Source organism: Camellia sinensis, chromosome 15 (genome assembly GCF_055761805.1).
Source record: "Camellia sinensis isolate YWXY chromosome 15, ASM5576180v1, whole genome shotgun sequence".
Lineage (NCBI taxonomy): Eukaryota > Viridiplantae > Streptophyta > Magnoliopsida > Ericales > Theaceae > Camellia > Camellia sinensis.
Genome location: NC_138975.1, coordinates 133,527,503 through 133,599,591, shown reverse-complemented (window position 1 = coordinate 133,599,591; position 72,089 = coordinate 133,527,503). Strand labels below are relative to the sequence as shown.

At 33.1% G+C, this 72,089-nt stretch overlaps 4 protein-coding genes across 5 annotated transcripts in view; 2 read left to right on the top strand and 2 right to left on the bottom strand.

Annotated features, from left to right (window-relative positions):
* Nucleotides 1–12,697: 12,697 nt before the first annotated feature.
* On the top strand, nt 12,698–28,169 carry LOC114273008 (synaptotagmin-1). 2 transcript variants are annotated; one of them, XM_082909683.1, is made up of 14 exons: nt 12,698–13,190; nt 15,823–15,897; nt 15,990–16,097; nt 17,072–17,104; nt 17,203–17,292; nt 18,075–18,200; nt 22,634–22,777; nt 23,858–24,277; nt 25,027–25,161; nt 25,333–25,551; nt 25,686–25,958; nt 26,260–26,397; nt 26,651–26,953; nt 27,732–28,169. In XM_082909683.1, exons 1-14 carry the CDS (start codon nt 13,002–13,004, stop codon nt 27,951–27,953), a joined length of 2,475 nt encoding a protein of 824 aa, XP_082765809.1. In that variant the 5' UTR covers nt 12,698–13,001; the 3' UTR covers nt 27,954–28,169. The 2 variants fall into 2 exon arrangements, with proteins under 2 accessions (XP_082765809.1, XP_082765810.1); XM_082909684.1 differs by having other exon boundaries at nt 12,705–13,190; nt 15,823–15,893.
* Nucleotides 28,170–30,449: 2,280 nt separating this feature from the next.
* Nucleotides 30,450–33,670, bottom strand: LOC114273017 (NAC domain-containing protein 37). Its single transcript, XM_028214758.2, has 3 exons — nt 33,200–33,670; nt 31,985–32,250; nt 30,450–31,188 (listed from the first exon to the last, which is right to left on the bottom strand). The coding sequence occupies exons 1-3, from the start codon at nt 33,351–33,353 to the stop codon at nt 30,649–30,651; spliced, it is 960 nt and encodes a 319-aa protein (XP_028070559.2). The 5' UTR covers nt 33,354–33,670; the 3' UTR covers nt 30,450–30,648.
* Nucleotides 33,671–51,572: 17,902 nt separating this feature from the next.
* Nucleotides 51,573–56,262, bottom strand: LOC114272993 (DNA ligase (DUF1666)). Its single transcript, XM_028214739.2, has 6 exons — nt 55,632–56,262; nt 54,689–55,086; nt 54,237–54,584; nt 53,226–53,594; nt 52,280–52,494; nt 51,573–51,972 (listed from the first exon to the last, which is right to left on the bottom strand). Exons 1-6 carry the CDS (start codon nt 55,769–55,771, stop codon nt 51,727–51,729), a joined length of 1,716 nt encoding a protein of 571 aa, XP_028070540.2. The 5' UTR covers nt 55,772–56,262; the 3' UTR covers nt 51,573–51,726.
* A 15,824-nt stretch (nt 56,263–72,086) lies between these two features.
* Nucleotides 72,087–72,089, top strand: part of LOC145813300 (uncharacterized) — a 2,626-nt gene continuing 2,623 nt past the window's right edge. Inside the window, exon 1 of the mRNA XM_082908591.1 lies at nt 72,087–72,089. This exon is cut by the window's right edge and continues 414 nt beyond it. Coding sequence (XP_082764717.1) covers nt 72,087–72,089 — 3 coding nt within the window.

Sequence of the window (72,089 nt, the reverse complement as noted above, 5' to 3'; positions counted from 1 at the left end):
TAACTATAGCGAAGCGGAGCGGTTCGGTTGGCGGATTATAAATTTTAAAGTTTAAACTGCGGTTAGCGGTTAGAGTGGTACGGATAGATGCGATCTTCTACAACTCTGGTTCTGAAGATTTTGGTTCTTCTATTTGGTGAGGTCTTTCCTCTTTGTTTATTTGTGATTATTTGGAATTCACCTAAGGGTGTTTTGTGAGACCATTAGTGTCTCGTTTGTAATCGTTTAGAATTATTTGGTTGATAGTGGAATTGGATTTCGATCCCGTGGACGAACCTCACATTGAGGGAACCACGTAAAAATTCTTGTGTTGCCTTTGATTTAATTTTTCCGCATTAGTTTTTATTCCCATTGATTGATTTACTTGTGGGGAATCACATCGGTTTTTCCCTAACAACTGGTATCAGAGCTTACGGTTTATTTGAGTTTATTTATTTGTGTAAATCAATGGAGGGGAATGTGGGTCGTATGTCTAGCTTCAATGGAAGTAATTGGGTAACTTGGAAAACTAAAATGGAGGACCTATTATTTTGTAAAGATTTGTATGGACCCATTGAGGGTGATAGTGGCAAACCCGAGGGTATGAAAGATGATGAATGGAATAGGCTTAATCGAAAAGCCGTTGGTGTTATCCGTCAATGGATTGATGACAGTGTGTTTCATCATGTTGCTACTGAAACTTCAGCACATGATTTATGGAAAAAATTAGAGAGCCTTTATGATAGAAAATCAGCCACAAATAAAGCCTTTTTGTTTCGTAAGTTGGTTAATTTAAAATATAAAGAGGGCAGCCTTATTCCGGAACATCTGAATGAAATAAAGAGTATTGTTAACCAACTTGCTTCTGTGAAAATTATTTTTGATGATGAGTTGCAAGCTTTGATGCTACTTAGTTCTTTGCCCGAAAGTTGGGAGACTTTGGTTGTGACCGTCAGTAATTCGGCGCCCGATGGAGTTGTCACAATGGGCCAAGTCACTAGTAGCTTGTTGAATGAAGAAACTAGAAGAAAATCAGCCGGTTCTTCTCATTCGGAAGCATTTGTTGTGAGAGGCCGAAGCAAAACAAGGGGGAGGAGTAAGACTCCTCATGGTCGTGATCAAAGCCGTGACAAGTCAAGAGATGGCTCTTTTTCAAAGAAAGATGTTGAGTGTTATTATTGCCATGAGAAAGGGCACATGAAGCGAGAATGCCGAAAGCTCAAGAATAAGGAGAAAAGGCGTGATAAAAGTGTGGATAAGAAGCAAGAAGACACAACAGCAGTTACTACCAATGGTAATCTCATGGTCGTTTGTGAAGATGATTGTATCAATTTTGTGGGCCAAGAGAGCAATTGGGTGATTGATTCTGGTGCTTCTTTTCATGTGACTTCTCGAGTTGATTTCTTCACTACCTACACTGCAGGAGATTATGGTTCTGTTCGAATGGGTAATGAAGGTTTGTCCAAGATTATCAGCATGGGTGATGTTTGCTTAGAAACAAATCTGGGCTGCAAGTTGTTGCTTAAAGATGTGAGGCATGTTCCCGACATTCGCCTCAATTTGATCTCTACCGGGAAGCTAGATGATGAAGGCTACAACAACAAATTTGGTGATGGAATATGGAAGCTCACAAAGGGTTCCTTGGTGGTGGCTAAGTGTAAGAAGACTCATACACTTTATTCGATGCAAGGAAAAATTTGTAAAGGTATTGTCAATGCACTTGAAGAAGATACTTCTACTGAATTATGGCACAAACGGCTTGGCCATATGAGTGAAAAGGGGCTGCAAGTATTGTTCAAGAAAGAGCTTCTACCCGGTTTGAAAGGTACACATCTTAAAACTTGTGTTCATTGTTTGGCGGGTAAACAACATAGAGTTTCTTTTCATAAAAATGTTGCTTCTAGAAAAGAAAATGTTTTGGAGTTGATCCATTCAGATGTTTGTGGTCCTTTAAAAGTTAGAACACATGGTGGTGCACTTTATTTTGTTACTTTCATTGATGATTATTCAAGGAAAGTTTGGGCTTTTTTACTTAAAACTAAAGATCAAGTTCTAGAAGTATTTAAGCATTTTCAGGCTATGGTTGAAAGAGAAACAGGGCAGAAATTGAAGTGCATCCGATCAGACAATGGTGGTGAATACATTGGGCCATTTGATGAGTATTGTCGCAGCCAAGGTATTCGGCACCAAAAGACAGTTAAGAAGACTCCTCAACAAAATGGAGTTGCCGAGAGGATGAACCGCACCATTGTGGAAAGAACAAGGTGTTTGCTTTCACAAGCTAAATTGCCAAGATCCTTTTGGGGTGAGGCATTGAAGACAGCGGTTGACGTGATCAATTTGTCTCCTTCCTATCCTTTGAATGGTGATGTTCCAGAAAGAGTTTGAACCGGCAAAGATGTGTCTTATGAGCACTTGAGAGTGTTTGGTTGCCGAGCCTTTGTTCACATTCCAAAAGATGAAAGGTCCAAGCTTGATAGCAAGTCAAAACAATGTATTTTTCTTGGCTATGGGCGTGATGAATTTGGTTATAGATTGTGGGATCCGGTCGACAAGAAAGTCATTCGAAGCCGTGATGTTGTGTTTCTTGAAGACCAAACAATTGAAGACTTTGGCAAAGGTGATCAACCGGAGCCAAAAGCTAGTGATCTCATTGACATGGATTTATCTCCTTCATCTTCAGTTGATGATGAAAACGGGGGAGATGTGCAGCCACCTATTGAAGATGTAGAGGATGATGCTAATTCTAATGAAGTTAAGCCAGAAATTGAGGAAGAGCATCCAACTCAAGAACTGCCACCACAACTTGAGTTGAGGAAATCTACAAGGGACCGACAACCTTCAAGAAAGTATCCTCCCAATGAATTTGTGTTGATTTCTGATCAAGGGGAGCCGGAGAGCTACCAAGAAGCAATTGAGCATGCAAAGAAAGGTGATTGGAAAAAGGCCATGGAAGAGGAGATGAATTCCTTAGTTGAAAATCACACTTATGATTTAGTGAAGTTGCCTAAGGGGAGGAAAATTCTGAAAAATAAGTGGGTCTTCAAATTGAAGAATGATGGCAAGAATCTGAGGTACAAGGCACGTCTTGTTGTGAAAGGCTTTGGGCAAAAGAAAGGTATTGATTTTGATGAAATTTTCTCACCGGTTGTAAAGATGTCTTCTATTCGAGTTGTACTTGGCATGGCTGCAAGTATGAACCTTGAAGTTGAGCAACTTGATGTGAAGACCGCATTTCTGCATGGTGATCTTGAAGAAGAAATTTACATGGAGCAACCGGAAGGCTTTGTAGAAAAAGGGAAAGAGAAATTTGTTTGCAAATTGAAGAAAAGTTTGTATGGTCTCAAGCAAGCCCCGCGGAAATGGTACAAAAAATTTGACTCTTTCATGATGAATAATGGTTTTTCCAAAACCACTTTGGACCATTGTGTGTTTGTGAAAAATTTCCCGGATGGTAAATTTATTATTCTTTTGCTTTATGTTGATGACATGTTAATTGTGGGTCAAGATTCTACCATGATAAACAGGTTGAAATTGGAGTTGAGCAAGTCTTTTGCTATGAAAGATTTGGGACCAGCAAAGCAAATTCTTGGTATGAAAATTGTTCGTGATCGCAAAAAAGGGCTGATTTGGTTGTCTCAAGAAAGCTACATCGAGAAAGTTCTTGAGAGGTTCAATATGGATAAAGCAAAGCCGGTTGGTTGTCCACTTGCGGGTCACTTCAAGCTTAGTTCGAATCAATGTCCTATAAGTGAGAAAGACAAAGAAGAGATGTTGAAAGTTCCTTATGCTTCAGCAGTTGGTTCTTTGATGTACGCCATGGTTTGTACAAGGCCGGATATTGCTCACGCAGTTGGTGTGGTGAGTCGGTTTCTCTCTAATCCGGGTAAAGAACATTGGGCAGCGGTAAAATGGATTCTAAGGTATCTTCGAGGGACTTCGAAGGTGTGTTTGTGTTTTGGGGATGGTAAGCCGATGTTTGATGGGTTCACAGATTCTGACATGGCTGGTGATGTTGATTCTCGGAAATCTACTTCGGGGTATTTGATGACTTTTGCAAGGGGAGCTGTGGCATGGCAATCTAAATTACAAAAATGTGTTGCTCTCTCAACTACCGAAGCTGAATTTATTGCTATTACAGAAGCTTGCAAAGAAGAGCTATGGTCGAAGAAATTTTTGCAAGAGTTGGGTTTAAAGCAAGAAAAGTATGTGCTTTATTGTGATAGTCAAAGTGCTATTCACTTGAGTAAAAATTCTACTTTTCATTCGAGATCGAAACACATTGATGTGAGATACCATTGGATTCGTGATGTGTTAGATTCGAAGTTATTACAACTCGAAAAGGTTCACACTGTAGGACAATCTTCACTGTATTTAAAAAGATTTAATTCTGTTGTGTACAAAACAACAACAAGAATAAAAGAAATAGAGAAAAGGAGAGAATATGTTTGATTACAAAAATCAAACTCGAAATAAAAAATAAATAAATAAAATCACAGATTTTATTTTGTTACAAAAACAAAATTAAAATCTGATTAAATAAACAAATAAAAACATACTCCCTCCGTCCCAAAATAATGGTCCCTTTTGGGGAATCTAACTTTTTTTGGTAGTACAATTATTGCATTTGAAAAAAGTTGATTTTCCAAAATTATCCTTTTGATAGTACATTTTTTGAGAATATCAATGCATAATTGTACTTTTTATGTTGTTTATTAATTTAAAAGAAGGGTAAAATAGGAAATTTATATTATTTTTGTACTTGATTTTTGAAGAGGGACTAATATTTTGGGACAATGAAAAATGGAATAAGGGACTAATATTTTGGGACGGAGGGAGTAATTAAATTAAACAACTTACTTGGTTAATTTATTTGAATAACTTTTCTGATCAAGTCCAGTGTTTAACACTGTGTCCTTAAGACAGATTCGTCCTCTCCACGGTGCTTTCAGAATTTGGACGTCTATCTCCCAGGATGAAATGATCTTACCACAAACAATAGCAGCACTACAAATTGTTTGCCTTACGAACACACTAAGTGTTTACACTCTTTCTTTCGGAAATAAAATGCAGCAAGATGAAGAATAGAATTAACAGAGGTGAAATACGAAATTTCTGAATACAAAACATCAAATGAGGGTGGTCCTATTTATAGATGTGAAGGTGGCTCTTGATTTTGAATTAAACAGGTATGTAGCTCTTGGTTTTGAATTGAACAGGTATCATACCTGTTGGGTTTTGAATTCAAACAGATTTGAATAAATTCAAACAGATAGTAAAACGGGAAGGGCCCTGTTTGGGTGTGCACTAATTCCAAAACAGTTTATTTCTGTTTGAAACCGGGAAGGGCCCTGTTTGGATGAACAAAAAATCCAAACCAATTTAATTTGAATTATGGATTTTATTTTAATAAAAAATAAAATTAAATTCAAATGTTTTTGGCCCAAAAAGATTAGAACCACACACCAGCGTCCAGCCCGTCCGACCGACCGGACGGACGGCGGCGCGCGTGTGTGGTGATTTTTGGGTCCAATGGGTCTAGCTCATAACCTCTCCCTCTAAAACACTTGGGTACCCCTTGGGGCACACCCCAAGTATCTCACCCTAAGCCTTATAAACCCTTTCAAAACTTCCCACCAAATCAATGTGGGACAAGCCAATTTACAACCTTAAGGAATTTCCACCAAAACTCCATTTCCATGGAGCACATTTTGGCTTCAATTTCCCATTCACTCGGTAATGGTTTTGAGCAACCAAATATACCACGTGAATCACAACGCGGCATAGAACGCGTTACCACTTTGACCCGAGTAAATCGACACTCGGGGCCCACCTAAAAAATAGACCAAACTTGAGGAAAAATTAACCATTTCCAACACACACAGATGATAATATTTCAGATATGTTGATAAAGACTTTGTCGAGGGACAAACATTTGAAGTGTCGAACTTTAGCGGGTATGGTTGATGTCTCCACCTAAGTCGGTAAGGGGAGAATTGTTGGGATATACCTCCTTATTGGAGTGTGGGACCCAGTTGATTTATTAAAAGAGGTTTAATTTGGCTTGGTTTAGTATAATATATTTTTATATATTATATTTGAAGAGACCCAATTCAATTTGGATACAATTACGACTTATTTTTAAAACCCAAGATTCAATATATATATATATATTGTTTATTTTTATAGGAGATTTTTTGGTACGGCTTTCACAAAGTTTTTTGTTCAAACTTTTCGAATTCGGGATTCGTGCCAATGAATTGACCTTTGGTGATTTTTGGTTAGGAGTAGCAGTGCCTTAATTGATTTGTTTTTCCCGAAGTTGAGAAACGCAGCAGCAAACATTGATTTGTGTGGGTGCGCAGCGGTTTATTTCGGCTTTGTGTGGAAGTTGATTTGGGTTGTTATTTTGGATCTTCTACAACTCTGGTTCTGAAGATTTTGGTTCTTCTATTTGGTGAGGTCTTTCCTCTTTGTTTATTTGTGATTATTTGGAATTCACCTAAGGGTGTTTTGTGAGACCATTAGTGCCTCGTTTGTAATCGTTTAGAATTATTTGGTTGATAGTGGAATTGGATTTCGATCCCGTGGACGTACCTCACATTGAGGGAACCACATAAAAATTCTTGTGTTACCTTTGATTTAATTTTTCCGCATTAGTTTTTATTCCCATTGATTGATTTACTTGTGGGGAATCACATCGGTTTTTCCCTAACAAATCGATGCGATTTTAGTAGATTGAGTGGTATTTTGCACTACGTCTGGAGCCTCTAGAGTTAATTCCCTAGAGTGATCTCCTAAAGTACCTAATCCGAGGGCTGAGAATAAAACTCACCAAAACGACGTCGTTTTGGTGAGTATTTTGACCAAAAAAAAAAAATTAAAAAAAAATTCAGATTTAGGGATTTCAAAACAACGAAGGTTCCTGTGGAACTGCAAATCTGAAAATCCTTTAATTCTTCTTCTTCTGCTAAATCTAAATATACGGACGATACTGAAGAAGAGTGATGGCTCGCTCTAATCTTTTCCTCTCTGTCTCTTGAATCAACAGTGGATCTTCATTTTCGAAGTTCTTTGGATCTACAACAGCTTCAGATGAACAATCGTTTTCATTTCTTTCGCTTCATGGACTTCTGGGTCTGGTTCTTGATCTTCTTCTTCTTCTTCTTCTTCTTCTGGTAGTTCGTCATTGATCTCTAACTTTTCATTTTCTGGGTTTTCCTTTACTTCATCTTCTTCTACCTCCATAACCACGTTTGCTTCTGCTTCTGTTTCTGGGTTCTCTTGTTCTTGTTCTTCAATGGCTTCAGTTGAAACCATCTTCTCATACACTTCAACCAGCTCTTTATCCTCCATTAGTCTCGAATCATTTTCATGTGCTTCCTCTCCATCTTCTTCATCTTCTTCACCGTTGAGACCAGGTGATTCCTAGAAACGATTGGCAAGAGCTGAGGGAAATTTTGAAATCGAAAATTCTAAATTTTTGTTTTTTATTTTTTTTTCAAAATACTCACCAAAACAACGTCGTTTTTGTGAGTTTTATTCTCAGCCGTTCGATCAAGTACTTTAAAAGATCACTCTAGGGATTAAACTCTAGAGGATCCGCTCGCTTTTGCACCGCCCTACCAGGTACGACTCTTGAACGGGCTTAAATCTAGATTGTAGGCCCAAATTACAATAATAAAAGTAATATAAAGATGGACTTTGAGAAACTACAAAACATTGGGACCACTTCGCAATTTTAAATAAACTTGGTTCCCTGCTGCACGGATTGGGCACCGAAGTTTCTGAACTCAAAGGTTGTTTATTTATTTATTTAATTTTTGTATTTTTATATTTTCAATCATTCTGTCATTATTTTTAAGGGAACTGAAACATGTGAAACTAATCATTCAGGGAGGTCCCACATTATAATCATTTTTTATAGTCAGATCTCCAGCAATGTAACTCCATAATCAAAATAGAATTTAAAAACTAGGGCTATTTGATTCCAGGATATAGAGGATCAGATTAGATATTATATTTTGGAGGGTTTACATATTTTATATTTGTAATTTTTTTTAAAGAGAATATAATATCTCATGGGATTGTATATCCCCCAAAAGTAGAGGATATACAATACTACCACCCCTATTATATCATATTCCCTTGGTTGAGATATGATTTAAAAAGTCCAATTTACCCTTTTATCTATCTAACATAATATAATTTAATATGTTTTTTTAATTTAATATAATATAATTATTGAATTTAATATAATATAAATATTATTGAATATAATATAATATTATTTAATTTAATTTAATTTAATATAATATAATTTAATACAAATTTTGAATTTAATATAATATAATATTATTGAATTGAATTTAATATAATATAATTTAATATAAATTTTGAATTTAATATAATATAATATTATTTAATTTAATTTAATTTATGAGGGCAATCTTGGAAATTACTTATTTATATCCTACAATATATTTTGTAAAACAAACATGCATAATATATATCCAATCTTATATATCAAGTCAATAAATATGAATTGAGAGATATATTATTCAATACCTATATCTTATTCATTATATATCCTGACTAAATCCCACATCATATTATATCCTTCATTTTATATCCAGTGAAACAAACAGGGCCTAAGGGTGTTTGGCAACTTAGTAAAGGGTCTCAGTTCAAAACTCTTTAGGTTAATCTTTTAGACGTAGTGTAGTTAGTTAAGAGATTAAGCGGAGTTTGTCTTAGGAGGTCGAAACAAGTTCATAGGTTTTGGTCTCGTTACTCGGAACAGATAATAGAATACCTTGATGATCTCTGTAAAGGGTGTTACTTTGGAAAAACAAAAAAAAAAGATTTGGCTTGTCTCCCGTTAAATTTTTCATTAAATTACATCGTTGAAGTTTTTTTATCGGTAATAGATATTAAATGTGACTCAATTAAATTTTTTCAGAAAACTCTTATCGGTAGAGATATAAGAAAAACTTTAAAAAAAAAAATCGATTGAATCGAATCGAACTAGCTATATTTGGTCGACTTTTTTTTAATATGAATTGGTTTGTTCGATTTTTAAAATTACATTTTTTTCGATTTTCGGTTCGGTACCGATTTAGACACCTTGTGTATTAAATTAAACCAAAACTGAAAGATTTCCATATTAAACACAATATATATTAAATATATAATGAAGTTGAATGAGTATAGAGTTTAGTTGATTTACATAATTGTTTATTTTTTCTTAAATATTTCAAGTTTGACAATAGACATTGACAGTATGATAAGTTGTTAGTTTGCGAATAATATATGTTTTAGTCAAGTTTTGTTACTACTATGCTTATAGTCATAACAGATGTTTATATTGTTTTCAATTTTTTGTTTTAACTCTACTTGATAGACTTGTGATTTAGCCTTATGGGATGATGGTTTTAAATTTTGATTTTACTTTGGTGTCAAGATTTTGATTTTCAGATTATATTTTGTTTCAAATTCTATTTTAATATTTTTATATAAATTATTTACTATACTACAAATTTAAGAAGTAACTCAAATTTGAAAGGCCCTAAACTAATTAACCATACTGAGCTGAACTATTTGAATTGGTGTGGTTTAGTGAAAAAATCGGCCTGTATCGGTTCTCAATATAACAGAACTGACATTATCAATTCGGTGTAAAATTTCACCTAAACAACGACTGTCCTGAACTGATTACATCCCTACTTATCGGTAAAAGACTTCCGTTTAATGACTCTTCCTAGTTAGAGTCTTCTGTTTAATAGTTCTTACCGGTTAGAAACCTCAACTATCTGTTCCAATTGAAATTTCAACTGAAGACAAACCATTCCCATAAAAATAAAACAAAACAAAAAGTAAAAGAAATGAAAAAAAAAATACTAAAATAAATTATCAATTTGCTAGTTGGAATTTTACTTAAGTCAATAACGGATTCAGAATTCAGAAATTCTAAACTGCATTAGCTCATTCTTGCACAGCATTGTGTCCAATTTTCAAATATTTTTCCTTAAAAAAAAAAAAAAAAACAGTCCATAGCTTTGATGACATGTTTTTCCAATGTTTTTTTTTTTTTGGTTTTTTCTGGGAGGATTTACAAAATAAACTCCAAGTTATTACTTCAGATTATTTTTAATTTTATTAATTTAAATTCTATACTTTTAAATTAATATTAATGTAAATCCTTTGTCAATTTACTAATTTTTTTATTTTAAGTTCAAGAAAAAGAGAAGATAAAAGTCTTTCTCCATCATAAGAAAAAAAATTATAGTCAACAAGATAACCTTTTAGTGGAAACAGTTGCAACTCCAGAATTTTTGCTGAGTGGTGTCATTTTAAAATTAAAATTCTTTAAATCCTATAAAAAAATCAATTGTTATATCCCTTTGACTAAGTAGGACATAAAATTCTATATTATTCTTATGAAATTATATGTTTATTCCTTGCATAAAATTGTTATACAAACATAGAATTCACAATTAATATATAATGAATTGAAAAAAAAATAAAATTAGATTGTCCTGAACTTTATACCACCCAAATAAAAAGTGCCATGAATTACACACACTCAAGTAATGGCTCGGCTAGCAATGCTATGCTCATTGACCATTTATATTATGTGCTCGTTTGGCATGTGGGTTTGGGTTAGGTCAGGGTTATTTTAATTATAAAAAAATAAAATAGATTTTTTAATTTTAAATTAAAATTTGTCATATTCAAATCATAGTTATTTTATTTTTTCTCTCATAAAAGTCAAAAAAATAAAAAAAATTCATCCCAAAAGAGACTAAAATAGTTAAAAAATTAAAAAATCAATTCACATTTCAAACTAAACCTATCATTTGATATGATGCATTTTATTATCAAGGATACAACAAGTCCCATAAAAAAAAATACATATACATAACAATTTTGTAAATAGTTATTTGTATTTTTCTTTAGAGAAATTTATTAAGAAAATCATTTTTCAGGTACGTGTATAACATATTTTTATATTTCAATCAATCCTATCATTTGGGTATTTGATTTACCAAATCTTAAGTATCTTATTTAAGATATTTTATGAATAATTTTATTCTTACAAATATTTTTTTGAATCCTTAGCAACTTGGTGTACACTATTTTGGACTATTTTATACTTTTTATATATTAAATTTTAAAATTTTATAATTTTGTTACACATATTGTTTTTGTGAAATTTATATTTTTGAAACTTAATTAATGAGATCTATCAAATAATATCTCACTTGAATCTGTAATTTTATAAAATAAAAATAAATAAATAAATTTGACAACGTGAATACTCACATCTTGGAACATTTACACTGTCAATATGAATATTAATGCTCGCTTCATCCTATTATTATTTAGAATATCTTGATAATTATGTCATAGGACTTATTGGACTATAAACAAATAATTTAAACTATGTAAATGAAAAAAAAATTATGAATAAATGTCCATTTTCTTTACCAGACTAAAGTTAGGCATCTGGTTATATGGTAAAACTTTCTCAAGCTCAAGCATCATGAATTCAATTTGGAAAATTTTTGAGTTTGAATAATAGAATTTTCAACTTGGTCACTTTGTCAAAATTTATAAGCTCCAATTAAATTACAAGATTTTCAATTTCTATTATTAATATATACAAAATAATTTTTTTTTATTATGTTTCATTTTTGTAATTTTAAAATACATATTTTTTCAAGAAGTGCAACACATTATTTTATGACAATTAAAATTAAATTTCTTTTATTTTAAACTTTGGTAACTCAAATTTTGTTTATATGTTTGTATGTTTTTGAGATACACTCAAACTTGAGCTTAAATAAATAAAACAGGAGATATATAAATAACATTTATGAAAAGTTATATATATAAAAAAATCAGAGTTTGAGAATTATAATAAAATAAATTTTAATTTTTAATTTTGTTAATTTAAATTCTAATATTTTAATTTATTTTCAATCTAAACCATCAACCTATGTCTCATAATTAAAACCGACAAGAAAAAAATATTTTAATTATTAAACTCAATGTAAGTATATATAAAATATTAAAAAAAAATTTTAAATCACTGAGTTTAATAGCTTACTTGGACATTGGTCCTAACGATGGGGCAAAATAGTATTTATTTAATCAAATTTTATTAATAAAAATATGTAGTTAGTTTAGTTTACAAATGAATTTAAATTAATAAAAGTAAAAATTTAAAATTTATTTTATTATATAGTCAAACTTTGGAATTTTTTTAAAATTTCTCTTAATATTTATTATTATTATTATTAGTGGGGTATTGCAAAGCGATTCTTTTGGAAAAACAAAAGATCATGGCGGGGCCAGACAAGAAAGAGCTTGTGTGGCTATAATCTGCATGGAATAATTTTGGAGATTTAAAAATTATACAAAATCTTTTTAATTAATATCTCACGGAAGTATGAAATTCACATAAAATCTACATCACATTTATATAAAATATTTGATAAAATTTTTAAATTATGTTTGGTATAAGATTTTTAATTATTTTAATTATAAAAAATAAAATACATTAAAAAATTAATAAAATAAAATATCACATTTAATTCATAATTATTTTATTTTCTTTTTATAAAAATTAAAAAATCTACCTCAAACAAAATATTTTAATCTCAAATTAAAATAATTAAAAAACTTAAAATATTAAAACACTGACTCAGATTCTAAACGAAAGCTTCTAACATTTTTATATGAAAAACGGACGATCACTAACCATGCCTTGTCTTTAACTATGCCTTCTTGATTTTCACGCTGAAAGAGAGGGGAGAGAGAGAGAGAGAGAGACTCTCTGATTACCCATTTGGCCATTTGAAGCATTTGACCCTACTCTCCTCTTGTTTAGCTTCAGGGAAATCAAGTTCTGGGTTTTGTTTTGATCTTCATAATCTCAAAATTAAGAACTGGGTTTTTAGTTTTATGTGAAGAAGTGAGGTCAGTGACGTTTGTTCACTTGAAATCTTGTTTCTGTAATGGACAAAAGAAAGAAAATAGTTTCTTGTTTGAATAAAGGTGTAGAGGTTTCGACCCAATTATTGGTGGAAAAGCCACTTCTACTTTTCATACTTCCTCTGATATTAGTTGTTTGGGTTATTGAGAAATGGGTTTTCTCTTTCTCCAATTGGGTTCCTCTTGTGGTCACTGTCTGGGCAACTATGCAGGTAATTTTTCTCTAATTTCCAATACTTTTGTTAAACAGCTAGTTGTGTTGTATTCATTTCATGGTACTATGATCTTCCCTCATTTTGATAATGTGAATTTGTCTGATTGTTGGTGTGTGGTAATTGGATTTACTATTCTTCTATTTTCCTCTGTTTTTTTCCTTCTTTTGATTGGTTTGATTTTTTATTCAATACTCTTGCAATTATGATATGTTAATAAATATTAGGCCATTATGATGGCTACTTCAACTCCAAGTTTGATGTCTACTATTTCTCTCTCTCTGTTTCCTACTCTTGCTTCCATATCTACACTTCAATAATATGTGTATGTATATGCTAAATCCCACATATTTTTAGTTTGCTTTCTTTCCTCATAATATTATGAATTTGGTACTCATGATTTTTTGAGTTTACATAGACTGGTCTGATTGTTGGTTTGAGCTTTTGGTCTTCTCTTTTCCTCTTCTTTTTGATTGGTTTTATTTTTGATTCAAAACTCTTGCAATTATAATCTCTTAATGAATATTAGGCCCTTATGATTGGTACTCCAAGTTTGATGTCTGCTTGTGTGTGTGTGTGTGTGTGTGTGTGTTTCCTGCTCCTGTCTCTTGCTTCCATAGCTACCTTTTAATTATCTTTGTGTATATGTATGTATACGTATATTTTGTTTTCTTTCTCTCCTCATGATTTGCCAAATTCAGTAATATTAGGTGACGTGTTGAAACTTATAAAAGTTATAGGCTAGTGCACATCCCATGTGCCACTCCCCCCCTAAAAGTTACTTTTCTGATTCAGTTTCTTTTTGTAATTCTGAGGTAATTCTTATCCATTGGAGCTCAATGTCTGCAAGGAGTCGCTTTGACTGAATTTTCACCTCTTTAATAAGGATATTGTAGATTTATAGTTGTGGTAAAATTTGGTGCACTTTTCCAACTGAAGTTCTTTCAATGGAAAAATGGAGGTTACAATACAAGAGGCCATATTTTCATGTTAGGAAAACTTCTCAAATCCACAATGCATGATAAGGATTACAAAGCTCAGAACTTGTCAACTCCACCCCCAACAATACTGTCTCCGTGCTCCATAAAAGGCCCATCACAGTAAAATAAAGTGTAAAGTAAAAATACAAGATACCTTACAACACAACTATTATATATTTGACACGTTTGACAGAAGCTTGTGTGCTAACTACTTTGTGGTGTTATAGAGCTCCACTAGATATAAGTTCAGCAATAGGTGCAGGCATTTAGTGAGATTCAACAATGTTATTGGAGATTCAGTGGATGGGGGGAAGCAGAAATCTTTTGCCTTGTAAAATTGAATACATTGCAGACACAGAATTCATTGTATTGCTTGATTAAGTTTATCTTGGAAGTTTGTATTTCTGATTTCACAATTTTTATGCTATTGTAAAAAGAACTCTACAATAGGTATCCCATTACAGTATTCTATGACGTTGTTTTTACTTGCTGTCTGTGAAGTGTAAATCACAGGTATGATTTCATTGGAGAAATTAACTCAATGTAGTTCGTATATGGTTTAGCTAGGCTACTCAATTGCGAGGGCCCCTATCTATACATAATGCATAGACGGGAGCACTATGTTGCATGGTGAAAATGAAGATAAAGTTTTATGGTCTTTTACACTGTGTTTAGTTGGGGGATTTAGGAAGGAATTTGGAAAGGGAAAAGAAAAGGAAAAGGAAAAAAAGTAGGTGAAATGTGAATAAAATATACTTACATTTTACTTAGTTTCACATACCTTTTCCCTTTTCCTTTTCAAATCCCTCAACCAAATATAGCATTAATGTAATTAGTTCCTAAATCACCCAAAAAATGTATTTTCTGAAAGATTGAGGGAAATGCAAAAACAGAAGACAATGAGTACCGAATTCCATTCCGTAAATAGTATATACATAAAAGCCATAATTAAGTATTGGTCCAATCCATGTGGGTGGGCCGATGTGTCAGAAGAGTTGACAGGTGCTCTTTGTGTAGACCTAACACTGACTTAATTTTCAAAGAGCACAAAATGCCCTTAATTCAAATCTGCATTTGTACGTTTTCAAAATTTTACCATTGATGAGTCTGTTAGTTGGCAATTTCTTCTTTTCTTGTTTTGTTTTATTTTTTGTTTTTAATTAAAGCAACATCATCTGAGTCAATATTACAAGTTGAGCATGAATCTTACTACTATTGTAAGAGATATGCCAACATCCAGGAACATGTCAGCCCTAATTCTTGCACTTTGATACATGGAAGCTTACTTTTCCATGTTGAAATATGCTTTTATTATGGAACATTCTTTCTTAGCCATTTTTGCAATATTTGGGAGCTATCTTGCAGAGCTTTTGAATATTAATTACTTGAATCCAAACCAGTAAACTGATATTTTGAGGTTCTTGTTCTTGCATTGCTTGTGACATTGGAATCAATCCTATAACAGAGTGTCTTGAAAATTGTTTGAAAATAAATAATTCATGTGCCTATGATAAAGTTTATTTATCTGTTCTTTTTATCTCTGTTGCTTTCCTCTTTTCCAGATGATCTGGATATCATTGAATGAAAGGATAGGATTATTATGGTAGATATTTAAATGCACTGACATAAAATTTCGTTCTTTTCATCTGCAGTATAGTAGTTATCAACGACAAATCCATGTAGAGGATTTGAATAGAAAATGGAAGCAAGTCATACTACACATGTCGGTGGGTTTTCTTTTCTTCAATTTTCTTTTGTTCAATCACATTTCAGTTGTTCTTCATCAAATTGATTTGCATCCTTTTGCATGTTTAAACAGCCAGTAACACCATTGGAGCCCTGTGAGTGGCTGAACAAGTTATTAATGGAAATTTGGCCAAACTACATTCACCCAAAGCTTTGCACGAGGTTCTCATCTATTGTCGAGGTGGTTGTATCGTCCTTTTTTCAATTGAAATTGATGAATATTTTCAACGTTCTATCTAGATCGAAGGTGCAGTTTTAATTCATGCAGAAATCACTTACAGGGGAAGAGAGTTATGGATGAGACAAAGAGAGGTGGTTTTATAACCATCTTCATCTACTCTTGACCTCTACTTTCGTCATCCTATATCTGAATGAGAAAATATGTGTATATTGTATATATAAATTTATGTGTGTATGAACAGATGCACTTACATACTGAAATAAACGAATAGATTTTCTCATTATAATCATTTGAGCTGATAAGATAGTTAACTTAATTCTTTTATGCCATATCTACGAATTCAATAAATGTTCATCTTCAATAGAAATAATTGAGAATAGAACAATATCCTTTCAGTTATTACCTACAAAATGATTAGACAATCACCGGTAGTCTAAATTTTAGTTGAATCCAGAGACATAAAATTAAAGATCTGTTGACTTTGAGATTTAAATTTATCATCATTCCAATTTTGCTTGTCTCAGGACATTCACTTGAGAGAAGGAGAATTAATCTATCTACATTATTTGCTCTGGCTTATCCTTTTTAGAAGCATATCTAGCCAATCTCTTGGGTGTAATGACTTATACATCAAATCACTTTTTAGTTCCAGAATACCCCTAGCTAGTTACAAATCCCTTGGTATTTGTCAGTTTATTTTCATTTTGTGCCATGTCTATCCCACTGTGTTATTCAACATACTGGATGATAATATCACTTTAGGATCCAATTACGAAACACCTGAAGGGACATCTAACTAACATAATTGTTTTTTTTTATAGCATTAATATCTATTCTTGTAAAAATGTTTTCTTTTTATTGGAACTGGATCATTGAGGGCACTAAATGCAAGTCTATATTCTTTTTTCATTGTCATCTTCAATGTTCTATAAGAAGTTTATGAGTGTGATATAATTGATTTTTTTCCCATGCAGCAACGCTTGAAGTATCGAAAACCAAGGCTTGTTGTGAGTTCTTTACCTTTGTTTATCTCATTGAACTGTACTTATAAATTGGCACTTACTATGTAATTACTTTCACTGAGAACAAGCTTTCTATTTTATAGGAAAGAATTCAATTGCAAGAATTTTCGCTAGGTTCACACCCTCCTAGCTTGGGGCGTCATGGTACTCGGTGGTCAACTTCTGGCAATCAGGTTTGGGTTCTGGTTTAGTAATGAAATTTTATGCTTACATACACTACTTTCTAAGTTTCTTTAGTTTATATCAAGAAATGCTTTTGGTGAAACATCATGAATAAGTATTTCCACATCTAACCTAGGGAGTTTATAACTATTATTTCAAGATGTAAACCTTTTACATTGACCAGAAGAGGGTTTATAACTATTATCTAATATGTAAGAAGGACAAAGGTATGGGATAGGTTTGTAACATGAATATGAGATTTCTTTAAGGAGTAACCTTTAGATAGCTGGAAAATTGTGATTGTATAGAATACAGACATGACATGACTTGATGAAAATGGTTAAAAAAACAAAAGACAAAAAAAGACAGGAATGTCCTCATTAGTAGAACATATAACATTGGTCCTTTTCATACTACTAAAAAAAGGCAACCTAGTGCATGCGGCGTCTGCTAAAGTGGGGTTCGGGGAGGGTCCGATGTATGTAGCCTTGCCCTCATTTTTTGGGGACGACCTTTCGGTGACTCAAATTTGTGCTACCAAGGACGCTAATGGCAAGTCTTACGATTGGGCCATGCCACCCTTTTTCCATTTCATACCCCTAATTACCAAAATATTCTACTGCCGAGCTTTTTTGTGGTTCTGCTGCATAACTTTTTTGTGGTTCCTCGAGGTTAACTATTATGACCATTACACATTATGTTTTTTTTCATAAGCCCGCTACTCCTTTCTTTATCTTTTTCAAGTTTTTGTAAATGGAAGAAAGCTCATGGTTGTCAAACTGTATTTTGACAGCGAATCATGCGCTTGGGTTTTGATTGGGACTCTACTGACGTAAATATTCTGCTACTTGCTAAGTTGGCAAAGCCTTTAATGGGAACTGCCCGGATAGTCATAAACAGCATTCACATCGAGGGTGAAGTATGTAGTTTTCTTCTCTCTTTTTTACTTACCTTTTATATCTAAAATTCTCAGTTATCGTTCTTCTCTTTTTGGTAAATGAAGAATTAAAGTCACATCTATGAAATTGAAGAACTAGTAATTGTTCTTTGCCACCACTAGTGTAAATCAGGTAATGTTACAGGCTCAACTCCTCATTCACATAGTGAAACGGGGGGAAATAAAAAATAAATAAAGAATTTTTTTTTTTTTGTTGCTTTTTGGGAAGTGGAAATTAGATCAATAAAATTTCTAAATTAATTAACTAGACTATGCTAGTTGATATTATGTTTCGTTCTGTTTATATCTGTGTGTGTATTAGTGGTGGACATATGGAAATGTTATTTTAAAGGGACAGGAGTTTTTTTTTTTTTAAAAATCCTGTTACCTAGTTCCAAGTACAATATTGACATGAATATCTGCCTGATATAGTGAAGAGCATGTATGTAAGACTCTCTCTAGCTATAATTTGATATAGTGTTTTCATCTAGGCTCTGTTACATTCAGACACTTGGGCTATTAAAGCATGGGAACATGAGTTAAATTTGATGTTATTCATTTCATTCAAATAATACCAGAGCTTTGCTTAGCACTCTCAATCTACTCCTAGTGCCTTGCTTTTGGGGATTGGGACCTACATTAGGTAATAGACTTAACTTTAGATGTGTTTACTAGCAGAATTGTGGTACTCGAGGTGTTACGGGATAACTTAACACTGGCAGGGCTCATAACATGGAAATGCTGTTTTTTATGACTACAATTTATAGTACAATAAATTTTATTTATCAAAAAAAAATTTGAAAGTACCATAAATTTAGCACATTGATGCTTAAAATGTTTTAAAAATTTGAACATTAATATTAGTACAAACTTCAAAAAGAAAAAGAAAAAACCCATTAAAATAAGAATTCAATGTTATTAAGCAGTGATACTAGCCAACCAGTATCTAGCACATTGTTAGAATTTACCAATTTGCTCCTCCACCTACCATCTCCACTAGCACCCACTTCACCTACCACCTCCACTACACTACACTACACCTACCATCTCCACTAGCACCCACTTCACCTACCACCTCCACTACACTACACTACACCTACCATCTCCACTAGCACCCACTTCACCTACCACCTCCACTACACTACACCTACTACCACCTTCTCTTCTATATATAGGAGTTGTAATACATAACACAATATTATCAATCAATCTTGTAATACATCAAGATATCCATCAATAATACAATTTATTCTCTTTCTCTCTCTATCAATATTTCTTACATGGTATCAGAGCAAGGTTAACAACCTACTCATTTTGCTTCACCGGCGGGCGGCAGCCTCGCCTTGGCCGCCCGCCGGACCTCTACCTATTCCATCTCTAAACAGTATTTTCGCTACATATAGATTTCCATCTCTAAACAGTACACTTGCTGCACATGCTCCTCCATTTACTCCCTGACTAAGAAATTCCTTATCAGTGTCCAAATAGCCGCTATGTATGGCTGCTTCTAACTGATCTTCTTCGTCTCTGACAAATTCAAGTGCTTTCACAATGTTCTTTTCCAGATTTTCAGCAACATAATCTGCTACCTTCTCAGAAACTCAACTTCCTTGAAAAGTGTTACCCGAGAAAAGCTGAGGAGACGTGGGGACATCCAATTTTCAGTTGTTGATAACCTGTCTGTTGCTTCTTCACCAGTAAGCCCCATGGATGCATCTGGTTCAAATCTTTCTGGAAAGGATAAACATCCAGAAGCTACTGGAATGGGCTTATTCTCTCCAAATTTGTTGGAATCACTTGGCAAGTCTGGTACACCACCCTTTTTATGCCCAGGATCTCAAGAACCTTCAATGGGCTCATCCCTTTTTTCTCCCTATTATTGTTGGTGCCCTCCTATGGCATCAATTTTTCAATACACAGTAAAACCTCCACAACTGCCTATGTCATTCACTGAATCACTATCTTTACCTCCACTTTCTTCTTTACTACCAGCTACAAGGTCTTCTAGTGTGTTGACACCAATATCACCTCTTAATGTGTCTGATCTCCCCCCTCTGGATTTTCCTACTTTGCTGCCTGAGCCACTGGTCAGGTTGCCACTATCTAGATCAAGTTCACCCCAGATCCTACCATTCACACCTCTAATGTGTGACCCTATTGTTCATATTCCAGTCATTGATGTTTGTTCCTCAGGCCAGTCTATCCCAGTTGGTGGTCTTGCTTACTATGTCACTGCACCATCAAGCTTGGCAGACATGGCAGCCAATCCCTTTCATGCTCTCTTCTATTTAGAGTTCATGCTGTCAGCCTGTGCACTGTTCTCAAAAAACTTGGATTGAGGTTTCTGGATCTTCTGCTAAAGATGTGGCCAAGCAACTTAAGGAGCAACAATTTTTCTGTTGATTTTTCTGCATTACCACACCTACCATTCGAGTTTGCACAACACCCATATTTTATTCATCTCAGGGATCAACCCCGATCACACTGTTACAAAAAAATAAAAAAATAAATAAAAAAATAAAAAAAAAAAAACAAACAAACAAAACAACCACATCCACTGGCAGATTTTTTCTTCTCTACTCTGCAGCCGGTCTCTTCTTCTTGCCTCCGTCCTGGGCGGCCCTTGACGGTGCTGCCTCCGTGTTTCCCACTCCACTGGGCATGATCACTACTCCCTGCTCCTCCACTGCAGCATATGGTGGACCTCCAAATCGGAACATCACGGTGGCCTTCCGCTTCAACTCCTTGTTTTCTGCCTTTAGCACACTGATCTCTGCTCGCGCATCCTTATACATGCGTTGGAGCAGAGCCAGCTGGGAGTTTAAATGCTGCACCTCATTTGTTCTACTCTGCAGCCGGTTCGACAAATTTGTGACCGCCGTCATGCTTTCCACACATGCCTTCAAAGTATACTGATTGGCCTCCACATCCGACAGCCCTGCCATTCTTTGCTCCACAGACCGCATCGGAAAGTTCAACGGAGTATACCCAGCGGTGTTTGGTTGAGGTTCACTGGCCACCGCACCAGTTCTCTCTCCTGTGGACTCGTTGAGGTCGGGAAAGAGGGTGAGCAGCCCGCGGGAAGACGAAGCCATTTTTTCTGGGCAACAGAGTGTTATAGAGAGTGTTACAGAGTTTCTTCTCAGCAAAACCTCTCTTTCTAAGCAGAATGAAGAATTTTTCAGAGATTTCTCTCAGTTTTTCTGTCTCAGTTTCTGCCTCCTCCGCTTCGGTTTATAAAGACCATGACACAGAGGCAGCCACGCGCATCGCGCGCCTTTTGACGCCGACAACCTGGCACGCCTTTTCATGGCACGCCTTTTGATGGCACATCTTTTGATGAATTGGGCACGCCTTTTGATGGCACGCCTTTTGACAAATTTGGGCACACCTTTTGAGGGTGCAACTCCTATAAGGGTCCGACAAGACTCTGTAAACTGTCCCGACATTGATTCCGGTTAGCTCCTTTATGGGTCCGACAAGACTCTGTAAACTGTCCCGACATAGATTCCGGTTAGTTTCTACAAGGGTCCGACAAGACTCTGTAAACTGTCCCGACATTGATTCCGGTTAGCTCCTTTATGGGTCCGACAAGACTCTGTAAACTGTCCCGACATTGATTCCGGTTAGCTCCTTTATGGGTCCGACAAGACTCTGTAAACTGTCCCGACATTGATTCCGGTTAGCTCCTTTATGGGTCCGACAAGACTCTGTAAACTGTCCCGACATAGATTCCGGTTAGTTTCTACAAGGGTCCGACAAGACTCTGTAAACTGTCCCGACATTGATTCCGGTTAGTTTCTCTAACGGTCCGACATGACCCCATAAACTGTCTTCTACAACGGTCCGACATGACCCCATAAACTGTCTTCTACAACGGTCCGCCATGACCCCATAAACTGTCTTCTACAACGGTCTGACACGACCATACAGTGTCTCCTATCTTTATTTTTATTTTTATGTATTTTCTTGTTTTGTTCCTCTTTTCAAACTCAAGTTGGTTAGTTTCTATCCTCCTTGAGTTTGCGGGGGGCTGTTAGAATTTACCAATTTGCTCCTCCACCTACCATCTCCACTAGCACCCACTTCACCTACCACCTCCACTACACTACACTACACCTACCATCTCCACTAGCACCCACTTCACCTACCACCTCCACTACACTACACTACACCTACCATCTCCACTAGCACCCACTTCACCTACCACCTCCACTACACTACACCTACTACCACCTTCTCTTCTATATATAGGAGTTGTAATACATAACACAATATTATCAATCAATCTTGTAATACATCAAGATATCCATCAATAATACAATTTATTCTCTTTCTCTCTCTATCAATATTTCTTACACACATTGATGCTTAAATTTTTATTTTTAAAATTTTTCTCCTGTTATGATTTACAGCTTCTCTTGATGCCAGTTTTGGATGGAAAAGCAATTTTGTACTCATTTTTATCAGCTCCTGAGGTAAGAATAGGTGTTGCATTTGGCAGTGGTGGAAGTCAATCTCTACCTGCAACTGAATTGCCAGGTGTTTCCTCGTGGCTGGTATGTTTCTGAATCAATAAAATTTGAAAGAGAAAAATATACTTTACATGAAAGTCACAATTTTATAATTTGTTCTCTTTTGAAGCATAATATTTATTTTCTTGCAACTGAATTTGGCAACTCGTTAGTTTTGGTGTATAGACTACAATATTAAAAATATTATTTTACAAAAAATGGTTTCCAATAAATCTTGTTCATTCTTGGAGCACACAAAAATTGATTTTCCAGAAACAAATCATATTATTTCCCATGCTAAAGAGGAAACTTGCTTTTAGTATGCTTTGTTTGGTTGTTGAGAGGGGGTGAAAGAGGAGATAAAATGAATCTTGGGAAAGGTAAAACCACTTGGTGTTGGAGTTGGTAGTTGCTAGATTATGAGTTCCTTTCCATTTTCAATCTAAGCTTTTATTATGACTACAAAACTTTATTATTAGTATTTCCAATTGAAAAATGGTATGTATCACCAATATTTTGGCACCTTTAGTATCACTCACCTACGTGGGTACTTATGATTGGTTTTCTTGTTTGAAAATAATTATTAAGGAATTAATGATAGCCAGTAATATCTTGCCATGTACCCAGGTGATATATAGCAGTCCTCTTTCCAATTTTATAGGCCTTACGGTGTGTTTGGATCATGGATTTGTATAGGGATTTGGAAAGGGAAAGAGAAATGGAGAAAAAATTTAACTTATATTTCATTCACCTTTTCATTCTCCTTTTTCCTTTCCAAATCCTTATCCAAATCCATTATCTAAACACAGCCATAGGGAAGTTGCTTTTTTGTGAGTGAAAAAGTTCGAGTTGTTTTTTGGCTTGTTTAGCTGATGACTTTTTGGCTTTTTAGCCAAAAACAAATTTTTAGCTGCATCCCAAACTCACTTTTAGTTCATCTCATCTTATGACTTAAAACTCCAGAAAGAGTAGGTTATCACTATTGTTGCGAGTGTTATACACACCTAAGTTAATTTGACTTTGAAGACACAGTTGAATATTTTCCACTCTTTATCTTTATTTTTGTTCTTTGAAGGGCTAATTTCTAACCTAGATTACTGATGCATCTTGTTCTCCTTGTCACAGAAGAAACTCTTCACTGACACTATAAATAAGACAATGGTTGAACCTCACTGTCGGTGTTATCCTTTGCCACCTGTAGACTTCAGGAAAAAGGTTGTTGGTGGGATAATCCATGTGACGGTTATTTCAGCGAGCAAACTTTCCAGGAGTAACATTAAGGGAAGCCCTTCTAGAAGGCAACAGAGTGCATTGATAGATGGTAGGTTAGAAGAGTTCCATGATAATAAAGATCTGCAGACATTTGTAGAAGTTGAACTTGAAGAACTAACCAGGAGGACTAGTGTCAAACCGGGATCAAGCCCTAAATGGGACTCAATGTTCAATATGGTTTTACACAAAGATTCAGGAATTCTCAGATTCAATCTCTATGAATGTACACCTGGGAGTGTGAAGTTCGACTATCTAACAAGCTGTGAAATTAAGGTATTGCCATTTATGATGCTGACTTTTGTCTCCAATTTGACACCATTGACCATGGCTTCAAACGTGTCATCTTATGTGGTTACTTGTATTTGAATGATGCAATTAATGTGCACTATGATGGTTTGTATCACGTATTAATGACAAATAAAAGCACAGTAATCTAAACCACAAAAATGAATGGCACAATTTTCATTTCATTGAATGGACTTGGAATGGTGGATAATATCTCATTATGAAGCATCTTGCTCTTCAGTTTTATTTTGAAGCAAACGACATTACAAGAAAAGCATGCCATGGGCTGTCATGCATGTACAACATCTGCATGCCACGTGGTGTGTCAATTTTTTTAATTATTAGTATTTTGAAGGACACATTGGGGGACACTTTATGGACACATGTGTCTAGTGTTTGGACATGCCTCAGGACACCTTTAAAGTTTTTTTTTTTAAAATAATTTTACAAAGCGTATTTGAAGTCCAAGTAAAAGATATGGGAATAAAGAGCAAAAAAGTAGAAAATAATAAAAATAGACCCACATATACGCCGATGCCTCTCATATCTATGTATCCCATATCCATAGGAAATAAAAATACTTTTTTTTGTTTTTTTTGTGTCCACGCCATGTCCATCTCAATATCCTTGTCCTGTGCTTCTTATCCTGCTGTGTTAGATTTACTGTTTCTTCTTTTTTGATGTTACTCTATCCTTTCTGAAAGTTATTGATATGCATTCTCTTGTCCAATGAGCAGATGAAATATGTTAGAGATGATTCCACAATATTTTGGGCAATAGGACCTGAATCTAGTGTGATGGCAAAGCACGCCGAGTTTTGTGGAAAAGAAGTCGAAATGGCTGTTCCATTTGAGGGACTTAGTTCTGCAAAGGTATGAGCTACTTTTCCCTCACTAATCAGTGACTGACTTTGGATTAGAGTTGTGTCACCAGTTGCTATAAATCAGTGATAACTCTTCTTTCTGATGATTACACAATTTAACAGCTAGCCTATCAAATGGTTATTAAAACTGAGAGTTTTTGGTTGAAATGAACTTTTGCAGTTGACGGTGAAACTCGTCTTGAAAGAATGGCAATTTTGTGATGGTTCACATAGCTTGAGTGACATCGGTCTCAGCACTCGGCAATCGCTAAATGGGTCATCAAATTTTCAGCCTAGTACTGGAAGAAAAATTTATGTAACTGTTGTTGAAGGGAAGGACCTTATGATAAAAGACAAATTTGGGAAGTCTGAACCTTATGTTAGCTTGCAGTATGGGAAGGTAAATCTCTCTTTTTCAATTAATATTTATTACGGGGTCGAAATTGTTGTATCCATAGATTTGTAACCTGAACAAATTACTTGCTGGGATAACATAACAATTCAACTCTAACAATGCTTGAACGTTCATTTCAGGCTCTCCAGAGAACAAGATCTGCCTCACATACTTCAAATCCTGTCTGGAATCACAAGTTTGAATTTGATGAGATAGGTGGTGGTGAATATCTTAAGATAAAATGCCACAGAGAAGAAACCTTCATAGATGACAGTATTGGTAGTGCACGAGTAAATTTAGAAGGACTTGTTGAGGGGTTGAGGGATGTGTGGGTACCCCTTGAAAAAGTCAATTCTGGAGAACTGCGATTTCAAATAGAAGCAGTGAGAACCGATGACTTTGAAGGATCCAGGGTATGCTTTTAGAAGCATCTTATCATGTTGTCAATGATTAAATTATGAAGTAATGGTAGGCAAAACTAATAAAAAAAGGCCTATCACAAAAATCTGTGTACCTTTCTGTGTACGTTTTCATGTGTGTCTTTGCTAGATGTGGTAATTCAAAGCATGGTTCACCCAGGGTCCGAGCCATGCTCAATAAGAGCCTGCCCAAGTCCATCCAATTTCACTTGTATTGTTTGTGTGCATTTGTGATTTGGTGGCCCTTAAGCTTAATAATATATTGAAGATTAATTCACTTGGTATGTTTGTTCAGGGTGCAAATGTCGGTTCAAGCAATGGCTGGATTGAACTTGTTCTCATCGAAGCAAAAGACCTTGTTGCTGCTGATCTCAGAGGAACAAGTGATCCATTTGTGAGGGTACAATATGGAAATATGAAGAGAAGAACAAAGGTTAGCAACACCATAGTTATTCATATAATAATTTTGTTACAATATGGAAATCTTTACGAATAATTGACCCAAGATAATAAAAAGCCGTCATTCTTACGTGTCTCCTGCCATTTAAGTTCTAGCCTTTTTAACTGATACTCCTTTCTTTTCTAAATCTCTCTACATTCTCTATCTAAGAACCCCATTGCATGTTTTTTTCTAGCTCTATATTTTTTTTGATACCGTTGCTTAATGCTTTTACCTTGCCTTGTAGATTATGGATAGAACTCTGAATCCTAAGTGGCATCAGACCTTAGAATTCCCCGATGACGGTAGTTCGCTGGTGTTGCATGTGAAAGATCATAACTCCGTGCTGCCAGAATCTAGCATTGGTGATTGCACTGTTGAATATCAAAGATTGCCTCCGAACGAAATGTCTGACAAGTGGATACCCCTTCAAGGTGTGAAAAGGGGAGAGATCCATATTCAAGTTACAAGAAAGGTTCCAGAACTAGGGAAGAGATCTAGTTTGGAATCGGAATCATCTGCAACTAAAGCCCACGAAATTTCTGGCCAGGTGAGTATGTTTTGCGGGTTTAGGATAATCATTTCATGCGTAATTTAGTGCCATGACTCATCGTTGCAATTTAAAAATTTCTGAGCTTTTTTCATAACAATTGAAAATATGCCTAAAATATAATCAAACAGGGCTGAGTTTTGATGTAATATCGGACCAACAGCAAATTTTGTGTAATATCATACCATTCCTTATTGACAAGATATGTTGGTTTTCTCTAACATGCATAAAATTTATGTTTATCAGATCATCAAGAAAAAGGGGAAAGAAAAAAAAGAAAAGAAAAGATTATCATGCTTAATTTTCCTGTTCTAAAGTTCAGTCTGGATCATTAACAATATTCTTGTAGTTTGCACCAGCATTTTGCTGCATCTATCATGATTTTTTTCCTGAAAGTGACCAAGGTAGACCAGTTTTTTTCTCACAAACTGTTTGGCATTGTTTTTGTTTTCATTATTTTCAATTTTCGTGTTTTCAAACAAAAACAATACTAAAAATCTTGAAAACACCCACTGAAAACAGTGGTCGATATCGAAAACAACTTGGTTTTCCTAAACAGTGGTTGCTTTCAGGAAAAAAAATTTCAAAAACAGTTTTGGGAAACAATTTTCCAAACAAGATCAGAAAACAAAAGTGATACTAAACAGACATTCTGTACGTTCACTCATTGTTGTTCCTTTTTTTTTGTTTTCGTTTTCCCTACGCTTCATGATTAATCCATCACTTACTGCTGCATAATTTTTGTCTTAAAATTCTGTTCAAAATCTGTTTTTGGCAGATGAAACAATTGATGATCAAATTACATTCTCTAGCCGAAGATGGGAATCTTGATGGACTCTCTGAATTGTTGAGTAAGCTCAAAAGCCTCCACGATATGCAAGAAGAGTACTTGGCGCAGCTGGAGACTGAGCAGACGCTTTTACTCACCAAGATCAATGAGCTTGGCCAAGAAATCTTGTACTCATCGCCGGCTCTGAGCACAAAATCTTCCCCTGATTGAATCCTCATTACAAATGCTGATCTCAACAGTCCTTCCTCATTCAGTATAGTTTTACTAACAAAAAAGCTTGTATTAATAGGAAACATACATATATAGTTCTATAATCCATTGAGTCATTGTTGTTGAAGCCATCATGCTGTGTAAATGTGCTCATGTAGAAGTATGTATGAATTTTGAGCAATGAATGAAAAGATTAGAGTGGATTTAACTAGTTTATATCTCGGACTTGCTAGAATTAAGAAGTGTTTCCTGTTGCTTCGTTAATCAAGGGATGAAATGGATTGGAATGAAATGTTCATTTTAATTACTCATTTCGTTTTCTTGTTTGGTACACTTGCATTCAAATGAGATTTTGCTTCGAATATATTCAGAAATTAAAAAATTACATATAAAGGAATTTTAGGAAGTTGCAAATGTCACCATTTTTATGGTGTCAAGCAAATTAGTTCGTTTGACAGATTTATCCTCATTCCTCTGCTCTCTTATTTGCCCTCATACTCTGATTGCCCTCATACTCTCTCATGCTCTTATAGAAAGGGTTATTGTTGTGCCCCTTAATGGTTGCACCTATCTCCATGATTCAAATTATTCTTTTTGTAAAACTTATTAAGCATATTATTATGTAAAACATTTGTTTAATCACATCAGTACTTACATGATTAGATTATATTTATCTTAAAAAAATATATTATCAATTTTTAAAGATGAATGTGATCGAACTATGTGATTACAAATATTCGGTCAATTTAATTTTCGTATAGATAATCTGCTCAACGAACCCATAAACTAATAGCCAAATCCAATCAAAACTTTATGGCCAAATTTACACTCTTTCCCACTTATTTGCAATTCCCCTATAGCCAAAGTTTGCTGTTGCTGCTGCTGTATTGTTGCTGGTTTTAATCAGTATTGTTGCTGCTTTGTTGCACAGCTGCTGTCTTCTTGTTCTGTTTTTACCTTTCTTTGGTTGCTTTTGATTGGTTTTTCACCAATCTCACCAATCTTAGATCTAGTGCTAACAAATGATTGTGCTTCGTTTGCAGTGCCAAGCTAATTGGGATCGTTGAGGTTAACTATGATGCTTAGTGCATTCCTCTGCTTTGTTTATGTAAATTTTGCATGTATTATGCTTTTTATCAATAAAAGCTTTATTTTGTTAATAAAAAAAAAAAAAAAGCCAAAGTTTGCAAGTGCAATTTGAATTTTTATGTCTTATATTCTTTATTTCCATTCAAATTTGAAAAACCAAATTTTTTTATTTACATAATTGTTTTGAATTCAACTTATAATTTTCAAAACCAAAATGCATATGTAACATCATTTGGGATAGGAGAACTTGAGGAAGCATTTTTTTTTCTCGATTCTCTTGTTCCCAAGTTATGGCCTTTGATGTAAAATATAATATATATATATATATATATATTTTTTGATGAATCTAGAAGAAAGGCACTACAACAAAAAGTAGATTTCGCGACTAAAATTGAATTTTTCGTCGCTGAAAGTAGTAGAATTGGCGACTAAAGTGGAATTAGTCGCCAAAATTGATCACTTTTGCCGACTAAAAGAGTTTAGTCGCCGAATATAAGGGTTTTAGTGACTAAAAGTCAGTTTAGTCGCCGAATATAGGGGTTTTAGCGACTAAAGATTAGTAGTTAAAAACAGTCAATTGGCAACTAAAATTTAATTTAGTAGCCAAAAGGGGACGTTTTTGACGACTAAAAACAGGTTTAGTCGCCAAAACTGGTTTTTTTAGGCGGGAATGAATTTTTTTAGCGACTAAAAACTAATTAGTAGCCAAAACTATACAATTGGCGACTAAAAAATAGATTTAGTCGCCAAAAGTGATCTAATTTGTTTTTTAGTAAATAATTTATTTTTTACATAAATTATATTGAATACAAATAATTATTTATATATATATAGTTTTGTATAAATACCGGTCAAAGTAATATATAAATAATATATGTTGCAATTATATTCATGTGATGTTGTAGTGGCATAGTAGGGAGAGTGTGTTGGTAAAGGTTTGGAATGTGGGATGAGTTGGTGGTTCAAATCTTGGGAACAGCAGAGGGTAAATTTTTTTTTTCCTGAAATACACTTTTGGTGACTAAAAACAATGGTCGCCAAAAGATTGACTATTGGCGACGAAAAGCTTAGTCAGCAAATGTATAAATTAAAAAAAAATAATTCACTATTAGTGACTAAAAGATTAGTCGCTAAATGTATAATTTTCAAAAATGTAATTGACTATTGGCGACAAATTCTTTGGTCGCTGAAGACTAAAACTTTGCCGACTAAAATTTTTTTAGTCGCCAATACCTCTGCCGACCATCTATTCGCGACAAAACCGGCGACTAAAATATTTAGTCGGGGAAAGTGAAAAGTCGACTTTTGGTGACTAAAAAAAGACTTTGGCGACTAAAAATTTAGCCGCCAAAGGTGTTTTTTCTTGTAGTGAGGATAGATAGAGAGTTTTCCCTAGGGAGCATCTAATTACGCCAACTTACATTTATTACACATTTGAACTTACAAGTAGTGGTATGAGCTTTGCCCCATTACCAAATGTTACAATGCAAGAGGTTTCAACAAGTCATTTTTTTTTTCAATTTCTTTTTACCCAATTGAAAGATAAATTGCGAGAAAACAAGTTTACAAGCAGTTAGTTAATTTCTCACTCTTTAGATAAAAAGCTTCACCAAACAGAGTCCAAATTGAATGGTTGCTCTTGAGACTGTTGCGGCGCTGAATCTAAAACCCTAGATGAAGAAGCCGAGAAATTTGAACTAAGATCATTTCCAAACTGAGTCATTCCTTGTAGTTGTGGCACAAAAGAGGGCTCACTATTTATAGCTTCTCTTGTTGATTGTTGATAACTCCTAAGTTGAAATGCCCTAAGAAGCAAAGCATTCATTGAGAGATTTGATGAGCCTAGAAAGCTAGAAGGCCATGAGAGTGAAGGAAAATTAGGGTTTGGGGCTTCTCTTGCTGCTGGCCAATTCATGTTCAAGTTCATGTTCATGTTGCCATTGTTTTCGCCGTTGTAGTTTTGCAGCGACATGTTGCTTATTGTGCTTGATGAGTTCAAATTGGGAAGTTCAAAATCTCCAAATTCATTTGGCATTGTGGTAGTGTCACAAGGAGAGTCAGGAGATGGTTGTGAGGATGCTGTTTGTTGTGGTCTCTTCATTGCTGATGAGCTCTTTTGGAAGACCCTACAGACCACCCATTCATCCTAAACAATTAAACACTTTTCATGAGTCAATGAGCTTGCTAGGGTTACCAAATGAAGTATTTCACTCAAGACATCAAGAGCATCGTCTTAGATATTGGCCTATATTTATTGAGTTTTTGTTCAGTCAATATCAATATACTATTGATAATGAAAATCACATGCATATGGGATGATTCTTACTGTAACCGGTTCGGCTTCTATAAAGTCTTTATTTTTTAAGCAGTTGGTAATTTAAAATAATAACAAAAAGATGGTGAATTATAAGTGTGCCTTGTAATTTATTTTTTGTGTCAATTTGAATCTTGTGGTTATATTTCTCTTTAATTTTTACATCGTGTCATTTTAGTTCAATTTTTTTTTTCCTAGTAATTTAGGTTAATCCAATTCAATTGATAACATTTATTAAGTAATTGGATAAAAATTAAGGGCAAAATAATTCATTCAAAAGGATAATAGTCCATTTTGATTAGACGTCAATCTCTTAATCACTTTGGAAAAAGTAAATAGATTATTTTGCCTCTTGACTTTAATCAATCTTCTAAAGAGGCATTGTTAAATTGATTAAATTGTTACAATGATAAAATTGATACAATTAAAACTATAAGAAACAAACTGACACAAGAAGCAAATTATTGAATTACAAGTGTAATTTTGTCTTAAGAAAATCATGACGGCATTACTCGAATCTCATTAGATATTACTCAATACTTCTGATGCAATTCGACTGATACTCGTCCGTTTGTTTGTCGATACTGTAATTTAAAATGAATGCGAAATTGCATGTATATTTACTTACCTTTGTCGACTTGAAAGAAAGCTTGCTTTCTAGCCTGTATTCATGCATAACCCAGTTGGATTTTTCACCTTTGGGAGCTCTACCTTTGTAAAAAACTAAGGTTTTCTTCATTCCAACCAAGGCGCCGCCATGGAAGATCTCCTTGTCCTTGCCGGTTGTTTTCCAGTAGCCTGCTTCTGTAGCTCTGTTGGTTCTAAGGCCAGTCGGATATTTTCGGTCTCTCAAGCTAAAAAAGTACCATTCCTTCTCTCCCATAGATGCTTTTGCTACACATGCACAATGTATTATGTTTGTATGTAAGAATAGAAGCTTCAAAAACAGCTATTGTAGTTTCTTTCTTAATCTTTATTTTCTTGATGTATCTCTTCCTTCATCAAGTTAATAAAATTATTCTAATTTTTCCAATCAGAAAAAAATATATACAATTACTATATATACATGCCTAGACTCAATTTCTACCAATGCTGAAAGAAAGAAAAAAAAAAAAGTGAAAGTGACCATTGTTTAATCAATTCGAGCTGACAATCAATGGGAATTTAAAAAAAAAAAAAAAAACTAAAAATCAAAATTCACAATGTATATTTTGAGAAAACTTTAGGAGAATGTCTGCTCATTTTGTTTAGTTTTTTGCAAGCTAATGTTATAGACAATTTGCCAGGTCCAATTGAGAATTAGGGAAGACATTTTTTAAAAATATATTTTTTAAAAGTTTTGCTATGCATAAAGTATGCTAAAGCTGAAATTAGACCAAACTTGAAAAATGCTTCTTTCTGAAAACCTTTGATAAGTCATCTGGATATCAAGTTTTCTTAGAACTTTAAGAAAACCAGCTTAATTTACATACCCCTAACAAAATCAAAGTACAAGCATAAATAAATTGAAAACATAAATTTTTTTGAATAGTGATAGAAAATCTTGCTTTAGATAAAAGAACATGAGATAAAAAACCAAAATATATGAATTGAAAACGTAAAGAACTCTGAATAAAAGGAAAACCAGGTCCACACTTTTTTTTTTTGAACGGCAAGAAAATCTTTATTGATGAAGCATACAAAGTATGAAAAAAACCAAGGTCCACACTTATTGACGATAATTTTTTATAATAGGATAGGGATTTTTTTTTTTTTTTTTTTTTTTTCCCGTTGATCTTCACATATTTATATAGAAACTTGATAAAGGAAGAAAAAAAATAATTAAAAAAAATTCCAAAGCTACCTGGGAGGTCCCATGGTTCACACTTATTGAGATCAACATCAACAATAGCTCTCGCGGCAAAACTAAAATCAGAAACCTTGTGATTTAGATAGTAAGTTATGAGTTCTTCATCAGTTGGATGAAACCTAAACCCTGGAGGAAGATTTTTTTCCATCTTCGCAACCCCGAGACGAAAAAACAAAAACCAAAACCAAGTTTCTTGATTTTCTTTAATCAGAAAAGCAATCACAACAGAAATAGAGCATGCATGATGCACCAAGTTCACATATTATACTGGTTGCATGCATGTGTGTTCCGTACCCATCTTCAAGAAGAAGCAGCCATTGCTAGTCTTTCTTTAGCTTTATACTCACATCTAACATTTTGACAAAGATGGTGCATGAAAGTACAAAGAAGTAAAATTACTATATTGCCATTAGAGTTTTGGGGTTATTACTAGAAACCCCTTCTTTTGTGTGGCATTTTGAGTGTATGAGTGGTGTGGTATTTGGCTAAATTTTGTAGTGAAGGAGTGGCAAATGATTTTGGTGTACTAGGGTTGAGTCCCATTTACACCTTTTGGAGGATATTCTAGTTTGGCATTGTCCAACCACCTTCACCCATTCCTACCCACCAATCCTTGCTATCCTCATCGTTGTCCAATGGCAACATGGTCTCCCTACCATACCTATCAATGTTCAAAAAATAAATGGTATAAATTTAAATTTGATGTGGATTGAATTACATTTAGAATGAATTTTTTAATTCATACATTTTAAATTTTGATTAATTTCTTAACTAAAACTGTTGTATACAAATGAATTTATTGCCTAATTTTCTAATCACTACTTGTGAAATTACTTGTATCTAAAGGCATTTTATTGTTGTGGAAATAACACTAATCATTAAATTTATTCAATCTTAACTTTCGACTACATTTTTTATAACCATTAAAATTTATAGATAATTACCAGCAAGTCCTATTGAATGGACTTGTTTATTCATAAGTCCGAAGTAAATTTTTCATTTTTGTGTATTTGCTATGTTTTTGATAATGAACAAATTTTGAGATTTTTCATTCGTGTTGTGTATTTGTGAAATGATTATTTAGTATTGGTAATGATAATGTGACATGAGAAATTTATCAAAGTGAGAAATAAATTAAATATTTTGGCTTTTGTTTATGAATTTTGACTTATTTTTAGTTTTTTTGTATTAGCTTGTAATTTTTTCTTTAAAAAAAATTACAATAATAAATTTATCAATAAAGCTAGAATAGGACTTTTTACAAATAAATTTGATCCACAGCACCTACTTTTGTAATTATCTCAAATTTTATTTAATCATAGTACTCAATTGTACCACGAGGACGTTTTTCAAAAACTAATTTATTTTATTTTATACAAATGTATAATATTATTTTCTTAAATATTTTTGTCACTATCTTGTATTTATAATATTTTATTGACACTTGTTAGTTGCCGTCCTCATCTCTCTCCATATGAGTGCATGTAACTAATTGTATTCGTTAAGCTTGATTTTGTTTAATTTTTTTCACAACTAAAAAATTAATAAAGATTTCTGGTAAGATAACGTTATATATATATATATATTTTATATGTTTGATATTGGTTGTTAGCATGTTAATATCTTACCTAAATTAACTGTTAGCTTCTTTGGCAGAAGTAATTTGCCAAACTAATATATTGAGTGAATTAAGTTCTCATTTAGGAAAAAATTATTTTAGTAATTTTTTAACTTTTTAAATAAAATATGAGATAAAAAAAATTGTGGAATTACATTCCAGAGGGAGAATTTTTATTTATTTATTTATTTATTTTTTCTTTACATAAACATGAAAGGGTGCAAATCACATTTCTACCCCCACAACCTTTCACTTGCACTTCATCACAAAATCACTTGCATCCCACATGTTTTTGTAATTTTTTTATCTGTCCCACTATTTTGAAATTCCCCCAAAAATATTAGTATGCTTGGAACGATTTTTTGGCTTTTTACGAAAATATATGCAAAAAGTAGAGAGAAATTTTTTTTTTGACTTTTTTTGTATAGGTTTTTGGTTTTTTAATTTTTTAATGACTATTTAATCTTTAGTCTAAAATTAAATGTTGCCAAACGAGACCTAAGTCTTATCCAGGGTCAACCCTCTCATATAAGGGAGCGACTCCTCTCTGTACCACTATCTTCTATGTTTCACCATATTCTATTTTATGGGCTTTATTTTATTCTGGACCCACGACGATAATCTAAACAATTCATCTTGTAAATTTTATAATAAAAATCATTTATGCAAAATATCAATTTTATCGGATATCAATGAGTAAATGAACAAATCACATTTTATTTTATAAAATGGGTGATTTAAGTTTAAATTCACAGTTGTTGTCAATTTCAAAAAATAAAATATAATTTATTCATCTATCTAGTGATATCCAATAAAACTAATTTTTTATATAGATGATTTTTTTATGAGGTTTACAAGATGGACGGTGTGGATTATTATTGTGGAGTCGGTTGGAACAAGGTCCATAAAATAGAGTATGGTAAAATGTAAAGGGTAGTTGTACGGAAAAGAGTCATTCCCCTCACATCAAACCATGAAGATCATTTAGATTATGTTTAAATATTGGATTTATAAATAAAAAATATATAGAGAGAAAAAATAAAATGGAAGAAAAAAGTAAATGAAAATATAAATACTATTACTTTTACAATTTTTTTTTTTCCTAATTGTAAATTAAACATCTAAACACGTTATTATAATCGGGTGTAAGATGTTAGTGTGGGGATGTAATTATCCAATGGAATTATTATTGTTAACTTTTTTTTATATAATAATCTTTTTGTGTGTGCTTATGATTGTGATTAATTTAATAGAGAGGCACAAAGATTACTAAGGAGTGGTTAAAAAGGTGACCAACCCGCACGACTGTATGTTTTTGAGCCCTTAGTTTTAATATTAATTAATTAATTCATTGTCTCTGATTTGTCTTTAAAGCCTCCATTTTTTCAATCCTAACAAGAACTTCCATGCAATGCACCGCACCACACCGCACCACACCACACATGTCTCCTAAACTAGGCCGGTTTCTAGAATCTCCCTCTCTCTCTCTCTCCAAATTTTGGTGAATTTTTATTATGATTATTATGTTTTAAAGAAGAAAAAAAATTATTTGTTTATAAAGGTTTTGTCTTTGGCAAGTGAACATCCATGGCTAATCAACAGGACTCAATTGACTACTCTTATACCTTTAATTAAGATATTAGGAGATTGACAATCCATGTGAATTTTTTTTTTCTTTTTTTGATGTGATTATTTTCATTATTATTCGAGTCTTTTTAGTTGTTTGTGTTTATTTTTTCTTCATTATAAGACTATTTCTTATATTGATGTTTAGTTATACTATCATTCCGAAAAATATTCATAATTTATCATTAATAGTCAAGATTCACTTAAGGTATGACCCGCAACATCAATTTCAAATATACACTACAGATTTGAAAGTACAATTTTGATACCATGGACTTTGATGTTAAGCTTGCCCCATATATATGATTTATTGGACTTCATGTTTACCAAAACTTTCTTACATATTTATTTGTCCAATTTTATTTAATTCTCATAATATTTGTAAGTATTCTCGCACTGATAGACACAAGTAATATTTTTGGTGCCAAAGCTCTGTTATCACCTAGACCCCGCATTCAATTCAATTGTTAGGAATATATATGGTGCCAAAAATTATACTATTAGAAAAAAATAAAGAGTTATTTACACTAAGCAACATAGAGGGCGACACGTGGACAGACATGGCATTTGAATTATCTCTTCGTTGAATTTCTTTTACAAAATATGTTTCATTTATTATATTTTTCAACAATTGTATTGTATTGGAAAAGAGGTTCTTCCTTCTTTTTTTTCACTCCACCATCAAGGTTGAAATTAAGAAAAGATTATAAGGGGTTATGACTCTCATATTTCTGTAAAAAATTTTATTTGCCAAAACACTTGCCCTCGGGTGAGGCGACTAACCCTTAATTTTGAACAAAATTTAGGACCCCTAATTAGGGGAGTGTATCATGTCCTATTATTTCATAATTTCTTCAATATTAGCTTAATTCAATTGTATTGTATTGTAAACTCAAAAAATATGTTTCCGTTTTGAGTTTTGAGTTTTTTTTTTTTACCACCTAACACTAGCCACCACCCGCCACCATTTTCCACCACCGTCTTCCGCCGCCACCACCCACCACCCACTTGCCATCCACCCGCTACTACCATCCACCGCCTGCCACCTGTTAAGAGAAATTTCATAACTTCATGTTTCGGATCATTTACCATGTGTATTATCAAGAAATCAAGACAAAAAACATACCTGAATCCATCGATGAACAGTTAAACGGAAGCGTCTGATTGTCAATAAAACCTTTGATATTGACTATGTTATTGCCTTCTAATCCTTTCCCCTTTGGTGCCTTATGTTTCTCCTTGAGAGGATTTAGAAAAACAAACAGTGTTCTTATTTTTTTCTCACACTTGGGAAGGAATAGGGACCATAACCTTTTAAAGGTTGTAATTGGTTTTCATAACTGAAAGGTAATGAAAACCAATAAATTAACCATTATTGGTTTTAAAACTGAAAGGTAATGAAAACCAATAAATTACCCATTATTGGTTTTAAAACTGAAAGGTAATGAAAACCAACTTTAACCAATATGTTTTAATTTCTATTTCTGCCCCTCATAGAAATAGAAATTATACAACTAATATCTACACATTAGGTCCATAACACATATATACCCTTAAGCCTATTAACTAAATTGAATCACTTAAATTGTAGGCTTCTTATAAATGATAACACCACATTTAATTATATGGTCCCATTGAGATATTATCTAACAATCTCCCACTGGACCACATATGTATCCTGAAAAATGTGCTTAACTTTAGTGAGCTCAGAAATTTATTATCATAACTTGAGGGTATCCAAACAATCTTGTCCATTAACTATATTAATATAGGATCAAAGCGGTCTTCGTTACATTAATCGTAACTCGACCCATCAATGGTCACGTATACGAATACAGCTAAATGACATAGATCAATCATGGATGCGTAGCATGGAAATTACATGTGATGTGATCCATACATGCCTATTTCCAACTGGTCCTACTTAACTTTATTGAGATCAATACTTCACAGTACGTAACAGAGTGTAATAAACTGAATACTTCATTTCTGCAGAAATTAATCTACTTACATAGATAAAACTCAAGACTGACATAAAGCAGTAATATAAATACAAACTCCCACTAAACCAGAATGTTCTCAAATAGAACAACACCCATCTGAGCAGTGTGCTCATGAAAGACCTTGGGTGGTAGTCCCTTCGTAAGTGGATCCGCTATCATGGAGTTTGTCCCAATGTGCTCTATGGAAATCTGTCCACTCTGCACTCTTTCTTTTACAACTAGGAACTTGATATCAATATGCTTTGATTTTGTCGAGCTCCTGTTGTTATTGGAATATAAAACTGCAGACTTATTGTCACAATATATCTTAAGTGGTCTTTCAGTGCCTTCCAAAATACGCAACCCAGTGACAAAATTCCGCAGCCATATCCCTTGGTTTGATGCCTCATAACATGCTACAAATTCTGCAGCCATGGTGGATGAAGCTATGAGCGTCTGCTTTGCAGACCTCCAAGAAATTGCTCCGCCAGCTAACAGATAAATATAGCCTGATGTGGATTTCCTACTGTCTTGGCATCCAGCAAAATCGGAGTCGGAATATCCAATGACCTCTAACTTATCCGATCTCCTATATGTGAGCATATATTCCTTTGTTCTCTGTAAATATCGCATAACACGCTTGACTGCTTTCCAATGATTCATGCCAGGATTACTTAAATATCTGCCTAACATGCCAACTATAAACGCAATATCCGGACGCGTACATACTTGAGCATACATTAGACTCCCTACAGCCGAGGCATAAGGAATCTTCTGCATTTCTTGAATTTCAAGACTGTTCTTCGGGCATTGGCTGAGACTAAACTTGTCTCCCTTAGCAACCGGGGTTTCACCTGATTTACAATTTTGCATGCCAAATCTAATGAGTATTTTTTCGATATAACTCCTTTGTGATAATCCCAGAATACCCCGAGAACGATCTCGGAGTATTTCGATTCCTAATACAAAGGAAGCATCACCAAGATCTTTCATTTCAAAATTCTTAGATAGAAATCTCTTGGTGTCATGCAATAAGTTTATATCGTTTGTGGCAAGCAATATGTTGTCAACATATAAAACCAAAAATATGTGTTTACTCCCACTGAACTTGTGATATACACATTCATCAACAACATTAGTTTCAAAACTATACGAAGTGAGAACTTGATGAAATTTGAAGTACCACTGACGAGAAGCTTGTTTGAGTCCATAGATGGATTTAGTCAATTTGCAAACCATATTCTTTGGGTCTCCTGACACAAAGTTTTCTGGCTGCACCATATAAATTGTTTCTTTAATGTCACCATTAAGAAAAGCTGTTTTGACATCCATCTGATGCAACTCAAGATCAAAATATGCAACAAGCGCCATAATTGTCCTAAAAGAATCTTTCGAAGAAACTGGAGAGAAAGTTTCTTTAAAGTCAATTCCTTCTTTTTGAGTAAAGCCTTTGGCTACAAGACGTGCCTTATACCTCTCCACATTACCATTTGAATCCCTTTTGGTTTTAAATATCCATTTACAACCAATGGGCTTCGCACCAACTGGTAATGAGACAAGTTCCCAAACTTTATTGTCTTGCATAGACTTATATTCTTCATTCATGGCTTCTATCCACTTATGAGAGTTGGAACTTTCCATGGCTTGACGAAAGTTGATTGGATCATCTTTCGACATTCCATTTTCTAACTCATGTTCCTGGAGATATACAATATAATCATCTGAAAATGCAAATCTCCTTTCTCTGGTGGATCGTCTTAATGGCATAGATTCTTGAGGTTGAGGTTGTAGAGTTTGTTCCTCAGAAACAATTACCTCATCTTGAATGAGGGTTTGACCTATATTATCTTGAACAACATTGTCTGGTTGAGGATCCGAAATTACTTCTCGAGCAATGACAGGTATAGAAACCTGTGATTGGTCAAAAGTAGTAGTAGGAAGTGGGATTACTCCTGCTTCCTCCTCAAAGACAATGTCTCTAACTGGATTTCTCCCCCCAAACTCAACATCCTCAAAAATGTTGCAATTCCCGTCTCAAATATTGACCTATTTATGGGATCATAAAACTTGTAACCCCGTGATCGTTCGGCATAGCCAATAAAGTAGCTGCTAATGGTTTTAGAGTCCAATTTTCGTTCATGAGGTTTATAAGGCCTCGCCTCAGCAGGACACCCCTACACATGCAAATGTTTTAGACTAGGCTTTCGCCCAACCCAAAGCTCATAAGGTGTTTTTGCAGCTGCTTTAGTTGGCACCCGATTTAAGATATAAGTTGATGTCTTTGGAGCCTCACCCCAGAGGGACTCTGGTAAAGTAGAATGACTGATCATACTTCTTACCATATCCTTAAAAGTCCGGTTTCGTCTCTCAGATACACCATTCATGCTAGGTGATCCTGGCATGGTGTATTGTGGGACGATTCCACATTCCTCCAGGTATTTTGCAAATGGTCCTGGACGTTGTTCACCTGATCCATCATATCTGCCATAGTATTCACCACCACGGTCAGACCTGACACTTTTAATCCGTTTGTTGAGTTGTAACTCAACTTCGGCCTTAAATTTTTTGAATACGTCCAAAGACTGTGATTTCTCATGGATAAGAAATAGATACCCATATCTGGAATAATCGTCTATGAACAATGTTCCAATGGCAACTTCCTTTCCCTTATGCGTTCTTTTGCCCGTATGCTTGGAGGTGCTTGCCAGATGAGCACTTTCAGTCCTTTCTTGCTTCAATCTCTCTTCCTCTTGCACACAAAATGAAATGAGCTCATTCAGAGTCCATTTCTCCTTCTGGCAGTTATAACTGACCTTAAATTGGTTAAATTGTGCAGGAAGAGAGATGAGAACTAAATGCATGAGCAAATCATCAAATAGGTCGAGCTTTAGTGCCTTAAGTTTTGAAGCAAGATGAGACATTTCCATGATGTACTCGCGAACATTACCCTTGCCCTTGCCTTTATACTTTATTGAAATCAAGCTTGCTAAAAGCGTGCTTGTTTCAGCCTTATCGTTTTTAGCAAAACGCTTTTGAATTTCTAAAAGAAATTCACCGGCAACGGTAACATCCTCTGTTATTGCACCCCGAAAAACTTCTGGAATCCCACGCTTCATGATCATAAGACTTAGCCTGTTAGAACGATCCCACTTTTCAAAGTACACAGTTTCCTCAGGAGTACTTTGTGTAGTGAGAGCATTCGGTTTTGGCATCCTTAATGCCAAGTCTATGTCCATGCAGCCGAGAACAATCAATATGTTCTCTTTCCAGTCCTTAAAGTTTGTTCCATTTAACATTGGAACATTGTTCATGTTGGCAGAGATTGAAGTAGTCGACATTAAAGCTGAATCGAAAAGAAAATAAAAGGAATAAACAATTATGCTCACATTAAGTTACCAAACAGATAATCTCTAAATAAATTAATTTAATGACAACATCTCAAGATACCTAGCACAACATTAATACCAAGCCTTTGGGCAGTGATATTAACTGTAAGTGGTATTCTTGTTGTAATGATCAAACATTGACAATAAGTTATGTCAAATAACAAATCTATCTTTTGATGGATTTATTATTCACATTAGGTTTTCTTGACAATTTGCACATGTTTATCACCACAAAATGTGTGTGTAATTCTGCCAAGTATTAATCATGTCTTTGGACTGATAAATACCCGCATGAGATACACAGACATGAACTTCAAAACATTCCATATAAAACAATCTAGACAAGAGAGATCACTTTTGTGACATCTTGTTTGAATTGACTTATATTTAGAACATTAGAAAATTAAACTTCCGTAGACGTTGTATGAAATTACATTAAATTTAAAGATTTCTAACTTTGTTACCCCGTATATGTTATATAATCTGCAGCAATCCCAATTATATACATATATATATAAACACATGATGTTCACCATTTGAAAAATGAACCGCCCATCCGAATTATGTTCTATTTCTAGAAAACAAAACAGAATTTGCAGCAGAGGGAAAAACAGAAATACAAAAAGCAGAATCTGATTCCAAGAAACTAAATAGGATGAATAAAATCATATCTATTCTGATAATACACATGATATAACCGCTCTGATACCACTTGTTAAGAGAAATTTCATAACTTCATGTTTCGGATCATTTACCATATGTATTATCAAGAAATCAAGACAAAAAACATACCTGAATCCATCGATGAACAGTTAAACGGAAGCGTCTGATTGTCAATAAAACCTTTGATATTGACTATGTTATTGCCTTCTAATCCTTTCCCCTTTGGTGCCTTATGTTTCTCCTTGAGAGGATTTAGAAAAACAAACAGTGTTCTTATTTTTTTCTCACACTTGGGAAGGAATAGGGACCATAACCTTTTAAAGGTTGTAATTGGTTTTCATAACTGAAAGGTAATGAAAACCAATAAATTAACCATTATTGGTTTTAAAACTGAAAGGTAATGAAAACCAATAAATTAACCATTATTGGTTTTAAAACTGAAAGGTAATGAAAACCAATAAATTACCCATTATTGGTTTTAAAACTGAAAGGTAATGAAAACCAACTTTAACCAATATGTTTTAATTTCTATTTCTGCCCCTCATAGAAATAGAAATTATACAACTAGTATCTACACATTAGGTCCATAACACATATATACCCTTAAGCCTATTAACTAAATTGAATCACTTAAATTGTAGGCTTCTTATAAATGATAACACCACATTTAATTATGTGGTTCCATTGAGATATTATCTAACACCACCACCATCCACCACCAGCCACTTGCCATCCACCCGCCACCACCATCCATCACCCACCACTACTACCCCCACCATCACCCACTACCCACCTGCCACCACCACACACCACACACCACTACCACCACCACCACCACCACCATCACCCACTACCCACTCGCCACCCACCTGCCACCACCACCCACCACCCACTCGCTACCACCCACCACCCGCCACCGTCACTCACCCACCTGCTACCACCACCACCACCCACTTGCTACCACCCGCCATCGTCACCCACCCACCCACTATCCATCACCACCCGTTACCACCCACCGCCACCCGCCATCCGTCACCCACCTGCCACCACCACCCACCACCCGCCACCGTCACCTACCCACCCACCACCACCATCCATTACTACCCGCCATCCGCCATTTGCCACCCACCTGCCACTACCACCCACCACCCGCCGCCACCACCACCACCACCCACTCGTTACCACCCACCACCTGCCACCGTCACCCACCCACCCACTTGCCACCACCTGCCACCATCCACCACCACCCGCCATCTGCCACCCACTTGCCACCACCACCCGCCACCACCACCACTACCACCCACTTGCTACCATCCACCACCCGCCACCGTCACCTACCCACCTACAACCACCATCCACCCGCTACCACCTACCACCACCCGCTACCTACCACCAACCGTTACCACTTTCCACCATCGTCTTCCGCCGCCACTTGCCACCACTTGCCATTTCTCACTCTTTTTTATATTTTTAAATTTTTTTAAACATTTTGTCAATTACCAAACGCATTTGTAGTTTATATTTTTCTAAAAATAAACAAAAATCAGTTTATAAAATTTTTGTAAGTATAAACTGAAAACGTAAACGTTACCAAACAGACATTAGAGAGATTAAAATATTTCCCATAAGTTGAATTTTATAAAATTTATTTCTACTAAATGAAATTATTCATAGAATGCTTGATTTTAATTCAATTGCATTTTTCTAATTAAAAAAATTGTACCTTATTGCTATATATTTTTTACTAGATTGACTCTAAAATAGGTAACAAAAAAATACATATCTTAAATGAAAAAAAGATATTATCCTTAATTATTAATTTACATAATTTTTTATTCAGTTAGATGGAGTTAAATAAAAGATTAAAAAATGTTATGGTATCCCTTAGTGAACATTAAAATATATAACTAATAATTCATGTTATTGAGTCAGGTCATACTTGGATTCATTGAAAAATAGTCAACCCTAACTTGCTAATTTTATATATTGCTTGAGTTGTGTCGAAAATTCTCATCCTTACCCCCAATTAATTGTAGTTATTATAGCATTGATAAGCTAAAAAATAAATATTCGATTCAACTAATTGAAACTCAACAATTTTATATATATATTTGTTATCTAAATTTTGTTAAATTGTAATGCAATATAAATAAATTTTTATCTTTTTTGTTTTGTCCAAACAAATTTTTTTTTTTGGTTAATGATATATGAAGGGCCCAATTTAAAAAATTCGCCTTAGGCCCCTAATAACTCAGAGCCGGCCTTGATTTCTAAAAATATATATCTTATTTTATAAATAAAATAGATTCTTAATATAAAAGATATATATCTCATTATTTTCCCATCTTACATTTTTCTTTTTGTTTTCTATCAAAAATATTTCTTCATCCTATTAGAGATTGTTTCTATGGTATTGATTTTTTATTTATTTATTTATTATGTATTTACATAATTTAGGGTAAATTACATTGACACCCCTTGAGTTTATGTTTATTATAGTTTCCCCTTCACCTTTTGGAAATTACATTTCTCACCCTAAGGTTTAAAGTTTTATTACAAATTGCTCCCTTCAGCAATTTAATTTTTTTAAATAACAATTTTTCCCTCACTAGGTAAATTTCATTGACATCCCTCACATTTTAGAAATTACAATCCCCTCCCCAAGGTTTAAAGTAGTATTACCAATTGGCCCATAGGTTAGTATTAGTTGGAAAAAAAAAAATTTATTGAAAAAAAAAAATAATTGAATTTTTTTTTTGTTAGTCCAATTTTTAAATTTCTGTTTAAAAACTAACGTAAACTCATTTTTTGAATTTTCATTTTTTTCCCTCAAATTTACAAACTGAGACAACCATTTATAAAACAAAAAAATTATCAAACAAGTTTTTATGACAATTTTTAAAATTTTTGTAAATATAAATTGAAAACTGAAAACGAAATGGTTACCAAACAGGCCTCAGATGGTAAAAATGTCATAAAATTAACAAATAATTAAATAAGTTACCAACGTAAGAAATGACTTATCAAAAAATTCTTAGACTATGCATGGTTTGATTTTTAGAATTTTTTTTAAAATTAAAAATTAATTTGGTTAAGAAATAAAAAATAAAAAATAATTATCATTTTTATATAATTTTTATCTTTCGAGTGTAATAAACATAAATCTCAAGGAGTTTCAGTGTAATTTTTTATCTTGCGTTGGTTTTTAAACAGAAATTTAAAAATTTGACTAACAAAATTTTTTTTCAATTAATTTTTTTTTCAACTAATACTAACCGAGGGGGCAATTGGTAATACTACTTTAAACCTTAAGGAGGGGATTGTAATTTCTAAAATGTGAGGGGTGTCAATGTAATTTACCCAGTGAGGGCAAAATTGGTATTTGAAAATTTTAAATTGCTGGAGGGAGCAATCTGTAATGAAACTTTAAATCTCAGGGAGGGGGATGTAATTTCTAAAAGGTGAGGGGGGAACTGTATTAAACATAAATCTCAGGGGGTGTCAATGTAATTTTCCCTATAATTTATATATCGTATTATATAATATATATATATATATATATATGTGTGTGTGTGTGTGTGTGTGTGTGTGTATAGGGTGAGAAAAATAGGAAAAATTATTGATAAATCCCATTTAGAAGTTTTTTAACCCAAGAAGTTAATGAATGAATTTTTTAACCCATTTAGTCCCATGTATGTATAGTTTTATTCCATAAAGTCATTTTTCTTGATTTACACTATTTTCTTGAACACTTATGCCCTTATATTTAACTTTGATACCCTTATAAATATTTTTTGAATGGTTAGCAATTTTATGATGTGAACATTCATATTTTAAAATTCACATTGGTAGGAATGTAAAATTGGCCCGTGGGCGGCCCGAAACCCGCCCACGAGCAGGGCGGGCCCGACCCGTTGACAATGTGAATATTCATATTAACATGTTAACATTCACATTAATAGGAGTGTAAAATTGGTCCGCGTCTCGTGGCGGTGCGAAACCCGCCCGCCAGGGCGGGCCCGGTCCGGCCCGTTGACAATGTGAATATTCACATTGACATGTTAACATTTACATTGATAAGAGTATAAAATTGGCCCGCGGCCCATGATCGGCCAAAAGCCCGTCCGCGGCCCGAGGCAGGCTCGGCCCGGCCCGTTGACAATGTGAATATTCATATTGACATGTTAACATTCACATTGATAGGAGTGTAAAATTAGCCCACGCCTCGTGGCTGCCCGAAACCTGCTCACGGCCCGTGGGCGGCCCGGGGCAAGCCCGGGCCGGCTTGTTAACAATGTGAATATTCACATTGGCATGTTAACATTCACATTGATAGGAGTGTAAAATTAGCCCGCGCCTCGTGGCTGCCCGAAACCCGCCCACGGCCTGTGGGCAGCCCGGGGTGGGCCCAGCTCGGCCTGTTGACAATGTTGTGAATATTCACATTGACATGTTAACATTCACATTGATAAGAGTATAAAATTGGCTCGCAACCCGTGGGCGGCCCGAAGCCCGACCGCAGCCCAAGGCAGGCTTGGCCCGACCCGTGACAATGTGAATATTCACATTGGCATGTTAACATTAACATTGATAGGAGTGTAAAATTTACTTGCTGCCCGAAGCTTGCCCGCGGCCTGGGGTAGGCTTGGCCTGGCCCATTGACAATGTGAATATTCACATTGACATGTTAAAATGCACATTGATAGGAATGTAGAATTGGCCCGCGGCCCGTGGGCTACCCGAAGCCCGCCCACGGCCTGGGGCAGGCTCGTTTGGGTCCGAGCCTGAGCATGTCCGCGACCCTAGGTTAGGGCCTAAGTCATCACTTTGAAGCCCGACTCAGCCCACTTAAGGCCCATTCGAGGCTCGATCCGAGCCCCAGCTCGCCCGAGGTGCAATGTATTTTTTTGTGGAAAATAATAAAATTTTGGTAGAAAAAATTAAAAAGAATTAAAAAAAATGGCCAGGCCCGCCCAAGCCCGGCCTAAGCTCAAGGCTAGGCCCAGGCCCACCGGCCCGACCCGAGGCTCGATCCATTGGCCCATCCAAAGCCCAAATACCCTTGTGCCAGGGCTAGGGCTTGGGCTTAATTTTTTGGCCCATGGCCAGCCCGACCTTGCCCGAGAAAGGCTGGTTTGGGCCCAAGCTCGAGCCTAGTCCGAGACCTTAGGCTAGGGCCTGGGCCATCACTTTGAAGCCCCGTCCAGCCCATCGGTCCGGTTAAGGCCCATTCAAGGCTCGGTCCGAGGCCCGGCCTAGTGTCTTTTTTTGTGAAAAATAATAAAACTTTAGTAGAAAAAATTAAAAAGAATTAAAAAAAAAATGGCCAGGCTCGCCCCGGGCCGCCCACGGGCTGTAGGCGGGTTTCAAGCAGCCACGAGGCACGGGCTAATTTTACACTTCTATCAATGTGAATATTAACATGTCAATGTGAATATTCACATTGTCAACGGGCCGGGCCGGGCCGGCCCTGGGCCGCTGGCCAATTTTATACTCTTATCTATGTGAATGTTAACATGTCAATGTGAATATTCACATTGTCAACAGGCTGGGCCGGGCCCGTCCCGGGCTGCCCACGGGCCGTGGTCGGGTTTCGGCAGCCACGAGGCGCGAGCTAATTTTACACTCCTATTAATGTGAATGTTAACATGTCAATGTGAATATTCACATTGTCAACGGGTCGCCTATGGGCTACGGGCTAATTTTATACTCTTATCAATGTGAATGTTAACATGTCAATGTGAATATTCACATTGTCAACGGGCCGCCCATGGGCCGCGGACGGGTTTTGTGCCGCCACGGGACGTGGGCCAATTTTACACTCCTATTAATGTGAATGTTAATATGTCAATATGTCAATATGAATATTCACATTGTCAATGGGCTGGGCTTGCCCCGACCCGACTCGAATTTTTTCGGACACCCACGAGGATTGACATGGGCCGGGCTCCTACACATTGACGATATGAACATTCACATTGACGGTGTGAACATTTACATTAGGGATATTTTGGTAATTATGTCACCCATAGGACTTATTGAAACATAAGAAAATAATGTGAACTAAATGGAACATAAGTAGATGAAAAAGGGTATTTTGGTCTTCTTATCTCAAATAGGACCTAATGGAATAGTAAAAAAGAATATGGGTTAGATGGAATAAAACTCTTAGAAAGTGAATTTATCAAAAAAGCTCTAAAAAAAAATATTATATGTACATACATATGTGTTTATATATTATACAGGATGAAAAAATATTATTTATCTTTCAAGCCTTCGGGGGATAAAAATTTAATTCCGGCCCTATCCACTATTGATGATCTTAACTACAATGAAATTAAATGAAAAGAGTATAACGACGACTGGGTGGGAAGAGAAGATTTGACACTTACTTTTTTAAAATTCTAAACTTTTTTTTTGAAAAATTAAAAACTAGTTTGACACAATAAATAATAAAAAAGATATTTTTGGAATTTTAAAAGGTATTTTTGGCTTGAAAAAAAGATAAAATTATATGAAAATGATGAGTGTTTTTTTCATTTTTCACCAAATTAAATTTAAATTTTTTTTTTTTTTGAAAAATTTTAAAAACTAAACCCAATAGAGTTGACCTAACTCTGTTCAATAACTGGGAATATAGGGCCAAATGAAAATATTTATAAAGAAAAATAAATTAAAGGAAAGGAAAGTAATCAACAAAACAAGTCTTTTGTCCCAATTATTTGGAATTGATTACTACATGAATTAATTTCCTCCAATTGATTTTATTTGTAGTTATATTCGCAGCAATTTTTAAGGATTTTTATTATTTTTATTTTTATTTTTATTTTTATCACCTTAACCTAAGTCCTCATAGACCATCCTGTATTTCTTATAGTTGTCATTTCCTATAGTCTTTTGTTTGGTCAGAAGTAAAATTATGCTGGTAGGTGAAAGTAACTTTTCAACTAATGTATTTTTTTATTTTTTTATTATTTTTTATTTTTTTTTCACATTCACCTAAATCTGTGTACTTTCGTCAAAATGACTTGTCTGAGATTCACCATAACCCTGCGTGTTCGACCTCAATTCTAGAAACAGTTTTTTGTTCTTAATAAATAAATTAAAAAAAAAAAAAGAACAGAAAAAAAGATTAGAAACTACATAGAAAATTTGTTTAATGAAATATTTTCAAGAATGGCAGGGGATCACTACAACATATAAAAAATTTAAGGACTAAATTTTTTTATCTCCAAAAATAAAAATAAAAAATTTGAAAAAAATATTTGAAAACAAATTTATGTCGTTGCAAATATCGTCATTAAAAAATTGTCCCAAAAAATTATTAAAAAAAGGTTTTTAAGTGACAATTTTGAAAATGTTGCTAATAATGTATTTTAGGAACGACACAATTTGATGCCAAAATGGTTTATTTTTTGAGATAGAAATTTTGATTTCGAAAAAATAGTAAATCATCACTAAATGTTCAACGTCTTTAAAAATATATTAATGATACTTTTCGCAACTAAAATGTTATATCTCTAAAAAAAAAAATTTGTTCTTAACTTTTTGTCATAAAATGTTAATTTGTTGCAGTGGATTGAGATTTGAATTTTGCTAGCCAAAAGCCTATTCCATGCATTCCTTTGGTCAGTGTATGGGTTCATGGACTCTATTTTTTGTTTTTTAAGATTGGTGGGTAACAAGTTTCAAATTTGGGCCTTTTGGAATGAGGCTTTTCCAAAAAACTAAACACAGATGATTTGAATTGGCCCAATTACAATATGAGCCAAGCAGAGTTGGGGAATTGATAAATTTTGCTAAATCGAAGGCTAGATGGTTTTGGACCTTGGGGTGTTATTAGCCCAGTGGTCTTGAAAACTTGAACACAAATCAAGCTTAGCTTTACAAATCAAACACAAATCAAGTTGAAGTAATTTGATTTTTTTATAATGTATGTAAACTTACTGAACTGATCACTATTCAAGTTTGATTTGAAAATTTAACAAGTTTTAAAATATGTTTAAACTTGAATTATTTACATAACAAATTAAATCTTAAACGAGTTTTTAAAGACACGAATACAAATCAAGCTTGAGTAATTTGATTTGTTTTACTATCTTGACAACTTGGATCACTAAAGTAAACTCAGATGCTCCTAACAAGAACCTCCGATCCTAGTGAGGGAAGACTCATCCTCTATTTATCATATTTTATTTATTATTTTACGTGAAATTCATTAAACCAATATAATTAACATAAGAGATAATAAACAAATCATAGTAGACAAAAATACCATCCTAACACTATTGTTTGAACTAACATCTTAACTAAAGTACCTTATATATATGGTCCAATCTTTTGAAGCCAATACATTTCATGATGAAAAAAATAAAGTAAAATAAAATCTCATGTTAACCCAACTACAGGATTAACTTTTTATAAATCATGAGATCTCTCATGGTCCAGATTACATCTTATACATGGTTGATTTCTTTATTTGCCTTTCCTTTTCTACCAAAACTAGTAGTGGGACCATATTAGGCTTATATCTCTTGAGTGTACCATGTGCCCACTTTTTATTCCACTTGCAACTTTGCTTTTTTTAATTCAACTAAAATCCCTTGGAGATAAAACCCTAATTAAAAAAAGATAAAGAGGACTAAAGCTAACCTTGTCTCTATCTTGATGTTCCTTTCTTTGTCTGTGCTCTTTCACTTTCAATGTTCATGAAATCAGTGAGCCAACCATCTTTACCCCTCTTCCATGTCATGGATTCCAAATCTTCAAAATCTTTGTCACCCACATGTAGTTTACTTTGATTTGTGGGCTCCCCCCCTTTCATTCTCTTTATATATAGTGTTTACAAACAAACATGCTAATTAAGAAATCAAAAAAGTAATTAAAAAAAAATAGTTAAAAAATAAAGTTTATGGATCAGATTGATTCTCAATATCAATATGAATCAAAACTCGTTGTTATGTTTTTCCGTGTCATTTCAGTCTTAAACTTAGTTTTTAAATCATGACACCAAAAATGCAGTTGAGAACCCCTACTCTTTACTTTGAATATGGCTGAAACACACTAAATTTGAATCTATATTACGCACCTTATTTTCTGATTATTATTATTATTATTTTTTGACTACTTTTTCTGACTTTGTAACTTTTTGAATTTACAAAAGAGGGTTCGGATATTCACTGCATGCATGTGCATTTGCATGCATGATCTAGTCATGAAGCAACATCATCTAGTAAAGTGCATGGGTCAATGGGCAGGAAAGAAAAGTGGGGAGGAATCTCGTTGAAGTTTCCCATCAACAACTCTCACTTTGCTCATCTTGTTATCACACCAATGCAACTGTTCTTCACTTGGGTCAGACATTCTTAAAACCCTAGAAACCACCTTTGTGTCTATAAGAGCCATCAAAATCTCAATCTCTTCCCCCTCCTTTAACCTTCTTTTTTTTAAGCATTTGTGAGTTCGGCGAAGATCTTTCAGCTTCAACTTCTTCTGCACATATAAATATAGTAAAGAAAAAAATGAAAGTTATTATATGCCATCAGAATATTTCATCAAAACTTTGAATATGTAATTTTCTATATATTATGGTGGAAAAATATTTCAAGGAAACTCTCCAGTCTCTATGTAGTTTTTCTAAATACTTTTTGGTGATTTATTTCATGGAACCTCTTCATCGTTAATGACAAAAGTATATTCTAAATACTTTTTGGTGATTTAATTATGTGCCCCTAAGCTAATTCTAATTGAACTTTTTTTTTTTAAAGAAAAAGTGAATAAAACTGAGATAGGAACTCACCTTTTTATTTAATTTCTTTAGTAAGAGAAGACGAGTTGGATCGGCTGAACCTCTTCGGTTTCTCTTGAAGAAAGCTGCCAATATTTGGCAGTGAGTCTCCTTATCTGCTTTGAGAAAATTCATGAATGTTCTTATTGCTTCTTCCATTATTTGAAGAAATGAATCCGATGAAATTCTTGTTCCAAGTCCTTCCTCTTTCTCTTCATCATTTGAATCTAAAATACAAAAAATAAAATAAAATAAAATGACAATAATAACAATATCAATGCAAGATAATCATCGTTAAGAAGACATCTATATGATTAAATTATGAAGTTAATCTAATCCTAAAGCACAAAACCACTTTAATTGTTTGAGATGATGTTAGATAAAACATGAATGTTCACTCGGCACAATAAAATGTTTAAACTACAATAAGCTTCATTATTTGAACTAAGAAGATTTGCACCCATGTAAAGTATAATTAATTAAGAATTTGAGAATTTGTAACTAAGCATCTAAAAAAATTAAGAATTTGCTGATCAAAAAAATAAAATAAAATAAAATAAGAATTTGTAACATAATCCATTTGTTACTTTTTTTCTCCTTTCTGTCAATGTTATCCCATGTCATTGTTGCATGTATCACCATTCACAATAGGTTTTGTGGTTACACAAATATGGTTTTAGTTATTGATATAAGGGGATGAATCAGTACAAATCACGGTGTAACAATATTAAAACCATTGAACGATATAGATTGAGAATTGGGTGACAGAAGGTCGTAAAAATTTTAAAATCTTCAATTACAAAAAAGAGTTTTATATAAGCAGTCGTATCAATTGTGAACCAAATTTTCATTCCCCTGAGCATGTATCGGTATAGAAAGACTAAAACGTAATAAGTATTGGCAGATATTTAAAAGCCGTTAAAAATGAGGATACAAGCGATTAGGTTAAATTAGGCACCTCTATACTCTGGAACTTGAAGCAATTTAGGTGCCAAACTCCTCATCTTGGCATAAATTTCAGGCCTCTTACCATGCTCATAAGGCTCATTCTCTACATATCTCTGCAAAAGAACTAGAAACTGTTGAAATTGCTGAGCAATATAGGCTGGACATCCTGGGTCGGATTCACGGCGCGAAGCTCTCAAGCGATGGAAGTACTTGTAGTTCCAATTCAGAGCTTCCCACGTCAAACAAATTTGAGCAACATATGCAGCTTCCAATTCTTGATATGGGTTTTGATAGGTTTTTGACGATTTTTTATTAGCCAACTTGTAAACAATCCTTTCTGATATTGATCTTGGACATGCCTGTATTGACCTTAGCGACTCTGCAAATATGGTGGTGTTAGTTAAAAACACATTTCACTAGTAATTCATAGAAAAAAACAATGGGTAAATTACATTTTACATTGCTATACTTTATATCAAATTTTACTATAGTCCTCCAACTTTTAATTGTAACAGTCAACATTTTACATTTTCGGTCAAGCTGCAATGCAGCCTTTTCTGTTAGTTTGGTGTTAAAATGCCAAACATTTTTCAGTTAAAAATGATAATTTTCTCTTTTTTTTTTTAAATTTATTCTATATTTTTCACAATATATATTTTTTTTATTGTATTTTGTAAACTCATCATCACCAACCGTCTCTTCCCAAGTAAGATTAGAAATTATAGTACAAACAGAAAAGTGAAAATATATATATATATATATATATCTATATAGAAGAAATAGAAATTTTTTTTTTAAATTTTTCCCTAAAAATGTTCAATGATGCCAGATGACAATTTTAATCAAAAAATTTTGCACCAAACTTACGTATGAATCAAATTGTAATTTGATCCAAAGTACAAAAAGTTGACTACTATAATTATAAAAAAGAAGAAGAAGAAATTAAAGTAAGATTTGTTATAAAATGAAGAAATATAAAGTATAATTTACCCCCTAAAAAATTTTAAGCGACAGAAATTACCTGTTTCATGGAGTTTTTGAGCACTAATTCTATCCAAGAACAACATCTCTTCATCATACTTCTGAAACACAGTGTAAGACTCCCATTTTGGGCAACTTCTTCGGGACGAAGATGAAAATGGATCTTCGGTTCCTGAATCCCTATAATTAATGGAGCTTCTCCATTCAGAGGAGCTCTTGGAAGTAGATCCAACTGTACATGAGTCCCCAAAAATCTCTTCATCTATATCCTTTCCTTGAACTTGAAGCTTCTTGGTTTCCAACTTGGGTGGTGCAAAAATCAAGAAATTTTCATCGTGTGTGAAATTCGCCTGCACCTCGGTTTCTATCTCTTGGTTTCCGCATTTCTCTGCAACAACAACATAAGCAATATCAGGTGGAGTACACATAAAAAAACAAAAAACAAAAATACAAAATTAAATTGTAACTTGGAAGTGACTAGAATACAAATACCATCATGGGTTTCACTTTTGTTTTTGTCCATGGTGATTGGTGGGGTAACCATAGCCCCACAATCATTTGTATCAGAAGTGAAAACAGAATCAGTATCTCTTGCTAGTATCTCTTCCTCAATCTCTTCTTCCCCGTCATGTTCTTCTGATTCTGATGCCGGTGAGTGAAAAGCTTCTTGTGATTCTTCATACACTGGCTCGTGACAGTTGTCATCTTCTTCACCAAAAATTAGATCCTTTTGAAGGCTTCTGACGGGCAAAAATTGTAGTGCTTCGCCACTGTGAATTATGTCGGCCACCAGATGATCTCTTTCTTTGTACTCGCCCTGAATATACCCATTTTCTTCTTCTTCATCATCTTCATCAGTATACATGGCAAAGTCATATACATCCTGAGTTCTGCAAGCAAAATGAAAAATAAAAAACAAAAAATAAATAAAGAAAATGGTTAGTATAACAAACATTGGCAGTAAGTTTTTTTTCTTTTTTCTTTTTTTAAATGCCCTGTATTGAGATTTTAGACTTATGATACTAATTTTTTTATAAGTAAAAAAAGTTTTATTGATAAAAATCACAAGTACAAGATGTACAATTATAAATTGCATTAATAGAGAGGCCAACGCAAGGAGCATAATTACTACAAGAACACATCCCAACCCACGTTGGCATATGATCTGAGCCAATCATATACTAAGCCAAACCAAAACATAAAAATAAAAAATAAAAGCCAAACCAACCTCTACCCAAAATTTCAAGATAACAAAGACTTGATTGACCCAAAAATTTCTAATACCAAACTGATATATTGGCTGATATTGTTTTCTGCTCATATATGACTATATCACGAATATTGATAAAAATCGTCATCATATCATGATTTAAACTATGATTGAGAGAGAGAGAGAGAGAGAGACAGAGATATGATGATGATGTTGATGCTATACCTTTGGAAGATTGGACTGCCACAATAGTGGAAGAGTTTGGCAAGAAAAATGGAGGTGAAGTAGAAGAAGAGGAAGAGGAGGAGGAAGGAGCTGGAGACATTGTAGAACAAACTAGCAAGTATTTCTTTGGAACATTGCATTTTCTTTGTTGTGGCTCTGGAAAATGAGTCTATGACGATCCTAATTTCTTTTTACACAAGTGTTTGTGCTTTATTTGCTTTCACAACCTTTTCTTTTCCTGGTGTGTCCAAATGGACCGTTGGCATTGCTTTCCTCAAAATAACTAATATGCCCTTGTGACTTTTAACATGTTTAAAATCTCGTTTGAGAATAGATTATTTTAGTAATTTTTTGACTTTTTATAAAAAGATGTACAGAAAAGTAAAAAAAGTGATATGACAACTTATAATGATTTTTTAACTAAAATACTTAATCCCCAAACAAGGCCTGAGTCACTATGAGTTAATCAAGTGGACAAGCTTAGTTGACTATTTTTACATACTTCTAATTACGAGGTTAGGGAGTCAATTTATGCCAAAGACAAAGATTGATTTTTTCTCTCTCTATTATTTATAAATTATGATTGTCCAATTTAATATAATTATCTTCATAAATATAAATAATCACTTGCAAATTAAAAAAAAAAAAAAATCACCATAAAAGTTGCTAGCCTATATGAAAAAATGCACACCCTTGTTGAATACATAGGATCTTCATGTGTAAAAGGAGAGATTGGAAAATGATCAACTTCTCATGATAGAAAATTTTGTAAAATAATCAACTTTTAGATGACAACTGAATGAATAAAAAGTATTGAAAAGAATTCAGATCTTTAATTTCAATAAGGCACTAAGTAAAAATTTGGAGTTTTAGAACTTCCTAACATTCTTACAGATAAACACTATATATTTGAACTAAAAGCAAAATAAACAAACTAGATGATCCAAAAGGTAAAGGAGTTACTCTACAATATTTGATTTATTGCTCAATAAATTTATTCCACAAGTCCATCCTTTCACACATGTATTCAACCCAACTTCACATTGAAAGTACATAAATCTTGTCGTTAAAACAAAATTCCTAATTAAAACAAAAATAAAAAGAAGAGACCATTACCTAGCCACAAGCATTCATAAACATCCGTGACACATATACTTTGTAAAAGAAAATATTAAAATATGACCAACAGAAAGTTCTAGTATTTTAAAATTAGTTCAATTAAAAAGCTATTAACATAGGTTAATTAAAGTGGTTTTAGACAAGTTCATTTGGGGAGGGCTTATGAGTATTCTTTGTCTCTTAATGGAGAAAGGGCCTTTATAACTAGAGAGGGGTGTTTAGTCATTTTAGATCTTTTCATTGGATTCTTCTCATTTGCTTCTTCTTCTTCTTGTCTTTAACTTGGCCACTAAGGTTTCTTTCCTTTGAATCAAAAATAAAAAAATAAAAATCTAAGGTTTCTTTCCACATACCTCTGTCTGCTATTGTGCACTTTACGGACAAGCAACCAAATATCTGTTTGGTTTGGTGCCCTAAACTCTAAAGTAATTAATCAACTCTATAGAAGTCAACACCTTTGAGTTCTGAGAAATTATTGAACAAATTTATGTGGTGGTTCAATTAAATATTTATTTGTTTAGATAGTAAGATTTATTAATTTTTTTTGTTGGTGTTTCATAAGATAACATAAAAGCATCAATTGATAAATGATAAAAATAACACCTAATAATTTTTTCCATCTGATTTGCTGAATAAACAAATGGCAATCCTATGTCCAAATTATCTCTTCCTCTTTATACTAGATCAACTCTCCACCACACAATCATGTTAAAAATAATTATCCTGTGATGGATATAGAATTTGAGACAAGAGAATAGGACAATTCAGGATAGATGCTCCCCTAATATATAAACTTGGATTAAAATTTCTACTACTTTATTTATTTATTTTTCTTAACCCCACATAAATCTCACTTAGGCAAGGTCTATAACATAATTAGGGCTTTTAATCTAGTGGTTGTATAGTACTACTTGGTAATGTGAAGTTTGCAGGTTCAATTCTTATAGAAAAGAATTTGATATATCTTTTGTTTACCTTATATAAATAGCATAGAGATGAACAATAATTGCATATCTAAGAGGATATCGTCACGGTGTTAACTCTTTTTTTTCATATTGTAATTGGTTTAGGATATTGTAATTGGTTTAGGGATTGATAGACATCTTTCATATTTATTATGGTATTTGAGAGGCAACATAAATGGCTATTTGTGATTAATGGAAGATGTGCTACCCTCTATATAGCCCATAATTTTTCTGTGTACATAGATTCACTCTCTTTTTTCTTTTCTTTTTTTTAAGTCCCTTCTTAAAAATTCAACCCCAACTTGTAAAGGATGGTATATAGGGTAAGTCCTTGTAGAGCTTGCGGCACATTTAAGGGTACTTAAGAAATGGAATAAATCCAATTAACCAACTAAATTGAACCAAATCAGTCTGTTTTAGTCTTTGTCTCATTGAATACGGTCCGTATAGTTTTGATTTGATCAAATGAAATGAAATAAATCCATATACCAATTTGGTAACGGTATTTAACTTAAGTGAACTAAATCTTATAGAAATCAAGTGATTCATGAATGGAAAACTTTACGACATAAAAAATAAATAATTTTTTTTTTTCATAAACTTCTTCATTAAATCGATATTATTTTTTTTGTACATATTTTCCCATTTGTATTTGTTAAAGACACTTAAGCTTGTGAATTGTGAAATCTATTTTGTTAAATCAAATTTATATATTGTTGTTAGAACATATTGTGGGTTAGTGATTTTGTTTATTTGGGCCCAATTTCTTTCTTCCCATTAAACAGTTCTAATTTGTAAGGCCCAAATCCAATCAACCTCATCCCACCGCGCGTCATTGGGTTGGCAATAAGATCGGTTTAGAAGTCACTACAATAAATTAAGATTTTAGAAATAAAAATTTAGAAACAAAATCACGCTTTAGGAGTGAAATATTTTAATTGCTAAAAGTGTTGTTGTAAGGCCCAAATCCAATCAACATCACCACACTGCACCTCATCGGGTTAGCAATCTGATCGGTTCGGAAGCCATTACAATAAATTAAGATTTTAGAAATAAAAATTTAAAAATGAAATCATGTATTAGGAGTGAAATACCTTAATTGCTAAAAGTGTCGTCGATGTATTTTTAGTGAAAAAATTCAACATTTACCGATAAATTACTATCCTTTCCAAATCAAAATTTTTGCCTAAAAAAGTAAATCATTTTGGAACAAAATTATTTTGTGCATTTATTTTCAAAACGGTTGATTTAGTTTAGGCTTGGTTGAGATCATTTTCATTTTCATTTTCATGTACATTTTATTTTTAAAAAAATGGAAATAAAAATAATGAAAATTTAAAAAACACACATTATTTTATTTTTGTGTGAAAATACTTTTGGTGTTTCCTAAATTTGTTTAATAGTTTGCTAAATTTGTGTTTTTAAAAAATAAAATAGATTGGTAAACAAAAAACGGAAAATGAAATGTGTTTTTAGAGCTTAGTATTGTTCGGTTTGGATTGGTTTGGAATGAAACTAAGACCAATTCATTGTCGACTTTGAACCAAATTATTAAAATTATGAAACCAATCTGAACCAAACTATGTAAATAAGGTTTGGTTCGGTTCGGTTCAGTTAAAAATCATGGTTTTACATAATATGTTTATAAGAAAAATCATATAACACTTTTAAAAATATTCAACCTATCATAATTATAAAAATAATAATAACAAGTCCATCAAACAAACTACTCTCATAATATTTACCAGTTAAATAAAAACAAAACATTAAGCAAACATTATTCAATATTAATTTGTCATCATTTTTTGAAATATAGACTTTCAAAACAGAAACATGCGCATTATTCCACCATCAACTTAAACAAACATAATATCTAACCAATAAATATATATGTTTTAAATTATACGGTCCAGTTTGATTAAAATCTAGAATTGTGGACCTAAATCTGGAATCAATTTGAGGAGACCGGTTTCCTAATTTTCCAAATCAGGACCAAATCACGAATTAAAAGAACGAAATCAAACTTACTAGATTGGTATGGACCGGTTTGGTTTGTGAATTTTTCGATATATAGATATATATATTTATATATTGGGTTTGTGGCCCGCAAGGTTTGGACTATAGTACTAAGAATTTAAGATTTTGGTTAACAGCAACGTTGTCTGGTTCATGAGCCCATAGTTTTCTTAAATAGTGACCCATCAAAGGCCCACTTTTGTTTTCACATGCCATTTTCTTGGAAGTTCAGTTAATTGTGAAACAGACCCCAAAAAAATTTTGATTTTGAAAACTGACCAAAAACAAAATTAAATTTGCAAATAAAAATTACAGGGTAAATTGCACATGAATAGGGTATCTTCTGCAACCAAGCGTGTAGTTGTCTTGGAAAGATTTAGGTATAACTTTTTTACTGTGTTTGGTTGGAAGATTTAGAGAGAGATTTGGAAAGGGAAAGAGGAAAGGTGTGTAAGACTAGGTGAAATGTAAGTATATTTTATTCACATTTCACCTAACTTTTCTCTTTCCCTTTTCAAATTTCTCCTCAAATCCCCCAGCCAAACACAGCGTTTAGGTCTCTGAATTATTGGTGAAACTATAGGCTATTGCTTTTCTCTCCGATAATGAGGAGTGGTATATTTTAGCATCCTCAGATTTGAGTGTCTACTCTAAATTAGATAATAATCCTACAAGTATATAATCTAACTTGAGAGGTTTCTCAAATTTAAAAAATATATATATATATATTCTTTTCTCGTCATGTAAAATAAGATAAAGGCATCTTATATCCTTACTCTCAATTAATTACCAATCGTAAATTTTTTCTATTACTTTCTTTGTCTCAATACAAAGTCATGAGTCTCATTTTTTTTACTAATCACAACACTCTTAACGGATCATATTCCATACCACCAAATAATTTGTCCACAAAGTGAGAAGCCCTAATCAGTAAGGGTGGGTGTGATCCTTAGATTTGGTTCAAGTTGAGCCGTAAGAAAAATTTATAGGGTGCTTTTAGGACAAAGTCCATGTGCTGCTAATTTATTAGTTAAAAAAGTTAATTTCACTTTTATTTCTTAAATTATCACTAATTTTTTTATATCGCTCATAAATTATTAATTTCATCTATTCGATTCTTAAAGTTTTTGGTTTCTGTCTATGTGGTCTAATTAGTGATGATTAGACAAATTATTAATCGTTAAAATCTTAATTTAATGGACAAAAAGATAACTTTAAAATTTAAATAACTTAAATCATGCAAATAGATACCTATTAAATTGATTGTAGGGTGTAATTTGTACAAAATAATAATATAAATAAATGTTCTGTTATATGATTTAAATTATTCAAATTTTAAAATATTATTTTGTTTCATTAAATTATGCTTTAACGATTATTGGTTTTTATAATTATTTTGAATTGGATCACATAAATACAAATTAAAACTTTTAAAGATTAAATAGATGAAATTAATAGTTTAAAAATATCATAAAAATAAAAATAATTTAATGAATATAAATAAAATTAACTCTAATAAATTAGTGGACCCAACATTTTTAGGAAAAATTCTTGACAAATCCACATTCCCACCGTATAGAGGGTGATTCTACTTACACCACTATTTAATCTCTCTACACCCTCCATCTCATTACACCATTAAAAAAAATGTAATTCTCATTACACCCTCAATATATTACCAAAACTAATCTTAAATTAACTATTTCATCTCTTTACACAACTAATTTTGGTAACATGGTGCTGAACAATTTACATTATTCCAGTGTTATGCTGCCGGAAAAAATAGATCTCTCTAACATTTTGTTACTATACATTTACAGAGACACTTTCTTCCAAACAATAATTTTTTAATTTGTGGTGGACTTATTCGGTAATACAACGCTAATTAATTTGAATTACTCCAATATCATGTTACCGGACAATATTTTTTTCCCAGTATTATGTTGCTGTCCAATTAGATAATAACAAGAAATTGATTTGGGCCACTTGTGAAGTGCATGTTCAGTGATACATTGTTGTACAAATGGAATCACTTTAGTGTCATGTTGCCAAACTACAATAGAGTTGTCTAAGCCCCCGTCGCTGTACATTGAAAGATTTACTTTTTCCTTGAATCATCCATAAAAAAATTCATAAATCAAACACGCATCTATAAAATCATACATAAAAAGTACCCATAAAATTATCCATAAAAACATCAAGTGTACGAATATCCATAAAGTATCCATAAAATCTGTCGTTATTTGCATCTATCAATCAAACATGTTATCACAATTCGTCTTGATAATTTGTAGGTAATTTTTCTCCCTTTAATAGAAATAGACATCTACACTTTTTATAACATGTCAACATCAATCGTTGCCCCTTGATCTTCCTGTCTTCTTTATAGTAACCACATCTTTTACAAGCAAGTGTAAGTCTTGGTTTTTTACCATTGCCTCCTGTATCTGATGTCTTTATAATAATGACAAATCTAGTCTTCTTCCTAACGTCAAAAGTCCATTTAATTAATGTTTCACGACTACTAAAAATCTAAAGATAATAAATACATTTATACGTCAAATTATTAATAAAACTCAATACAAATTAAAAAAAAAAATCGTATTCATAAAAAAAAACTTAACAAACCTATATAATGAATTCATGACTAAAGTCCATTAATATTTCAGTACTTGCGTTGTTGCAATGAGTATAAGTATAATCATTCCAAGCAAAAAAATAAAAAATATAAAAAAATAAAACTGAAAATACATGGCAATGAGAAGCCGAACAAATTAAAAAAAATTCGGTTTGGGGTTACTGGAAATATATCTTTTATTCGGTAGTTGGTTACAAGATTTATATTTTTTGTTTGGCAATATGATGCCGGATTATTTTATTTTGTTCGATTTCGAACCACCGAACAAAAGTCAAACACCAGTCCAAAAAAACGAAACAAAAACCTATCAAATAAATTAAAAAAAACTCACAATTTCACTTTTTTGATGGTTCTTCGCCACAATTTCTTCATCCATTACTTTCTTTAATGATCAAAATACTATGATTCTCACTTTTTGAAAAGAAATGTGTAAGATAAAGGAAAATTTAAGAAAGGAAAAAGAGGAGTAGGTATTGAAGACCAAGGGGTGTAAGGAGCTAACAAAATATATTTAATTTTAGTGTTTTGTCTTTAAAGGTAATTTCACATATGGATAAAATTGGAGAGAAAAAAAAAACTCATATGAAAAGTGTAAAAAAGTAATGTAGTAGTGTAAATAGAATCACCCGTATAAATCATTGAGGACACAGGTGGTTCTTTGTAGGGACATAAAGACCCATTTGTTAAATTTGTTGGTGAAAAGTCCATGCACAAGAAATTTCATCTATCTATCTAAATTTTTATGTATTTGTTCAATTTTTTGAACTTATTTATCCAAATTATTTTAACCTATCTTTCTCAATATTTTTAGCCTATCTATTGAAATTATTTTTAATCTATCTATCCAAATTATTTTCAACCTAGATAGGTTATTTTGTTCAAATTTATTTTAACATGTTACAATATTATTAATTATTTGTCCAAATTATTTTAACCTATGTATGCTAATATTTTTATACTTTTAATCTACCTGTCTAAATTGTTTTAATATTTTTAATCTATCTGTCTTAGTATTTTTGCTTATTTGTTCAAATCGAATCTATCAATCCTAATATTTTTGCTTATTTGAACTAGCATTTTTGTTCTTATTTGTCCAAATTAAATCTATATTATCTATCCAAATTAATTTATTTTTTTATCCCATAATTTAAACAGATAGACATATACTGTCCTTATGGACCAAAACATTTGTACAAATAGACATATCATTCTTATGAATCCAAACAAAACGTTAATTTGGATAGATAGACCTATATCATCCTTGTTCTTATGAATCCAAACAAAATGCGTCGGAATTATGGACTGAGTCTCCATACTTTTACATTAATTAAATAGAGATAAGGTGCAATTGTCATAAACGCATCACCAAATAATCACATCCCAAACTTGTCCTGCACCATGAAACGACGAGGTTCAAAAAAAAAAAAATATCTTCAAAAGTGAAACGGATCAAGTTGTGAAAAAATGCGAATGCAGGAAACTTAGATCCCAGTATGCGGTAGCCAAACATACCTCCAATTTTCTTGATTGGCGTTCTCCCCTATCCATGCAGTTGGCCGAAATTTGCATGGGGTTTACTTCTCTCAAGTTATTTTTTTAATTTGAAAAACATATTTGAGTTTGATAAGCTTATTTTTAAATTTGTTGAATAGAATATTTATGTGAAAAATTAAGATGATTGGATATCGGTAACTATATGTTTAATCATGTTTATTTAAAAAAAAAAAACAACAAATATAATTTTAAAAATAGCCATCTATTTTTGTAATATAAATTTTATTCAAACTTATAGCTATCGATATCTATCAATTTAATTTTTTACACGAAAATTCTACTCAATAAGTCTTAAAGATTGATCGGTTCAAATTATCAGAACAAGATCTGTGGTAGGTTCCACAGCTCCCTCAAGTTATCTCATGTTGAGATGTAAACATGAGCGAAATCTAACCCTATTCTACATTAGGAAAATTCTACTATACACCTTTTGAAAATGATGTGCTATATGCATCTTTAGTTGTGTCATTTTTTTATTTAGTTATGATCATTTTTTTTTTTAGTTTTGATAATATTTTAATTATGACTTATGAAATTTTTGGTTATGTCTCATGTAATGTTTGGTTATGACTTTTTTTTAGTTATAATTCAAAAAGTATGAAATTATACTATTTTCATTTTTATTTATAAGGTGCATATTGTAATATCTAATATTTTTTTTATTGTAATATAATAATATAATACTCTCTACATTCCAAATTGTTAGTTTCTGTTCATTATTTCACTTATTTTTTCTGTTCATTATTTCACTTATTTTTAAAAATGATTTGTATTTTTAAATTTATTTTTTTAAACAATTTAAAAAAAATACTTACGAAATTAAAATCTTGGGCAACTTAGAGAGACATCTTTTTATAAGTTTATGTAAGAATTTAAAGATACCAATAATTTACTTGCTAATTAAAATCACTAAGATTTGAAATCTTAAAATGATAAGGACAAACTTTTAACATATGTGTAGAAGACCATGTTAGAAGAATAGTACCAAACTATAATGAAAATATAAATTAAAAATATATAAATGCTTTTTAGGCACAACCAAAACTAAAATAAATTGACAACATAATGTGATAAAACTTACAGTACATAAAATGATAAAACCTGATCGAGTCGAGTGTGTGACACTCTTTCCTTAAGACAGATTCGTCCTCCCACCGGTGCTTAGGATTTAATGGACGTCTATCTCCCAAGATACAACGATCAATGTCTTGCACTAGCAGCACTACTATTGCAAGCCTAGCGAACTTTGCTGTGCATGAACTCTCTTTATAGGAAAATTAGACTCAAGAAATATGAAGAATAAATACAAAGTGAAGAAGAATGGCAATTCGCCCACCAAAATGAAGTGAGGGAGATGGAATATATAGACTACTATGTGACTCTTCAGAAAGGTTGTGATCCTTCAAAAGGACACACCCTTTCATTTCAAGAGACACAACCATTGAAGTAAATTAAATTCAAATTTTCCAACAATCCCCCACATGAATGAAATTTACGGAAAGAACATGCAACAACATGCAGACAAAGAGAGAGTACATTATGGAAATATCCTGCATCGGGATAGGTAGCTTTCGGCTTTGAACCTTCCCTAGTGAAAGCCTATCGGACTTACTGGCTAATTAGTGGACGTGATGCCTTGAACTGTTCAGCCGTTTGTGTAAGCCAAGACAATAGAATTCACACAAAATATTTTCAAACACAGCTAAGTTCTCACGGTTGTGCCCGTTTTGGCCTTGGGCAAGTCCTGGTGTTTCTTGAGTGCTTTAGAGAATTTAGCCTTATCAATTCTCATAGAAGCGGCCCCTTCACACTCATATAGGTGATCCTTATTTCGAGTCTCTTAAATACTCCTCTTGAAAGATACCCCTCTAGGATTTCCAAGATATAAGTAATCATTAAAAGCATAGCTTACCCTAAGTTCCCTGCATTCAACACATGTTGCAGATATCACTCTCATCATAGGAATGGATAGGAGTTAGACTTCCTTTAGTGATTTCTGGCGAGCCACACATAACTTAGTTGTCCCTTTGAACTTAGTTCTTGGGATCTCCAGTCATCTAAGTAGGGTTACCATTATGATGACTCTGATATAATAGGCTTTAATCACATTCCCCTCGATAAACTTTCCCTTATTTGCCCTTTGGTCAAACTTTTTGTTTAGCGGCCGCTATTTTTCCGTTTGACCTTCTCAATTAGATATCATTGAGTAGTTAGTGAATCCATTATATTATCATTAGACAATATTCACAACTAAAAGCAAATGTCATACGGTGTTAAGTCTTTGATTACATCGAGACTTATCATTACTCTATGTCACTCCCATTTAAATAATAAACATAGAGTTGTTCCTTAGGAGTTAATGAAACCATTGTTGTTTCTACTCCAACTTTGTCCTATATAAAGAATTGAGATTCTTTGTGGACCTATTATCAGAACCGTTACTTTGGTAAAATCCTCCAAGCACCCCCACATTTTAAGCATTCTAAGGAAACTTAATTCCTGTTGTTGATGTATAATTTATACAAAATATTAATACATCCCCACAATTCTGAGATAAATCAGAATATATCATTAATTGGCGTGCTTGAACTAAATAACAAGATGTAAACTATTTTGTGAATATAATCACAATACTAATTTGTCTAAAACCAAATTAGACTTCATAACTTGCTTTTGCAGTACAACGAAGAAATGACTAAAACTAGTTGTGGCCACAACACTATGTCAAATAACATTTCTTTAGCCATGATTAATTTCTTTTTGTTTACTGCAACCCTTAATTCCAATCTCAACATGGAATATAAATATCACTGTATAAAAACATTTACATCTTGTTTGTCTTATCCAGTATTGGTGACTACGTCGACAATTATCAAAGTGTCTTTCACCCATGAAATATTTTAATTTATAATATTTCATTACGGAGTTATCAGTCACCACACCAATTTTAGTCTTTATTCCAAAGAATAATTAGAATTTCTCTTATGTCAAAACACATAAGTTCACATTTTTATCAATACTGAAATCCATTTATAATACACCGCATACCAAATTGATATTAATGACAACATAAATTGATTGTCAACTCTACAACATATGTAGACATGGAATCTCTCTTCCCCCACATTTGTGATAACACATAAATTAGCACAAACAACGTGATTCATTCCCAGACAAGTGGCACTGTCACAACTAATAATTCATTTTTGATGAATATTTGGGACAAAGAAAATTGAATTATCTTTTCTCATTCAAAAGATAAACGCCCACATTAATATTATGGTTCATAGTTAAACAAATTCTACTATACAAGTAAAATAATGATTGATGACATTTATGTCACAAACTCAAAGTTACTTTAAAAATAACTTTCAACTTGATTATTAACAAACTAATAATCAACATAAAAGATTCTTCAATATACTTCTAATTAAATGGAATGACACCATTATTTCAATTATCATGTTTAAACTTTTCTAGTGTTAACGATTGTTAATACTACTATCACAATCAAACAAAAGGATTATTTACACATGAAATATACTTTTCGAAATAATATCCCACAAGAGATCCATTGATATGTCATCATCACAATCACAAATTAATTAAAAATTTCACAAACTGTCAAATAAAATTTAAGTTAAATCCCAGACAAAGTACTGGCAATAAATCAGTCAAAAACTAGATTTCATGGCAACATATGACACCAGAAGGCTCATTGCAAATTAATTAGAATTGCTACAAATTAAAATGCACATGTAAATGACATCAAATTACATTCAAAAAATTTTCTCAAGTATATAACATATACTCTATATTTTCTCAATTTCAAGAGATCACCAACCAAAAGTAATATCTTGTTTTTTTTTTATAATTAAAATCATAACTTGATTTTAAAATATATTCTTGAAACTGCCACAAATAATCTTGTGGGCTATTTATTAAAATAAACCATGAATATAAATTTGAAACCTTAGACCCAATGACTTAAATCCAATATATGGATTTAACCACTTCAAACCAGGCATATAAAACAATATATTGTTTTAGGTCTTTATATAATAAAATTGGACATTTCTTTGATATCCACAACAATTTTCCATACACAGGTCAATATAAACAAGTAAGTCCATTTATAAACCCACTACATAGAGTAATGATTGGCCCAAGTCCAAAAATAAATTTGTGAAAAGATGCCAATGATTCCATTATACACCGTTTGATATACGTTGATAGCATGCCAACAATACTATCTAAAACAGTTTATACATCTACAATGCATTCAGTTATATACCGCATGATCAACTTTTACAATATCGATTAACAGAAACAGATTATAAATTTAAATTAATCAATGAACCTATGAGGAAAAATAAAAACTCAAAGAAGATATGATTTGGCCCAAGCATCAATACAGAAAAATCAAACTTGTCATGCATTACCATTTTAACATGGATTTGCAACTTACTCACAATTGCCTTTGGAACAAATAAATATATATATTGATATATATTTTAACATAGTGGTCTTATGTACCAGAATCAGTTTCTTCTATAGAAACTCACAATGAACAAGATGAAAGCCAATAGAAAAACTTTCCTTAACAGCCATAGCCACTGAACCCGATTCACACTTAAACGTAGAGGGGTATTTATCATACAGTTTCAAGTTCTTCAAAGATTTAATATTGTGCTGGAAACTACAAGGGATCATATGTTACTATGACAACATTTATAAAACTGTGTTCGATTTGGTTCCAAGATTTTGGTGGTTTGATTGGGTTTCAAATTTCATAGAATTTCAAATCGAACCAAACTGAAGCCTGCTCACTCCTACCATATATAAGGAACAATAACATGACTGAATAACACCCAAACAGTTTGCTATATGAAAGAACACACCCATTAGTCTGAATTTTCAGAATTTGAAAATTCTGAAAACATGTCTTTCAACTTGAAAAGGTGCCTATATAATTAGAATTTCTATTAGTAACTGCCTGCAACTATTAGTAATAACCACTTAAAGAATGATAATCCAGTGTAACCCGTCTCCAATGAAATCACCATATGATCTTGATCATATATAAAACCTAATATCCTCATTCATACAGGAAGGAAATGAAATCCTCTCTTCATTTTTGGAAAATTAAACAAACAAACAGTAACAATGAATATACTGCTGGAATTCCCAGGAAATTCTCCTTTGTTTGGGTTGTGTTTCTATTTACACTAATCAAAATTTTATATTTTCCCAAAGGTCGAATCTGTCTTAAGATTGTTAGAAGAATAGTACCAAACTATAATGAAAATATAAATTAAAAATATATAAATGCTTTTTAGGCACAACCAAAACTAAAATAAATTGACAACATAATGTGATAAAACTTACAGTACATAAAATGATAAAACCTGATCGAGTCGAGTGTGTGACACTCTTTCCTTAAGACAGATTCGTCCTCCCACCGGTGCTTAGGATTTAATGGACGTCTATCTCCCAAGATACAACGATCAATGTCTTGCACTAGCAGCACTACTATTGCAAGCCTAGCGAACTTTGCTGTGCATGAACTCTCTTTATAGGAAAATTAGACTCAAGAAATATGAAGAATAAATACAAAGTGAAGAAGAATGGCAATTCGCCCACCAAAATGAAGTGAGGGAGATGGAATATATAGACTACTATGTGACTCTTCAGAAAGGTTGTGATCCTTCAAAAGGACACACCCTTTCATTTCAAGAGACACAACCATTGAAGTAAATTAAATTCAAATTTTCCAACAGACCAAAATGAGCTACGGAATGGCAAGACTAGAAAATTGGATCTAGACTAATAAAACAACAAGTCTAGAGGACCTAGAGTCCAGAATCAGGGGTCCAGGCATACAAGGGCCAAGAAAACAGGATGGAAGCACGCACCCACAAGGGGCAAACTAGGTCAAAGGCATGTTCTTAAAGTCGTGGCCTAACAAACTTCTAGATAATTGTGCCAATCTGGTACACAATCCCTAGAGAAAAGGGTTGACTTAAGGAGTAGAAGGAGGCGCAATCGCTCATAACCGCTAGTGGGAGCAGAGTATAAATAGAGTTAACAGCTAGAACTAAGATACACACACCTCAATACTCCAACTTGAACTTCTACTCAAAAAGTCCCCGACTGCTCCCCAGGCTCTCCTTCATTCTTCTGTGAGTATATTTTAGATTTGAAAGCATCTAACAGCCACCAAAACACTGTTGCACCCTAGTGGCACAATTTCTGCCCACCACAATATGTAATCCAAAATGTCCTCATAATTTTAAAAATCCTAAATATTTTTTGTTGTGTATCTTATAATGTTTCTTTTCTCTCCTGGCACTTTTGATATTTTCTAAGTGGTTTCAAATTTTAAAAATTTATTAACTTTTGGTTAGATCTCTATTGTTTGTAAAATTTATATTTTTAAAATTTTATTGACAAGATCTATCAAACAAGATATATTAGTAATATGAAATTCTAAAAGAAAATTATGAAATTTCATTGGCATAGACTGACTTGGTCATCGAAATTTCACTGGCCTATCATATATTAGTGAAATTTCGTCAATTTTTTTGTTTAGAATTTTGTATTCATCATGGATCTTGTTTTATAAATCTTGATGAAACGATTCTAAAAATACAAATTTTATATAAAAAAGAAAAGAAAAAGAAAATAGAGATCTAGATCAAAAGCTATAAGATTTTAAAATTTTAAAAATTAGTTTAAAAAAAAAAAGTAAGGGGACTTCTGTGTAGGTCCTAATATGTGTTATTATCCAATAGGTCACATGAGAGTTAATTACTTTTTTTTTTATCAAACACTATTAAAAAGCGTCACTGATTTTTAATTTTCAACAACAGTTTGAAAATTTTGTTACAAAAAAATGTCAGTAATTATAAGTTTTAGTGATAGTTAAAAAAATCGTCGCAAAAAGATGTTACTAATTTTCAACTTTCAATAGCAGTTTGAAAAATTCGTGACAGAAAAGTGTCAGTAGTTATAAGTTTTAGCGACAATTTATAAAAATGATGACAAAAAAGTCACTAATTGTCAATTTTTAACAATATATGCAAAAAATCGTTACAAAAATTTATTTTTAGCGACGCCTTTAGTAGAACTTATTTTCAATAAAACTTGATGGAAATTAAGTCCAACTATTAGGATATATTGGTAAAACTTGATGGAAATTAAGTCCAACTTGATGAAAATCAAGGCACACCATTAATTATTATTATTATTTTTTTATTACAATTTTAACCTTAGTTAAAATGACCACAAAGGACAAAGGGTTATGATACATACTATTTGTATAATTACCATAAAGGACAATAATGAATATAATACCCATCAAGAATTTCAAACGTTGTTTATGTATCTTGTCTGTCAAGAATCCAAAAACCTTACAACAAAAACCCAAAACCCTTACAAGAAACAACTAAAAATATACATATTCTTGAAGATTTTGATTGGATTGACTGATGTATGCATCTGGCAATACTGGTTTGGAACAATGGAGCAAGGAAAATGTTATTTTTTCATTATTATTTTTTCATTTTCGTATACTTGCTGAGTGGTAAACCGTTTGTATTAGTTCGGTTATCTAGAGTCGAATACTATGTTCATGGTCGACTATACACAACAGTACAAATTGCGTTTGTTCGATTGACTGGTGTCGAACATGTTCCAAAGTTTCGGTTTCTAAGTGTCAAACATACAATATCTGTTCGGCGATCAATAGTCGAACATATTAGCTTTGTTTGATTCTGTACTGCCAAACATATATAATTTTTTTTTCCCTAGAACTGTGCATCCACGGAATGCAGTAATTTTGGATCTAAGTGTCTTGTTGACTACACAAGTCAAATTATTACTAATGAGATAGTCTCATGTTGAAAATTAGTATAATTTTTTTTCCGCATGTTTAATGACTTTGGTTAATTTGACATGTAGGTTTTCAAGAGTAAATAAGAATTGCTCAGTTGGATACGAGATGTTAGAAGGAAAAATCGTTTTGTGATTGTCATCAAGACATCGGACTATGGTGGTGGTCATAGGACACCAAGGATATATCTTGCCTATGAGAGAAGTGGTCAATACAAAGCTCTTAAGAAATTAAAAGGAGATGATTCAAACAACAAAATTGTGAAGATAATG

Bases quoted from the DNA above. Each gene is read 5' to 3' on its own strand.
- LOC114273008 (XM_082909683.1), top strand. From the start codon at position 13,002: ATGGACAAAAGAAAGAAAATAGTTTCTTGTTTGAATAAAGGTGTAGAG. The intron at 25,552-25,685 runs GTAAATCTCTCT...CGTTCATTTCAG, and splicing joins TTAGCTTGCAGTATGGGAAG to GCTCTCCAGAGAACAAGATC. The intron at 26,398-26,650 runs GTTAGCAACACC...CTTGCCTTGTAG, and splicing joins ATATGAAGAGAAGAACAAAG to ATTATGGATAGAACTCTGAA.
- LOC114273017 (XM_028214758.2), bottom strand. From the start codon at position 33,353: ATGGAAAAAAATCTTCCTCCAGGGTTTAGGTTTCATCCAACTGATGAA. The intron at 32,251-33,199 runs GTAGCTTTGGAA...GTGCATGTGTAG, and splicing joins TGAACCATGGGACCTCCCAG to CAAAAGCATCTATGGGAGAG. The intron at 31,189-31,984 runs GTAAGTAAATAT...TTAATTGTTTAG, and splicing joins TTTCTTTCAAGTCGACAAAG to GATGAATGGGTGGTCTGTAG.
- LOC114272993 (XM_028214739.2), bottom strand. From the start codon at position 55,771: ATGCAATGTTCCAAAGAAATACTTGCTAGTTTGTTCTACAATGTCTCC. The intron at 55,087-55,631 runs GTATAGCATCAA...TTTTGCTTGCAG, and splicing joins GGCAGTCCAATCTTCCAAAG to AACTCAGGATGTATATGACT. The intron at 53,595-54,236 runs GTAATTTCTGTC...CCATATTTGCAG, and splicing joins TCAAAAACTCCATGAAACAG to AGTCGCTAAGGTCAATACAG.